At 34.9% G+C, this 72,089-nt stretch overlaps 1 protein-coding gene across 1 annotated transcript; it reads left to right on the top strand.

The window, feature by feature from the left end:
* Positions 1-39,342: 39,342 nt before the first annotated feature.
* Positions 39,343-40,255, top strand: LOC149569806 (uncharacterized). Its single transcript, XM_089822526.1, has one exon. The coding sequence runs from the start codon at positions 39,707-39,709 to the stop codon at positions 40,088-40,090; it is 384 nt and encodes a 127-aa protein (XP_089678652.1). The 5' UTR covers positions 39,343-39,706; the 3' UTR covers positions 40,091-40,255.
* Positions 40,256-72,089: the final 31,834 nt, after the last annotated feature.

Here is a 72,089-nt window from a genome sequence, read left to right as displayed (position 1 = left end):
AATATCATCATTCTGATCATACTCTACCAATTTTGGTCTACTATGTGCTTGTGTTGAGTTCTTTAGTTCTTGGGTGAATTTCGGCCTGAGCCAAATTCTTACAATTTCAATGGGAGATCTATTTTGATGGCCAGCATTTATTTTCAGGGAAATCATATTCCCCTCATAGTCAACCCTACATGTTGTGGGTAGATAACACATCATGTTATCCTTCCTCACAGTTTTCCTTGTCTATGACATGCGATCAAGGCTAGTTTTTCAATACTCAATGACTTCTTGGGCCTTGTTTCCATAGTGCCAATGCACTTTGTGCCTCTTTAATGCATGAAATGATCAAATCTTTGGTGACTGGATCTCTTTAACAGTTGGGTGCATTGATTTGGGTTTATTCCTAGCAATTCATGGGAAGATTGCACCTCATGATCAGATTTCATTTTGATTATTAGTTATTGATCTCCTCTATCAACTCCATCTTTGTTTGGGGTTTGAACTTCAAGTCAGATTAGAGTTATGCCTGAATTCTTTAAAAGGTAGTTGTAAATATGTTTTCAGGGCTCTTCTTTGTTTGTATTTTGCAACAACGTTATGCTATGCAATTTTTGCCTTCCATTAATGAAATTGTCATTTCTTACCTATATTGACATTCATTAACTTGTGCATGTTTATTGATTTGTAGTGAGTGTCTCTTTTCTATTTTTCTTGATTCATATGTTGTGTTAAGTCAACTAGCAGTTTCTACATAGTGAAATATCTTTCCTTTCAGCACTTCAATCAACTCCAAACCTGCATGTGGTCCCTTGGGAAGTAGAATAGAGTTAAGATTAGTGTATTTTGGGTTATTATTGATATTTTGTGTAGTCATAGGCAAAGATTGTAACCAAAATTCTATCTCGATGCATCACCCCCTTTCCCTTTCAGCATTTTACTTTATGTTTATCTCTCCCTTTTCCTCTCAAGTAGTAGTTTAGGTGCACCCAGATAGTAAGGAAGTCAACCTTCTCCAAAGATTCAACCTCAGAGTGCAAGTCCCACACTTGGAGGTTGTTTCCATGTTACATAAGGTTTCTTGAGGGACATACCTCAAGTAAGGGTGTAGAATTTTGTGTCAACAATTTTTGGCACACCTAGTGGGACAACAAAGATTTTGGTTTCATAGGTCCATTGGTTAGCAAGTTTGAATATCTATTCATTGAGAAATTAGGTGTTTTTATCAATGCCATCAGCCTTTGGTGGCAATAATTCAACACCATGGAGACTCTATGCATCTATCGATCTCAACAAACCAAGTGTTGGTATGTTTTTGATTTTCTATGTTTCCTCAGGAATTCTATGAAGGTGCTTGCTTAAATGCTTTATCGTGGATCCCTTTCATAGAGATGCCTCCCACTTTTCCCCATATCATGAAAAGGATATTTCTCATCCCTCCCATCCTCTATCTCAGCCATAGCCTAGTTATGACTAGCCTTATTACCTAGATCACCAAAAGGCTATTTTTACTCCAACTCATCATGTCATCTATGGCCATGAATATGTGAAAATTTCACCCTCCAAGTTCATCACAGTCAAAGAGTTCTAAGAGAAACAAGAGAAGAGGATTGAATCAGACCTCAGTTCAAAGATTTTTGAGCTTTTAGAGCATTTAAATAGTTTGGGATTCGAGTTTGTTGAACTTTCCAATATTTTTAACTATGTTGAGAATCCATACCCAAATACAAACTATGGGGATTTTTATTTTGTTACGCTCCTTGTGACTTCTTGGATTAAGGAGTTGTAGGATGACAAGGAGATGTGAGAGAATGATCCTGATGTTTGTGACATGGTTTCTAATGCATTTGACATTTTCAAATAAGCTTACCAGGCCCTTCAAAAGGTGCAACAAGAGGAAGAACTAAAATAGAAGAAAATTGAGGGGGAGGAAAGGCTCAAGCTTTCCCAAATGCAGAGAGCTAAAGTACAAGATCCTCCAAGGAGGAATTTTTCTAGCTTTAGACAAAGTAGCCCTTCCCAAATTTCTACTTCAAGCTTCTTTGAATCTCATCCTGCACCTTAGACACCTCCACATGTTAATGATGGTGAGCCCCAAAATGATTATTATCCCTTCTTTATAGTTCATGAAAAAGTGGATATGTCTTTTCCTACATCAAAGACATCAATGGAGTAGCCACCAATTGAAAAATATGTGTTACAAAATGATGTTGAGGGAAAAGAGATTCCCAGAGAAACCCTTGTCTTTAGGGAAAAACACATTAATGTACTTAAGGCTTCTCCTCAACCTGTATGCAATGTCACAATAGAGAACACAATCTAGGAAGAGGATTTTCTTTCTTCTTCAAGACATCATAGAGGCTATCATGACATGGGGACATCATAGTGGATGGGTAAGATTGATTTCTATGAGCTTGAGGTCTCATGTCTATTTAACGAGTCATCTTCCCCATATTAGGAACATTTATTGCAACAGACTATCCTTCATGATATGGAAGATAGAAAGGAGGATCCCAAGGATATCTCTATCCTTGAGGAGGAATATGTTGATATGCATGAGGTTTCCCCTCAACCTATGCATACTGTTATAGTTATAGTGGAGGAGATCGATGATGAGTATCACACTTTAACCAATAAAACTTTTATCTGAAAGTAAATTGCATGCATGTAAACACATCAAATAAACATGAAACTAATACATGCATCAACAACACATAACACTGGAATTTGGTAACCCAGAAACCCTCCAAAAATAAGAAGGTAAAACTGGGGTGGGGATGATACCCACAAAATTACTGTAGCAATATTGTTCAACCACTTCTGATGGTCTGCCCTATTAAAGGCTTTACATTGTGTCAATAGTGACCTGGTTAAAGGATTTACAAACACTTTACATGAAGTGTCACCCTGTTAAAGGATTTAATCACCTTTTGATAAGGATCTACAAATAGCTGTTAAGCCAACCTATCTACATAGGGTTTCCTTTCTAATACAATGGTAAGAGAGTATTAGGTATTATAAACCTGATAGTTTGCAATCCTTGATTGCTGAATGTAGGCACTTGTTCTGGATCTCTCTCTAATTTCGATCGTCTGAGATCTTATTTTTGTTCGTCTCCTTTTCTTTGTTCTGATCAACTGAATATCGAATTCCTGCTCTTACCCTTTATGTCTCCTTTAACTGAATTCCACTATGTTTTCCCCTTAACACTATTCTCTCCCTCTTTCATCCTTTGTTTACAGTGAGACTTTTGTCTTCCTTAAAAAGACTTCGAAGACTTAGGGTTAGGTATGGATCTACGATCCACATTGAATCTCAATTTCCCGCTTAATACTTCCCTTTTGCTGATTGGTTGCATGCTTTTCCAATTTTCAATTGGCTGCATGCAGATTGCATAGGAAATGTAAAAAGATTCATTCTTATCTCTAGATCTTTTGAGATTTACCTTGTGTCGGCTACAAAAATGGTTTACATCATAGTTTGTACAATTACAAACTCTTATGCTGATATTCTGAGTTACTCAGCTCATGAAGCATTATTGATGCTCGGCACATGCTATTTTCTGGATAGCTCGGCACCTAAACAAAATTGTATCACTCGGTACCTGATATCTCTCGGCACTTGATATCACTCGGCACTTGATGAAACTGGATTGCTCGACACATGACTATGACTCGACTCCTACTCTTTGCTCAACATGTATAGTGAAAAATGGTTAAGTGTATTGACACTCAACTATCAAAATTATTCTTTAAACCAATAATCTCACCCTTTGACATGAGTGGCAAAAACACTTAACTAAGATCCTGTGATCTTGACATTATTTCATGTATCCTCTTATTTGCTCAAAAAACTTTAAGAACAAATAACAATATACCTTATGACTCCCTGTGAGTTGATTATGCTTTGTACACTCAGTGACTTCTATCATGTTTCTACATTCTAACCAATATGTTATATCAAAAAAATTCAAAATTCTCCCCCTTTCATCATACTTATCATTTCATTCTGTATCTCCTACTTCATTATGTATCTCCTTCTCAGGTTATATCTCCCCCATACTTAATTTCTACTTAACTCCCCATACTTAATCTCCCCCTTTTTGACACTTATATCAAGGGTTCGATAGGGAAATGCCATACTTGGCCAAAAATGTACTGTTTACTTTAAGGAGTACCTTCAGAGCTGCATTCCAATTTGCTAGTGCAATATCCAATGACTTATACTGGATGGAAATCTCTGCTGCTAGGTGTACAAGTCCATCAGATGTAGAAAGATTGGGGTCTTTCTTGAGGACTGTCTCTGCATACATCTACTCCTTATGAAGTACTTCCAAATGAGGAGTGATTGAGGATTGAATTTGCATTAATTTGGCTTTGGTGGTTGTCTCCTCTGCTGTTAAGATAGCTAACTCTCTTTGTGTGTGAAGCGATTGGGCAAAATGCTTCTCACTCTGAGCTAGATTTGTAGGGAGTTGCATGCTAAAAATCTTTAGATTTCTCTCCAAGCTCAGTATTCTCTGGCTAGTGTCCTGTGTGAATGTGGAAAATCACACAACTTGTTATACAGGGAAAATATGTTTCCAAGTACAGTTTTGACTGTTTCAATTTTCTTAGCCAGCTCCACTTGTGATAGTGCTATATAACCAGATATTTTCTTATTTACCTTGCCTTGGAACTTTCTCTCTGACCATTCCAGTAGTTTGGTGTCTATATCCTGGTCTTCACTAGTCACCTGGTCAACTATATTAGATAGTTTCTCTATGATTGGCCTTGACTCATCTAGAGACTTTAAGCTGAAAGCTTCTATGAATATGTCTTTGATTTCATTCATGGTATGCTTGTGCTTGTATTCTCTTCTTAGTGCTTCTTGTCTCCTTCTTCTATCCAATGCACTCTGAATTTCATTGATCTCCTCTTTAGTGAGAGTGTTGGATTCATAATGTGGAATCTTTATTTCTTCATCAAGCTCAAGAACTCCATAGTGAAGTTTCCTGACTGCCCTTGATGAGCTCGAGCCTAGTGTTCTAATTTGTAATGGTAACCTATCAGTGCTCGGCTACTAAAGAATCTGTGTTGGAGTACCAGATTTGGGTAATGCAACCAATGTTTGTATTGCAAACTCCTCCTTCTTACTTGTCTCATCTTTTTCTTCAGCTTTTTTATCCTTTTGGTGATCAATAGGTGGGGTTGAACTTACTGGCTGTTCAGATGTTTCTTTGACTTCCCCTACTGCTACACTCGGCATCTGAAGTGTATCAATGACTACACTTGGTAGAGGTGGTGGAGGAAGGAATAGAATACCAGTAGGTTGTATGGTGAAGGTGGTTCTTGTGTTTTCACCTTGACTGCCTTTTTTTTAGCTACTGGATTCTCCAATTCATCAACATTGACCAATATAGGACTTGAACACAATTTTGCTGCTAGTGTTGATTGGTCAAGGATTTTTGCTAAATCCTCTGTAGTTAATGGATTGATGTTTTGACTAGAAGTGTCTGTAACATCCTTGATTTTGACAATCTCTTCAGGTGTGATGATGGCATGAGGAGGACTAGGATGTGTTAGTTGTGTGTCTTGCACACTTTGATCTTGTTGCTCAGCTGTATCTTTCTCTTCCTCTTTCTCCTCTGTATGTGCCTCTTCATCTTCCTTTTGTTCTTCAACCTTCTTCTCCACTTGTTCCTTTTCTTTTTCTTCTTCAACCTTCTTCTTTTTCTTGGCACTTGCCTCTGCCTTATATTCTTCATTGTAGACATCTTCTATTTTCTTGTAAACTATCTTCCACAATCTTGTGGACTTTGTAACTACATCCTCAATTTTGTTCTGCAAAATGCTAAAAGCTCTATGTTTGGGATTGAATCTATTGTTACGCCTCTTAACTGCATTTTTTATTTGATCCTTAGTCAAATCAGGCAACAATCTGGCTAATGTTGATTCCCTTATCTCCCTTTCCATTTGCAAACAAAAATGTCATTTATCCTCTATAATTGTGTACAATTCCTTAGGCATTGATTCATCTAACTCTAGAGGTGTGTGCTTATAATTAGCCATCATAGCGTACACTAATTCCTCTAATTTATTTTGTTCCTCCTTGGTGAGCTTAGAAAAATTTAGGTTCTTTAAACCTTTCAAATCATCATTCTTAATCTTTGAGCATAATTTATCAATAGTAGTCTGAGGTTTGTGACTTACCACTTGAAATTGGCTATTGTCCTCTGACTCAGTCTTCTCTTCATCTGTTTGAGGCTCGGCAACAAATTTTCTTTTCTTCTTTGGCTCGGCAACAATCTTCTTTGAAGCTTTCTTCTTCTCTTTTGCCTCCTCTTGGGCTTTTTGTGCTGCAGCCCTTGTAGTAGGTCTCTTTGGTGCAGGAGCAACTACTTTCTTTGCCTTGGGTTGAGGAGCAGGAGGAGTTGTGGCCTTTCTTTTTATGACCTTGGTTCTAACTTGTGCTTCCTTGGCTTCTTCTTCCTCAGCACTTTCCTCTTTATCTTCTCCTAACCCTTGAGTCAGACCTTGAGGTTCATCTCCCTCATCTTCAATGTTTTCTTCTTCCTCTTCTGTTGTTCCTTCCCCTTCAACACCAAATTTTCTCTTGATTTTCCTTACCAATTTTTCTTTCTTCTTTACTGCTGAGGCAGTTTTCAAATCTATTACCACCCTTGATTTTACAACATCATAAGTTCCAAAGGCTTTTGCATTCTTGTCAACTTCCTTTGCAAGGAGAGCTGTTATTGTTGCAGAGGCTTGATCAATATCGAGTTCATAACCTAGTGGCTTAAGCCATCTCACTCTAGGTATGACTGCCTGTATATAAGTATAATCAATATCTACAAGAAAACAAATGTCTTTTTCATATTTCTCAGTCAATGAGACTGGAATCCTCATTCTTTGTTTCATGGACTGTTTGAAGTCCTCAAAGTAGCTAGTCATTTGGGCATCAAAATTATCACCCATATGTTCAATATATCCATTGAACTGTTCAACAATTCTTTTATCTAGATTCCATTTCACCTTACCCACAGAAGGGAATTCTTTCATCTGATAGAAAAACATGCACACCAAAACAGATCCAAATTTGTAGTGAGCTCCCTTTCTCTTCCTTATAGCTCCTAGATTCTCATTAATCTGTTGAAACATGAGCTCTGCTAGATCATAGGTATGATCCTTTTTAACCAATTTGTATGCAATATCAACTGCTATACAAGGCACACTGTTTAACCTGCTTGACTGATAGAATTTGTGTGAAATGATTCTCACAGCAAAATCTAGTAGGGGTTTTGTGATTGTATCAATAGTCATTCCCCTATTGTTCCATTTAGCACCCGTGTTTCTCTCTATTACTTCCTTTTTGTCACTACGCAGGGTCTTTGGCCGATCTAGGGTTGGAATACCAGTAACCCTATGAATAGTTTTCTTGGTAAATTTCATGAGCCTTGTTTCTAACCAAAAGGCTCCATCATGTATTTTGCTCAAAACTATGCGTACCCATTCAGCTTTGAAAACAATTGGAAACTCTAGGATTTTGGTCAATCCCTTTATCTCGATTATTGAGAACTCATCTTTCAATATTTTGTTCTCACATAGCTTGTCATATGCATTATAAATTTCTAGATCTCCTATGGCTTCCATTTTGCAGTTATAACATCTACGAACATCTTGGACCATGACAACTTTATCAGAAATAATGGATAATGCACCTACGGGATCATTCTTGTATGCAACTTTTGGAATGGACTTGAACTCTGGTTGCTTGACTTCATTACTAACCAACTATATTTCATGACTCTCTTTGCCCTTTGTGGTTCCAGACCCAAATGCCATTGTTTGCCAAACTAGGGTTTATAGTTTAAATAAGTTTATAAACACTGTGTAGCTCGACACACAAGTAAAATACCTCAAATCAATGAAACTCATGTTGAATCATTGTGGAAATCCTTGCAAATGGCTTTTAAGCTGCCCTTGATCTTCTGCACTCTTTTCATCTTTGCTTCACATTTGAATGGTGAGAAATGATCAAAAATTGACCTATGTACCCTTCAAAATAGAGCAATTAATGCTTAGTGTGCTGACAACTGTCTACTTGACACCTGAAGGATTTCAACATGACTCGGCACTCATTGTGTTTTACTTTGCTCGGCTCCCATTGATATTTCACAGATCGGCATCAACTATCAACTCGGTCATTGTTAGAAACTCGACACCTGAAGACAACTTTGGCAGATTTTGCAAGACTCTCAATTTTGACTTAACATCTTTTCTTATGCTAATTTCTTCTTTGCAGTTCTTCTATGTCTTGGAACTGATGTATGATATAACTTAGTATATCAGTCCCACACACCCATTCTTGCTTAATTAGATGAAGTGTGATCACTTGACCCATTAGGTGAAGTGATCTCTGCACTTGATGTGTTGCACTCATCTTTCTTCTTCCATGTCTTATTCATCTCACTTCTGATGTGTTCAACATCTATCTTTTCCTTTCCAGTGTTGAACTCTAAACTTGGTGCCTTTGACATTGTTGGGCAATTCCTGCTAATATGATCAGTTTTCAAGCAATTGAAACATGTGGTTTGACTCAACCATCTTTTATAGTTTCACTTGAAATGTGTTCTTATGCAATTCTGGGGTATATGTCCATATTCCTAACAATAGTGACAACTGTACCTGGTGTTGTAATCCCAATGATAATGACTTTCATTTCCTTTTGTTTTTGTTGGCTAATTTGATGTCCACATAGGCTTTGATCTGTATTCAAATGTCCTATGTCCATATTTCTTGCAATTATGACAATGTCCATGAAATCTTTATGTCCTTGTGACATTGGATCTGCAATTTTGTGTCATATGTCCTTGCATTTTGCACTTGTGATAGTAACTCTTGCTTTTATGTGTGTTTGGTTGATTAATTCTCCTACTCCTACAAACATTAGCAGTATGCCCCTTCATATTACAGTAATGACAAGTGGGTTTTGAATCCTTACCTTTGTCGCTTCTTTGTTCAACACTCTTTGATGATTCTCCAACTTCAGTGCTATTGTATCCAAGTCCTGATGTATCATGGGTTGATCTTGGGGATTTCAACAATTGATCAAAATACTTGATGGCTTCATTGGGTTTGTTGAAGCTCTCTAAAATTTCCTTTTCTCTTCTCAAGTCATTCTGCAATTGTTCATTCTGCATCTTCAGTGTAGAGATCTCAATGTCTTTCATATTGAGTTCATGATGAAGGTTCATCATTTGGGCAAGTGTATCCATCTGCATGTTTGAGATCCTTGTTAATTGAGTACTCTTTTCTTCTAGTCTGTTTGCAAGATTTTTTTTGTCATCTTCCATCATGACTTTTTCTTCAACTGCTATTTTCTTTTGTTTAGTGATTCCACATAACATTATGGCCTGTGATTCATATTCCATCTTGAGAGATCTTATCTCATTTGCTTGAACTTTGTTTTTCTCCATCAGTTCTGCGATTGCTACATCAAATTCTTTAGTGTCTCAATTGGGAAATATATTTGTGGTATCAATCTCCTTGTAGTTTATCTCATTTTCAGCTATGGCTAAATTCTTTCTTTTTTTCAAGGATTTTCTCAGTTCCTCCCTTGCTTCCTCTACTTTGTGTAGAGCCAGTTGCACATCAATCACTTGATTGTCAATAATCTTCCCAAGTTTGAAGACTTCCATCTTTAGATATTTTTCTTCATGTTGTTAGACTTCTTCTTGTGAGAACCTTTATGCTCTGATACAATTGTTGGAATATTCAACTATGGAAAGAATACTTATGAGAGGGGGGGGGGGGGGGGGAGTGAATCAGAAGTATCACACTTTAACCAATAAAACTTTTATCTGAAAGTAAATTGCATGCATGTAAACACATCAAATAAACATGAAACTAATACATGCATCAACAACACATAACACTGGAATTTGGTAACCCTGGAAACCCTCCAAAAATAAGAAGGTAAAACTGGGGTGGGGATGATACCCACAAAATTACTGCAGCAATATTGTTCAACCACTTATGATGGTCTGCCCTGTTAAAGGCTTTACACTATGTCAATCATGACCTGGTTAAAGGATTTACAAACACTTTACATGAAGTGTCACCCTATTAAAGGATTTAATAACCTTTTGATAAGGATCTACAAATAGTTGTTAAGCCAACCTATCTACATAGGGTTTCCTTTCTAATACAATGGTAAGAGAGTATTAGGTATTATAAACCTGATAGTTTGCAATCCTTGATTGCTGAATGCAAGCACTTGTTCTGGCTCTCTCTCTGATTTCAATCCTCTGAGATCTAATTTTTGTTCGTCTCCTTTGCTTTGTTCTGATCAACTGAATATCAAATTCCTGCTCTTACCCTCTATGTCTCCTTTCACTGAATTCCACTATGTTTTCCCTTTAACATTGTTCTCTCCCTCTTTCATCCTTTTTTTATAGTGAGACTTTTTCCTTCCTTAAAAATACTTTGAAGACTTAGGGTTAGGTATGGATCTACGATCCACATTGAATCTCAATTTCTCGCTTAATACTTCCCTTTTGCTGATTGGTTGCATGCTTTTCCAATTTTCAATTGGATGCATGCAGATTGCATAGGAAATGTAAAAAGATTCATTCTTATCTCTAGATCTTTCGAGATTTACCTTGTGTCGGCTACAAAAATAGTTTACATCATAGTTTTGCAATTACAAACTCTTATGCTGATATTTTGAGTTACTCGGCTCATGAAACATTACTGATGCTCGGCACATGCTATTTCCTGGATAGCTCAGCACCTAAACAAAACTGTATCACTTGGCACTTGATATCTCTTGGCACTTGATATCACTCGGCACTTGATGAAACTAGATTGCTCGGCACATGACTGTGACTCAACTCCTACTCTTTGCTCGACATGTATAGTGAAAAATGGTTAAGTGTATTGACGCTCAGCTATCAAAATTATTATTTAAACCAATAAGAGTCATCTTCCCCATATGAGGAACATTTATTACAATAGACTATCCTTCATGATATGGAAGATGGAAAGGAGGATCCCAAGGATATCTCTATCCTTAAGGAGGAATATGTTGATATGCATGAGGTTGCCTCTCAACCTATGCATACTGTTATAGTTATAGTGGAGGAGATCGATGATGAGGATGACCTTTTGGAGGAGTTTGATGTTATTTTCTCTTGCATAGAGCTTGATTCATCATCTCTTGTATATGAAGAGCATGCTCTTCAGCAGCAACAAGAGGAGAGTGCATTACGAGTCATACCATTAGAACCAACCCCTGTTGGGCATGTAGATTTGAGTGTTGTGGAGTACAACAACATGTTCAAGGATATTTCCTTGGACCAAACACCATCAATATGATGCCTTGTAAGGCATCTAGCTATGAAACAATGCATGTTGCCTTGGGTCATGCTCATTCCAAAGCATGAGGGATATTATCACAAGGAAGAGAAAACATACCATTCTCAATGAGACAATGCCCCAATGTTGGAAAGTGTCATTATTTTCAGCATTAGGAAGACGGCGCTACATGCAAAAATATGCTTGTCATACTTGTTGATCTATCTAGTTGCCCATGTGCATGGAAAAAGAAATAAGCTTGTGAGGAAGGGAAGCCACTTCAACAAGCCAGTAAATGGATTTGTTTGATTTTTTGTAATTGTAAATACTTGTACATAGTAGAGTAGGTATTTTTCTACTTTCCAAGAAGTGCACAAGCACATATATTCCTTCCTAGATATAGCAATTTTTATAGTTTTTCCACTTGTAGAGGCAATTTTTTTGTGAAGTTGCAAGTCGAGTGGCATCTTGTTCTTTTGGTGACTTCATGCCCAATGGATTGCTTAAGGTCACTGATCTATGCTTAGCAAGCAAGCATATCATTGAATCACCAAGAATATTGGCTATTTTTCCCCCCATATAGCCTGACATTGATAAATGATCCGAGAGATCTTCAATGGACTAGATTCCTTATAGAGGGATATCATCGCACTAAGGTTGACAACTAACATCTCATGTTAGCTCAGTTTGTTCTTGGTCGGGCTGACCAGATTATGAGATTTGACAACTCCTGTGTTTTCACATACTATCTCAACATCCTCCTTAAAATATGAGATATTGCCACACTTCACCATTTTGGCATTTCTTCATATTGTGGAGTCTTCACAAGGCTTTGAGGCTTGAAATCACATAACAATCATTGGATCTAGCTCATCTTGGAGTCTCCTCACTACATCTCAACCATCTACTAGAAATAAAGCTCATATTGATCGATAGTGGTGACTTCATATGTCATTGGGGGAGATTCTCACCGCATCTAAGCCATTAATTTGAATGAGAGATCTATCTCAATGGCCAACATTTATTTTTAGGGAAATCAAATTCCCTCCATGGTCAACCTTGCATGTTGTGGGTGGACAACACATCCTATCATCCTTCCCTATAGTTTTCCTTGCTCATGGCACGTCATCAAGGCCAATTCTTTAATGTCCACCTAGTTCTTGGCCTTGTTTCCACAACATCAATGCACTCCATGCCTCTTTAATGTATGAAATGATCAAATCTTTGGTGATTGGATCTCTTTTATGGCTGGGTGCATTGATTGGGTTTCTTCCTGTCACTTCATGGATAGATAGCACTTCATGATTATATATCATTATGATTCATAGTTATTGATCTCCTCTACAGCTCAACTCCATCTTGGTTGGAGTTTGAACTTCAAGTTAAATCAAATTTATGCTTGAACTCTTTAAAAGGAAATTGTAAATATGTTTTCAGGGTTCTTCTTTGTTTGTATTTTTATAGTAGCATTATGCTTTGCAATTTTTGCCTTGCATTAATGAAATCTATGTTTCTTACCTATATTTCCATTCATTAACTTGTGCATGTTTACTGCCTTGTAGTGAGTGTTTCTTTTCTATTTTTCTTGATTCATATGATGTGTTGAGTCTACTAGCAATTGTTGCATAGTGAAATATCTTTCTTTTTAGTACTTCAATCAGCTCCAAGCCTACATGTGGTCCCTTGGGAAGTAGAATAGAGTTAAGATTAGTGTATTTTGAGCTTTCATTGATGTTTTGTGTAGTCGTAAGAAGAGATTGTAACCACAATTCTATCTCAGTGCATCACTCCCCTTTCCCTTTCAACATTTTACTTCATGTTACTCTCTCCCTTTTCCTCTCAAGCAGTAGTTTAAGTAGACCCTGATAGTGAGGAAGATGGCCTTCTCTAGAGATTCAACCTCAGAGTGCATGTCCCAACTTGGATGTTGTTTCTATGTTACACAAGGTTTCTTGAGGGTCATACCTCAAGCAAGGGTGCAAACTTTTGTGTCAATAGTTATCACAATAGATAACCACTGGATCAATAATTTATTCCTTCATCCCTTTCAATAATTTTTTGATACATATGATATTTGAACAATTCACTACTGTAACCACATACTCAATTTCAGTTTTTGGTTGGGAAATATAGTTATGCTTCTTTCTTGTGCATGAAATCAATCTCTTTCCTACAAAGAATGCACCTCCACTTGTGCTTTTTCTATCATCAATATTTCCTACCCAATCAGAATAAGTGAATACAGTTAGTTGAAACCTATTATTCATTTTTTAATACAATCCATAGTCTTTTGTTCCTTTCAGATATATTAATATTTGTTTCACTGCCATCATGTGGTTTTCCTTAGGACTTGCAAAAAATCTTGCAACTATCCCAACTGCTAATGCAATATTAGGTCTACTATGAACAATGTATTGCAACTTTCCAATCATTGATTTGTACTATTTTTGGTTCACATGAATAGAATCTTCATTCTTAAATAACGTATGTCTAGTAGATATAGGTGTACTCATTGGTCTTGAATCTTCAATCCCAAATTTTTTTAATATCTCCTTGATATATTTGGACTGGGTAATGAAGATACCTTACTTCATTTGATATACTTGTGAGCCAACAACGAATTTGATCTCTCCAAACATTGACATTTCAAATTCCTTCTTGATTTCATCAGCAAAAGATTTACATATTGCTTCCTTTCCTCCAAATATGACATCATTAACAAAAATTTCAAATAACAATACCTCATTATTCTTACCAATCTTCAAGTACAAATTTCTATTATCATTTGTCCTTGCAAAACCTTCACCAAGTAGTTATGCAATCTTTCATACCATACTCTAGGGGCTTGTTTCAAACCATATAAAGCTTTGTGTAGCTTATACACCATATTTTTTTGTTAGGATCTACAAATCCTTCAGGCTATTCTACGTATACTTCTTCTTCAAGTATCTCATCCATAAATGTAGATTTGACATCCATTTGATATACCTTAAATCCTTTATAAGAATAATATTCAAGTGATGTTCTAACTCCTTCTAGTCTTTCTAAAGGGGCAAACGTTTCCCCATAGTAAACACCTTCTTCTTGTTTATATCTTTTGCATAACAGTCTAGCTTACTTTCTTGTAACCTCACCATTGTCATTCATCTTGTTCCTAAAAACTCACTTTGTTCCAATAAAATCTTTGTCTTTAGGTCTGGGTACTAGTGTTAATGTTTTGTTCTTTTCAATCTTCTCAATTTCTTCATTCATTTCTTGTATCCAATCTTCATTCTCCAAAGCATATTTCATAGATTTGGGCTCAAACTCACAAAGTAAGCATGTATCACTTCTGAGTCTTTTTCTCACCATAACATCAGACTCTTTATCTCCAATGATTTTTTTAGGTGTATGGTTTCTTCTCACATATTTTTATAATAAAGGTTTTTTCTTCTTTTTTCTTCAATAGGTTCCTCTTGAAAAATGATTTCAATCTCATTATCTCTTTTTTGTTCAAGTTTTAGTTCATTGTTTGCATGCTCAACATTGCCTTCCTAATGTTTGTCTTCCTCTATCTTTGACTCAACTTCATTTCCATGTTCCTTGACACCCATATTCTTTTTCTTAACAATTGGTTGTTACAACTTGACATTCCCAATCTTCTGAGGATCTACAACTTTATTTTCTTGTTCAAGTGGAGTTCTAGGAGCACTATCATTCATATATGAATGATTTGTAATATTTAGGTTCTTTCTTGCATTCAAATTCATTCATCTATGTATATTCATCAAATTTTACATTTGCACTTTCCAAAACTTAGTTAGTGTTAGAGTTCAAACACTTATAAGCTTTGCTCTTAGTGGAATATCCTAGGAATATGTCTTCAGCAATTTTAGCATCAAGTTCTCCATTTCCAATATTTTTAATTATGCAACATTTTCTTCCAAAAACTTTAAAAATTTTCACATTAGGTAGATATCCATACCATAGTTCGAAAGGTGTAGCATTTGTACTTTTCTTGACTTGCACTTTGTTCAGGGTATACATAGTTGTGCTTACCACTTCTCTCCAATATTTCGGTGACACATTTTTCTCCATCATCAGTGTTCTAGTACAATCCATGATTAACCTATTTATTCTTTCAGCTATTCCATTTTGAGGAGGGTCCTAGGTGGTGACATCTATCTTTTAATTCCTTTGTCATTATTTTACAAATAATGTTGAACTAATTGGAAATGAATTCACCACCTCTGTTAGATCTCAAGCACTTCAAACCCTTCCCTATCTCTTTTTAAACTCTATCCAAATACCACTTAAATAACTAAAAAGCATCATGGTCATCATTCTAGAGTAGTCATCAACAAATAGAATGAAATATTTGTCTCCACAATTACTTTGAACATCAATAGGTCCACATAAGTCAGTATGAACCAATTCCAAAATATCACCAAATGAATATGTTTTTCTCTTGAAACTAGACTGTCATTTTTTCCAATTGGTTTCTTCAGTTTTTGCAAACCTCTTAGCATTTTCATTTTACTAATGCTAACCAAATTTTCAAAATTTACATAACATAACCTTTTGTGCCATAACCAAATATCTTCATGTTGTGAAAACAAATATGCCTCATCAGATAAATCTAGATAGAACAAGTTACCTCTTGTTTGATCACAAATTCCAACCAGTTTAACATTAGCATCAAATATTTTGGCCTTTTTGTGATGAAATTTGACTCTATAACCTAATTTGTTTAACTATCAAACACTCAATAGATTATAGTTAAGTCCTTCAACCCAATAAACATTGTCACATTTGATCTTATCAGTTAGTTCGATTGATCATTTACCTTTCACAAGACATGGAACATCATTACCAAATTTAATACAACTACCCTTGTATGGTCCAATGTTCTCAAATTTACTTTGATCACCAGTCATGTGATTTGAACAACAAATATCAATTATCCATCAATCACTTTTATTCACATAAGAGATTAATGTAGTTTTCTCATCTTCATTAGAATCTTCTTTCCTAGCAACATAGACTACTTCTTCATCATTACTTTTAAATTCAATATTAGTTTCTTCTTCGAAAATATAACAAGATTTCTTACCTTTGTCTTTGTAGTCCTTATTCCTCTTGTAGTCTTGGTCATCTCTTCTTCCTTTTTACTTTCTTTCCTTTCTCTCATCCTTTTCTTCTCTATCAAGACATCTAGCAAAAATATGACCAACTTTGTTGCATGAAAAACATATTATAAAAAGTTTACCTTTCTATTTTTTTTTGCCTCTTCCAAATCTCCTAGCTAATAGGGCCTCGAATTCATCAACTTCATCATTAGAAATTTCACTTTCACTTTTCACATGTTTTCCTTTTCCTTTCTTGCTAAGTACCAGTTGTGATTTAAAGGCATATTCAATAGTAGTAGGAGTATAATTATCAAAATTAAGTATCTCAAAAGTAGTAAGCCTACCAAATACACCTTCCATAATTAGGTCATTACCTAGTGTATATCTCAAATATTGTACTATAAAAACCCTAATAGCATATATAGGAAGTAAAGTTCTCAATACCTTGCTTATTACTATCTCATCCTTAATGTTTTTACTATTACCTCAAATAGCATTGGTAGCCTCTTTGATTCTTGCACAGTACTGATCTATGTTCTCACCTTCTATCATTCTCATTCTATAAACTTACCTCTACAGTTCTCTGATTTGGCTCTCAAGACATTATCATCTCCTCCATATATGGTCTTTAGTTTATCCCACATTTATTTTTCTTGCACTCTTTTATGTCATCAAACTCAACATAGTTTAGGGATGAAGTAATTTCCAACATTGTCTGATTGTGTTCTTGCTTTTCTTTTAGTTTTTGAGCAACTAGAGGGACTATTGTTATATTCACATATAAAATTTCTAGAAAATATATTGTAGTATTATCAATACCAGCTATATGTAGCCTCATCAATATTTTTCATGTAGGAAAATTCACTTTTTCAACTTTGGTACCTCCATTTTATTGATCATGATATTTACCTTTGAGTACCTTTAAACTTCTCTCTACAAGCACCAATGCTCTGATACCAATTGTAAGAATATTTAGAATAAATGAGAGTGGGGGTGAATTAGTTATCCAAGGTCTAGATGTGCCAATTTAACAAAAAAACACTTAAACGCCTTCAAATCTTATCATTCCATAGCTTAGTCTCTACAGTCAACTATTAGCAACATCAACTAGTTGTCCATGGTCCTAAATATAACAAACTTATAGAATGTAAACATTAATCAATAAAACATCATAGATAACATCCACACAAGTTTTACACTAGGATTTAATATGGAAACCGAATTTGGGGAAAATCACCAGCAACATGTCACTAATTTTCACTCTTCTAAAGTGAGCTCTATTAGGATGCAACCCTACTAAAGGTTACAAAACACACTGTTAAATGTGACCTTGTTAAAGGATTTAATCACCCTATTAGGAGTGGCCTTGTTAGAGGACTTTAGATCATTCCCTTAGAATTTCACCATGTTAGAGGATTTACACATGACTATTAGGTCAACCTTGATTAAAGGATTTCAAATACTATTTACAATGGTTAGAAAGTAACAACAGGGTTTTGATATGTTAAGTACAACTCACTTTTCATGTATAGATCTATGTTCATCTCATAAACTAATTCATTTTCTGGCCTTCAATGTCATCTCTATCTTTGATTCACTTAGCAACCCTTCAAGCAATCACTCTTAACTTCTTCTCAACTCGTGTCAGCCTCCTACTTAGACTCGCCAGTCAATAACATCAGCATTTGCTCAAAATCTTTCAAACTCTTTGGAACATTACTCTAGAACTATTTTAAATTCACCATTGTACCTTCTTAAATAGGTAACTCTAATTTTTTTGCTTAATCATCACTGTAGATCTTAGGATCTATGATTAGATTCATCACATATAATGAATCTGATTGCCATCTTGGTTTTCCTCTTCTTTTCTAGAAACTTCTCTTAGAATCCATCCCTTAGGTTATTTACCTAATCCTCTATTGATATTAAATGATCCAAATCATTGATCCTTATCTTCAACATTCTTTCCAAATTCTAAGAAATCAACTTAGTTGGCTAGAAATTATGATTTTGTATAAATAGTTAAAAAGATATTCCTCAATCAACACTGTGTTCTGACACTCAATCATCACTAGGTTACTTGGTCACTACTAAATTTCTTTCACAGCACATCCATTGTCACTCGGTCGATACTAAAGCTTGGTCAACATTAATTTTTCTCAACACATATTGTGGCTCAGTTGACACTAGCATTACTCAACATGTACTTCAAAATTCTTTAGTGTTTTTCTCTGTTGCTCTGTCAAGCCTATGCATTTGATCTATCTTTGTTCACGCTTTCAAGACTTGAGCATTATTCTCTTCTTCACTTGTAACATAATTTAAACATCAATTTATCTTGTCAAATTTCAACAAAATCAAATGTCCATTTGTTTTTCCTCTTCATAACTCAACCTATCCTCTAGATTCTTTTGTTATGAACAACTTCTCAAATCCTCTTCAGAAATCAAATAGAAATGACACTTAGATCAGATAGAAAACTGTCTCACCAATAACTTTGACATCAATTACAACATAACAATTATTTCAACTATAATTTCCAATAGGAATATAGAGAATTTTGTACAAGGAAGACAAAGAAAGACCAACTCGGGAAGGAGTTGAAGCACAAATAAGTGCTAGTTGATATCAAAGATATCTTGTTGGAATTCGTTCCCGATACAACTATGATGAGAAAGCCCCCATCTTGGAACAATTGGTATTGTTAGTTGACAAGGTCAATGGACATGATGTGGATGCCTAGTAAAAGCTCATGGAAAGGGTGGAGAAGAAGTTTGAGGACAAAGTGATGGATAAGATATCACAAACCATTGCAATCTAGCAAGTGGAACTTTCCACTTTGGTTACCAAGCTAGAGGCTCTTATTCAAAATGTTATTTCTTTGTTTAAAAAGTTGTGCAAGATTCCTCATCTCATCCAAGAGATTTACTAAAAATTTCAAAAAAATGGTCAGGACATGATGTTCAAGTGTAGATGCATTGAGAGCTAATCCTAATTCTTAAGTTGTTCACTACTCCTAAGTAAAATTCTACATAGTGGTTTAGCAGGAATTGTTAGAAGAAGAAGCCAAAAAAAGGGTCTATATAAATGAGATGTAGGATTTGTTATTACCTCGTCTTGAGGTCATGCAAAGACATATCAAAAAGGCCAAGCATTTGATAACTACACCTAGATTATCTTTCATAGACCATACATTGGATCTTGTAGCCAAGCTACATGTGGAGAAGATAGTATTGAAACTTCAAATAATAACCTGAGACTCCACCATGGATATCATGATGAAAACTCACCAAATATTTGTTGACAAATTGTGAGTACATTTTTATGATGAAATTTCAAAATTTTGAGTTTTTGGCATAACTGTCAAAAAAGGAGGAATATGTATGTATGTAATGTATGCATATAAATGAGAATGATATACATATGGGAAGTATATGATATGTTAGGAGATATAAGGATTGAAAAATGTAAAAGTATTGTACAAAAACAACTTTTAAAAAGATTTGGTAAGGACATGATGTAAATAAAGCATGTATTCAAGGGGAGTTAAAAAAAAAATCACTAAGTTAGTTTTTACCACTACTGTCAAAGGGGGAGAATGTTACTCCTATATACATTGATTTTCATCATTACTGAAAAAAGGTAGTTGGTGAAACCAAAGGCTATTGGTCAGTGAACATCATTATGAGCCATAGTATAGACCTAGTCGAGGAAAAACAAAAGAAGAAGAGTATAGAAAGTTGTAACTGAGCACTGTATATACCAAACAATTATATGTACATTGAGAAAATATTTAACTAAGCTAGAAACACTTAACTGAGTCATGAGGACATTGAATGACAACATATCTATTAAGCTTGAATAGAGTGCTTACCAAGATACATAGGAAGAACCTAGAAGTTTGGAATGGTACATAATCCTATTCATTTTGAGTCTACTAGGTGGAAAAAAATGTTTGCACAAATCAAGAAGAATATTAGGTAATATTTATTGGGAAGAGAGACTTGACTAGTGATGATCCCAGGGAAGAATATGAATCAATGGAATAAAAGAAGGCTAGTAAGATGGTAAGAATGATTCTAAATCATAGATTTTGACCAATAGCATATTCTAGAAGTTTCTATTAACCCTAATCAGGTCATGAATCAAAAGAGGCAAAAACCTTATATGTAAGGACTTAAGAGGAATAGTTTAAAGTTGTTGATGGAGCTATTCTTGTTGAAGTAATGTTGGAGAGGGGATATGCTAGAGGAATGAAAAAGGTAAGTCTATTGTAGAGTGGAGTACCAAGTAGAAAAGGAAGGATTTGATACATCAGTCACTAATGGTGATAAAGGGATTGACAAGAAGAGAGATCTAGATAGCAAAGTAAGTTTCACTTAATCAAATCAAGTTCGCTGCTATTTTCTTACCATTGTAGCAGATAAATCCTTTAAAAGGGTACACTTAACAATCTTGTTGTAAAACTCTTAACTAGGTGCTTACATTGTATTTGTGTTGCTAAATCCTTGAGAAAGGTAGACCCTTAATGATATTTTTAGATTACTCTAATAAAGTAAGTCACCATAAGTGAAAAAAAATTGTAGCCCTAACAAGGAAACCTCTTGTTGTAGTAGCAAACACTTTGTGAGTGTCATTCCCACTATTGTTTCCCCTCTAACCAAGGGTTTCTACATGACCAAATATTTGTGTCATGTGTTTTAATCTTATGGTTTATGTTCGCATGCATATGTTAAAGTATATTAGTTAAGTTTACTTTCATTTAAAGTATTGAGGTTATGAATGTGCATGTCTACCGAGTTGATAGATGATAAGGGAAAATCAGATTTGAATAAGTATAATTTTTTTAAAGGATATTGATTCACTCCCCTCTCAACATCCTTCCTTTCCTAGATATTCTAACATGTTCTTCTATTCTTTTGGATCTTGAATATCATCCATATATTTCCATTCACAAGTTTTAAAACCATTTGTCCCAACCATCCTTCCATAGTCTTCTATCTTCTTTCCCAATAAATTTTTGGTTTCAATCTTTATTTATTTCATGTTATCAAAAGTTAAGAGGGATATATATCCTTCCCATGAATCCTCTTAAACTTGATCTTTACTCCCAATGCTTATCTCTCATGTAATAAAACTTGTTATCACTTTCTAGCATTTAAAGGTGAAGTTCCAAATAGTTTATCCTATCAATGGTTTCATTATATGTAAAATTCATATAGGGTCATTAGTATCCAAGTATTTATTTTAAATGACCCAAAGCCATTTTTTGTTCCTCTTTGTAGATTCCCCAAAGTATCTTGACTCCCATAGCTAGTTTCATTTGGTTTAGATGTTTAATTCCTACTCCTTTGCCACTAAGAGGCTGACATACTATATTACATGTAACCTAATAAATTTTTTGTTGATCTTTTAACCCTTTCCACATTAACTATCTCATGATCTGGTAGAGACCTTCTTCTACTACCTTAGGGAGTTTCAAACATGACATAGAGTATATGGGAATAAAAGATAGAGCTATCTTAGTTAAGAGTATCCTTCTTGCGAAGATAGCCACATACCTTTCCTTAAATCCATCTTCTTCTTATAAACTAACTAGGATATTCTAGTAACTAATTTTTTTAACTCCTCCAAATAATGGCCTACCTAAAACATTACCTGGGAAAGAAGTAGTCTTTAGATCCAATATTCTAGCCAAGTCAAATTGGATCTGTAGTTGGACACAGGGGAAGAAAACTTTTGACTGTTTCTAGTTGATGCTTTTTCCTAACACCCAAGTTGTGTAGAAATTCATTTCCTTTTGATATTCCTTGCCTCCACTCTACATTTTTTTCCAAAAAATATGGTGTCATTTGAAAATTGTTGATGAGTAGAATTATCCAACCTTGGAAAAAATTTAATTCCCACTCAAATTATCTTATTTTCCTTTGGTATTGAATTGTCTTGTCTAAATATTTTTTCATTATAATGAACAAGAAAGGGGACAATGGACCACCTTGTTTGATCCCTTTGGTGGAAGAAAAATAATCTTGAGCTACTTCATTACCCAAAATTGAATATTGTGGATTCTTGATGCAACAACTTATACTATCTTAAATTGGAAACATTAATTTATGATCGTTTAGCACCTATTTAATGTTGAAAAGTTGCATTTGCATATCATTATTATCCTCTTATTAAATGGAATCTAGGTAGGACCTAATAAGTCCTCCTTGGTATATCTTACAACACAAAACTCGAGGTAGGATCTATATACTTAGGTCCTCCCCTTCCCCTTCTTTCAATAAATTCAATTATTTTTTTGTGCCAATATGAGATTTCCTTAAAAATTACTCATGATTTCTAAGTTCTGAGACCTATTCTTGGATCCTGAGGCTTCCCTAGATGCTACTACACTTGGTTGGAAGGGGTGTAGTACTTCCATGCCCAATAAGGGAAAAGTATGTCCCTGTTGGACCAATCAAGGTCATAGTACATCCTTGCATTGGTACCATTTTGGGTCCTAGTCATTTTTCCTTCCTCAAGGTTTGATCTAGAACTTGGTTTTTTAGCCCGGTCGGCCTGCATGAGAAAGTTAAGAGTGCATGAGAAATTTAATATGGAATCCTTTATAAGAACCCTCAATTTCTTTTTTTGGCATAATGCAATATGGTATGGTGATCAAGAAAGAATAGTTGAGAAACCAAGAAAGAAACATAGACATACTTCATGTAAACAACCCATTGTGGACATCCCAATTTATCTTAGTACATTTTCAAGGTGAAAGCAAGGAGGCTTGGAAACATCCTATGAAACAAGAGATTTCTTTGTCTTTTCCTTCCATTCTATTATTCAAGCATTCAAAATTTAATCATGGAGTAACAAATATAGATTATGAGTATGGCTTATAGTACTTTAGCCTTGGGGGTTTGGTGTGATTTCTAGGTTATCCTCAAATATATGCATCATTGTTTCATCCTCATTCTAATAAAAAAAATTCATGCTAGGGTTTGGATCTTGGCATTTATATCTTGGCATTTCATATTAAAACCTCATACATAAGTGTCACATACATTAAAATTTACCTAGCGCCTATCTGTGGAGGTGGAAACCACCAAAATGGAGGGTTGACTAAGGCAAACCCCTACATAGCCACCCAAAGTGATAGACTTCAGATATTAGTGGATCTTGGAAGGCATAACCAATTGTAGATTTTAGTACCATTTTTTTCATTTATCAAAATTGTGAAATCAGTGTTGAAAACAAATTGATACAAGTATGAGAATGTGTTTCAATCATTGTTTTGTCACTAATGTCAAACTTGCTAATTGCTAGTAAGATAATTTCTTAGATGATTTGAGTACTATCATTTGTTTGATTGATGAAGAGGATTTGATCAAATGAGGTAACAATAGCACCTAGAGGAAAGGTTGAATTATGATATGGAAAATAAGTACAAAGATCAATTAAGACTATGATATTATAGTGCATTGATTATTCACTTAAGGTTGCAAAGACTTAATACACTAAAAAAGTCTAGAAGAACAAGAGAGAAGAATTAAGTCTGCCAAGCTTGACCAAGTGGGTAGTAGGTGTCGAGCAATGATAGTGCAAGATGAGCAAAAAATTAGTTGGAGCTAAGAAAAGTTATATTTTAGTATATGTCAAGTGATACAATGTAAGTCAAGTAAAGTTTAGTTGATGCCAAGCACTAGTAAAATTTAGTTCATGCCGAGTGTTTTGATAGTGGATGTTGAGCAATGCAGTTTGTGTTAAGCATAAGAAGCAAGTTAATGTAAAGTGTCAACATTATGAGAAAGATCATGAATTCAATGAATCTAAGCTGACAAGTTTGATTTCTTGGATTGCATGAACCATATGGAAGATAAGCTTGATGAGCTAGTGGCATGGAATTCAAGATAAACTATTTTGAAGTGAATTCAAAGAGGATTGAAGGAGAAATTTTTAGAAGGGGATAAAATGAAATGATGGCCAAATTCATTGAATCCTACCTAATCCAACCTAACCCTAGAATGGATGATGGAGAATGAATGGCAAAAGATCTAATTTCTCTTTACAAGGGAATACAAGGCATAAAACAATAGTTGGCATGTGAGAGAACCCAAGAAAGACAAGGAGTCTAGGGTTTTGTTTCGTAAGATGGCAAAACTATAGAGTCTACTATTGGCATGAAAAATAAGAAGACTTAAGGATATGGATTCTTGAAGGGTGAACAAGCATCAGAGCTGAATTGTGTGAAAGCCAAGCAGAAATGAGGACTAAAACAAAGATTTGTATTCTGCAAAGTGAGTTATAAGTTGTTATCAGATCAAGCCTTACTGTTACTCTCTAATCATTGTATTAGCCTAGGGTAAATCTTTTGGATTAAGGTTGACCTAAGAGTCATTTGTAAATCCTTTAACCAGGTAACATTCCAAGTGAATGATCTAAAGTCCTCTAACAAGGTTCACTCCTAACAAGGTGATTGAAATCCTCTAACCAAGTCATATTTAATAGTGTGCATTGTAACCTTTAACAAAGTTGGCCTTTCATAGGGCATCACTTTAGAAGAGTGAGAATTAGTAGCATGTTACTAGTGGTTTTTTCCAAATTGGGTCTGCACATAAAATCATTGTGTCAAATGTGTTATTGAATCTATTATGTTCCATGATTACATTTCCACAAAATTGATTTGACAGTAACCTACAAGTTTAAGTGAATATATGATCTAATGGATGCATGCATGATGAATATATTATATGGATATGGGTTCACTAAGCTATGAAAATTTGTATTTGTACATCTAGTCCTTGGATAATTGATTCATTCCCCCCCCCCCTCTCAATTATTCTAAAGAATTCCAACAATTGGTATCAAAGCCATCTGCTTAAGAGGACTAGTTTGAAGGTACTAGAAGAAAAAGGATCAAGATGTCAAAAAGAGAGGTACCCAAGATTAACAAAGATAGCTTCCCTACATGAAATTTTTTGATGAAGCTACACCTTGGAGGTGTTGAAAATCATGCACAATCTACCATCGCCACAGAGCATGTTGAACCTATTGGAGCCCTAACTGTTAAAGATATCGAAAAGAAGAAAGAACACAACCAAGCAATGTTGGAGATTGCCTCTGCCCTGAGTTATGCTGAGTTTCATGATATCAAGAGGTTGTGACCATGCAAAAAAAATGTGGGATGCTCTACACTATCTATGGAGGAGACACAAATGTTCTAAGAGCCAAATTTGAAATCCTTAGATGTAACTTCAATGATATGAGAATGCAAGAAGGTGAGAATATTGGTCAATATTGCTCTAGAATAAAAGATGTTGTTAATACAATAAGGGGATCTACTAGTAAGATAGATGATGAGACTATGCTAAGCAAAGTCTTGAGAACACTGCTGCCCATTTATGTTATTAGAGTTTTTGCAATAAAAGAATTGAGATGTATACTAGGTTCTAATATGACTCTTGAAGTTTTGGCACGTAGGCTCACTACTTTTGAGCTATCTAATTTTGATAACTTCAAATCGAACAATGTTGAATATACTTTCAAAGCTAAGTTGTCATTGAAGGAACCTAATGAGATGAAGAAGAAAAAGATAAAATATTTTACTAGTGACAATGAGAAAGATGAGGAAGATGTAGAACAACTTGAAGCACTAATAGCAAGGAGATTTCATAGAGGTAAAGAAAAATTCAAAGGTAAGTTTCCTGTCACATGGGGTTTCAATTGCAATGGGGTTGGTCATATTGCTACATTGCTGAAGAGAAAACCAAACATGACTATGATGATCATGATGATGAACTGGTGTATGTTGCAATGAAGGATGTTTCTGATGAGGATGAGGCAACTGTACTGGTGTCTTGTGTGAAAAAGAATGACAAATGGATCATTGATAGTGGGTGTCCACATCATATGACTAGAGACAAAAGTAAGTTCATTACCTTGAATTATTATGATGAAAATAATGTAAGGTTTGGTAATGATGCACCTTGCCTGATTAAAGGAAAAAGTTCTCTCAAACTCACATAAAGGATTTTATGTGCCAATGCTTATTATATTGAAGGACTTAACCATAATTTGTTGAATGTGTCACAATTGAATAGTTTAGGTTGCAAGGTTGAGTTTGATAACATAATTGCTAAGATATATGATACTGATGGAAAACTAATTGGAAAACGTGATCAAACTAGAGGTAATTTATTTTACCTTGATATGGATAATGCTACTTGTTTAGTTGTAGAATTTGATGATATGTGGCTATGGCATAAGTGGTTATGTCATGTTAATTTTGATAACTTAGTTAGTATCAATAACATGAGAAGACTTAGAGGTTTGCCTAAGTTGAAGAAACCTGACAATATGATTTGCAAATAATGTCAGTTAGGCAAAATGACAAAGTCAAGTTTTAAAAGTAAGACTCATACCTCTAAAGGAATATTAGCAAAGCTAAAAAGGATATAAGTACATTATGCTATTTATTGATGATTATTCTAGAATGATGATGGTTATGTTTCTGAAGCAAAAATTTGATGCTTTCCAAATGTTTAAGTGGTACTTAGGAAGATTTGAGAAGGAAATAGGTAAATGTCTGAAATGTTTGAGATTTGAAAAAGGAGGAGAATGTACATCAAATGAGTTTGAAATGTTTTGTAATGATAGAGGAATCAAAAGACAAATATCTGCCCCTAGGATCCCTCCACAAAATAGAATTGTTGAATGGAAGAACAGATTTGTAATGGACTGTGCTAGGACACTCATGATAGAGAAAAATGTTGCTTTGAAATATTGAAAAGAAGTTCTAAGTACAGTTGTATATACCTTGAATCGTGTGCAAGTCAAGAAAGGTACTCATTCAACATCTTTTGAACTATGGTATGGATACTCACCCAATGTAAAATATTTTAAGGTATTTGGAAGAAAGTGTTAGATTATCAAGAATTTTAGAAATGGTAAACTAGATGCAAAAAGTGAAGAAAATATATTCCTTGGTTATTCCACAAGAAGTAAAGCTTATAAGTGTTCAAATACTAACACTAACAAGGTTGTGGAAAGTGAAAATGTGAAATTTGATGAATATATAGAAGTACATGAGGTTGAACCTATGATGGAACCAGAAGAATACAAATCATTTTTTATAATTTTATTAAGGTATGCCTGTTGATGAAGATGTTGTAAATCAAGTTGAAAACCAACAAGTTTCAGTGACTGTCGAGTCACATACTATGAATTTTGAGGTGAATTCAGGAACTGAGCTACATTGAGGTGTCAAGTTACAAAATGAAGTTGAGGTGCATTTTGATTCTAAGATTGGTGTACATGGAAGAGATGTTAAACTACCTAATAGAGATGTACGTAATGATTCAGAATTTGAGAGACCAAATGAGGAAAATAGAGTAGAACCACGATTGTCAAAGTATGTCAAGAGATGTCACCCTACAAAACAAATCATTGGAGATAAAGATGTTAGACCAATGAAAAGGAATAAATTGAAAAATGATACATGTTTTCTTAGCATGCATGAACCTAAAATAGTGAAATATGCCTCAGAAGATGTGGATTGGAGTAAAGCCATGAAAGAAGAGATTGAACAAATAGAGAAAAATAAGACATGGACTCTAGTTGCTAGACCAAAAGGTAAAAATGTGATTGGCACCAAGTGGGTGTACAGAAACAAGTTAGACGAAAATGGTGAAGTCACAAGGAATAAGGCAAGATTAGTTTGTAAAGGATATGCATAAGAAGAAGGGATAGACTATGGAGAAACATTCGTTCATGTTCTAGGAATGGAAGGAGTAAGAACTCACTTGCTTACTTTGCATACAAAGGTTTTAAAGTTTATCAAATGGATATTAAGTCTACATTTCTTAATGGTATATTAGAAGAAGTTTATATAGAATAGCCAGAAGGATTTGTTGATGCTAACAACAAAAATATAGTATGTAGACTACACAAAGCTTTATACGGTTTGAAGCAAGCACCAAGAGCATGGTATGAAAGGTTTCATAATTATCTTGTGAAGATTGGATTTGAGAGGAATGGTGATAGCAACAATCTGTACTTGAAGACAAAGAAAGGAAAAGGTATTTTAATATCTAATTTTTTTTTGATGATATCATATTTGGAGGTCAAGATATTTTATATAAGGGTTTTTCAAATGAAATGAAGAAAGAATTTGAAATGTATATGTTTGGAGAGATCAAGTTCTTTGTGGGTTTGCAAGTACATCAGATGAAATATAGTATATACATCACTCAGTCAAAATATGTAAAGGAGTACTAAATTTTTTTGGATTGGAGGATTCCAAGGTAGTAAGCACACCTATGGTGACACGACATAAATTGTCTAAGAATGATGATTTAGCTAAGGTGAATCAAACATTGTACAAGTCTATGATTAGAAAATTACAATATGTAGTACACAATAGACCTAACGTTACATTATTTGTTGGGATAGTTGCAAGATTCTCTACTAATCCTAGGGATAATTATTTGATGGTCATTAAACGAATAATGAGATATCTAAAAGGAACATAAGACTATGGTTTATACTGTAAGAAAAATGAAAATTTTGAATTGAGAGCCTACACCAATGCTAAGTGGGCTAGAAATATTGATGACAAAAAGAGCACTAGTGGAAGAACATATTTCTTGGGAAAAAGGGTAGTTACATGGACTAGCAAGAAATAAAACTGTATATCTCAATCTACTTCTAAAGCTAAATATGTTATTGTTGCAGTAAATTGTACAAACATTATATGGATCAAAGAGATACTCAAATGTATGAAGGAGGAAATCACTGGCCCTATGATACTTTGTTGTGATAATACAATTACTATAAATATATCAAAGAATCATATGATGCATACAATGACTAAGCACATTGCAATAAAGTATCATTACTTGAGAGAGTTAGTTCAAGATAAAAAGGTGAAGATCGAATATGTTAACACAATAGAGAAAATAGTTGATATCTTCATAAAAGCTTTACCTAATGATGCTCATGAGTATCTAAGAGGTAAAGTAGGGGTGATACTCCTATCAAAGGCTATTTAAGAAGCATGAGAAGTGCCCTGCATCAAACAAGATGATTGACATATGTTACACATTGATGCAATAGATCTTACTTTAGGAGCTGCTTCAAGTAATCAACAAGCTGGAACTACAAATTGGTCACAAGCTAGGTGACCGAGGGAGAAACTGAAAATGTTCATATTTGCATATTAAGATGACAATTCCTTAGCATTGTTGTCAAAGAGGGAGAAATCCAAGGAGAAATGAGGGAGAAATCTAGAAAGAGATACATAAAGGGAGATAGTGTACCTATTGATTACATATACCTAGTAAGAGGGAGATAATGTTAAGGGAGATATAAGAAGTGATTTAGAGGGAGTCATAAGGATGAATTGATTGATTGTTTATTGATCAAAATAAAATTGTGTAACCTATACAAAAGATGAAATTTGTTGATAGAGGGAGAAATTTCAATACAAGAAATCAATTTCTTTTTGGTATTTTGTTGGTTGTACTGATTAATTTTTATTTGCCATCAATGCTAAATAGGGAAATTGTTGAAAATAGATTGATACAAGTATGAGAATGTGTTTCAATCATTATTTTGTCACTAATGTCAAACCTACTAATTTTTGGTAAGATAATTTCTTAGATGATTTGATTACTGTCATTTGTTTGATTGATGAAGATGATTTTCTTAAATGAGGTAACAATATCACCTAGAGGAAAGGTTGAGTTATGATATGGAAAAAAAGTACAAAGATCAATTAAGACTGTGATATTATAGTTCATTAATTATTCACTTAAGGTTGCAAGGACCGGATACATTGAAAATGTCTAGAAGAAGAAGAGAGAAGAATTGAGTCTACCAAGCTTGACCAAGTGGACAGTAGGTGCTAAGAAAAGATAGTGCAAGAGAGGCATAAAATCAATTGGAGCCAAGAAAAGTTAAATTTTAGTGTATGCTGAGTGATATAGTGTAAGCCAAGTAAATTTTAGTTGATGTCGAGCACCAATAAACTTTAGTTCATGTTGAGTGTTTTGATAGTGGATGGCGAGCAACACAGTTTATGTCGAGCATCAAAAGAAAGTTAATGTTGAGTGTCAACATTATGAGAAAGATCATGAATTTGATGAATCTAAGCCAACAAGTTTGATTTCTTGGATTGTGTGAACCATGTGGAAGATAAGCTTGATGAGCTATTGGCACAAAATTCAAGATAAACTGTTTTGAGGCAAATTCAAAGAGGATTGAAAGAGAAGTTTATAGAAGGGAATAAAATGAAAAGATGGGTAGATTCATTGAATCCTACCTAATCCAACCTAACCCTAAAATAGATGATGCAGAATGAATGAAAAAGATCTAATTTCTATTTATAAGAGAATACAAGGCATGAAACAATAGTTGGCATGTGCAAGAACCCAAGAAAGACAAGGAGTCTAGGGTGTTGTTTCATGCGATGGCCAAACTATAGAGTCTACAATTGGCATGAAAAGTAAGAAGACTTAAGGGTATGGATGCTTAAAGAGTGAACACGCTATCAAAGTTGGAGTGTGTGAAAGCCAAGCAGAATGGAGGACTGAAATAGAGATCTGTAATATGCAAAGTGAGTAGTGAGTTGTTATCAAATCAAGCCTTATTGTTACTCTCTAATCATTGTATCAGTCTAGGGTAAATCCTTTGGATTAAGGTTGGCCTAACAGTCATTTGTAAATCCTTTAACTGGGTGATATTCCAAGTGAATGATGTAAAGTCCTCTAGCAAGGCTCACTCCTAACAGGGTGATTGAAATCCTCTAACTAGGTCACATTTAATAGTGTAAATTGTAGCTTTTAATAGGGTTTTCCTTTCACAAGGCATCACTTCAGAAGAGTGAGAATTAGTAGCATGTTATTGATGGTTTTGCCCAAATTTGGTTTCAACATAAAATCATTGTGTCAAATGTGTTATTGAATCTATTATGTTTCATGCTTACATTTCTGCAAAGTTGATTTGATAATAACATACAAGTTTAAATGAATGTATGATCTGATGGACCCATGCATGATGAATATGTTATACGGATATGGGTTCACTAAGCTGTGAAAAGTTTTATTTGTACATCTAGACCTTGGATAACTGATTTACCCCCCTCTAGGTTATTCTAAAGAATTCAAACAATCAAGTTTGGACACAATTGATTAAGGATGCAATGCTCTCCTACTTTAGAAGAAAGTTACCCTTGCAAGAAAGTCACCCTCAACAGATTGTCGAACAATTTTTGGGTTTTGCAAACTTGGTGGTTTTAGGCCTAGATCTGATTTTATTCATCCATATGAGTAGTACAAGACGAATAATTTAGGATCCAAATACTTGAGATAAGTTCTTCACCTATCTTTGTCAATTTAACACTTTATGCCTTTTTCTTTATAAAAGAACCTTTATGACAACATTTCAACAATATTTCAAAAAAAAACCCAAAGTTGGTTATGACTCCAATAGTTGGAATAAGTCATGTGGGGTATATGAGGTGATCCCAAGCATTGTATATGGTTTGGTTTTGTTTTTGGTGGAATGCAATAGTAAACAAATTGTAGTTCTATTGAGTTTGGTCACATTCTGATTTGCAACATGAGAAACTAATTGTTCATGGATTAAATCTTCTATTTTTTTGCTATAGATACTTAGGAGACTCCAATTGCTATCTTTTTATTCTTTTGTTTAATTGTAGTTAAATTTTGCATTGCTAAAATAAAATCCAAACTCATTGGCCTGTTCACTATAAGTCTTAGGATTTGAGCAAATAAAATGACATTTTCTTGAATTTCCACCAAGAGTTCTTCATGACCTTTTGGGACATAACATTTCCATATATGCACAATGTTCCATATAAGATTGGAGGTTGGAAACGATGGTTTTCTATTTTTAATGTCTTCCCTAGGTGAGCCCTACTATATCTCAACAAGGTGCAAGATATTGATGGTTGATGTTTATGTGTAGGGATAGATTGGCCAAGTGTCTACTTGTAAAAGTAGGGTGGATTGAATTCTAATAATTATCTATAATAAGTGGTGAATCCATTGATGGAATATTTTCCCATGAGATCATCAACTAGTCCAAACCCTTACTTATTAGGCCCACATTGAGAATGGAAGTGTATAGACACTTTGGGAACCCTAAACCCTAAGAATTATTTAGGGAATCCAAAAGGGTATATGGATCCAATATTAGTTTTGGGGATTCTTTGTGAATTTTTTAAGTTAGTTACATAAAACCAAGTTTGGAGGCCTAATTAGGGCTAAAAGGCTACTAGCACTAAAATATAGGGATTCCAAGAATCAGTATGGAAGGTGAGGAAAGAATATACAAATTTGCACCAAATGTGTATGAAAGTAAAAGAATAGGAGCCCTACATTTCTATGTAGTGTTTGACATTACAATAAGAGATGTTTTGAAAGAACTTACCCAATAAGCTCTTTAGGGTGAAGTGAGTAGTTTCTTGGTAGAGAGATCTTTGTTGAAGAGTTAGAGATTGTAGGTTATCCAAGGGATTAGTATTGAATTTCATGCATCCTATAAGGCTAAAAAAGATCCCTACAAGGAGTCTAAGTGACTCAAGTTGAAAGATCTTCGTAGCACCCATCTTGCTAGCACACAAGGTAAATACAATGATGCATTCAGCATTGTATAGAGCCCTTTGTCATTGATGACAAAAGGGGGAGAAGTACAAATGAGGAGAAGTAAAATAAAAATAGGACATGAAAGATGAATTAAAGATGATCCAAAGATGATAGAGAACGAAAATGAGGAGATTATGATAGGGGGAGAAGAAGAAAAGGAATAACATAAGAAGAAGATAGCAAGAAACAAAAGGAAGAGAACAAAAGAACATATGGAGAGATATCTGATTCAAAAAATGAAGATGCAAATATGAAAAACTAAAAGGCCAAGTACAACAAAGATAAAAGTGAAGGTGCACTAAAGCAATGGCTTTCATTGGTATAGATAGATGCATATTGACAAAATGATGGTCTAAGGAAATTTTTTTTTCCATCAATGTCAAAGGGGAGATTGTTGATTCACAAGTCCCATTGGCATGAAGATTGTGGAAGGGTGTTGTCATTGACTGGAAACCAATTGAAAGAAGGAGATGTTACAAGGTAACTTGACCCCTGATAGAATAGTAAACTGGTACACACACACACACACACACACACACACACACACACACACACATATACATATGTGTGTGTATGTGTGTATTGTGCCACCTTGGATAGATAAGAGAAAAGGAAAATTGATCTAGATCATCAATGAAGAGAAATAGAGTCACCATGAATGTGAGAAGAAAGAAGATTAGTCAAAATGGATGTGATTGAAGCAAAGAGAAAAATGGAAAAAGAAGGAAAGGACAAAGGCTACACTTAGGTTCACAAATGGACTAGAAGGGCTGCTAGTTTAGACCCTAGGAGTAGGCGTCATGGGTTTTCTATGAATGGGTCAAACATGGAATTTAAACTTTTGAATTTGAAATTGAGAGGGGTATTTTGACGTGGGTAGTTGTGTCCTGACATTATAGATTGCATATAGGCGCTCAGATTACATTTTGAAAATATAGAGAAGTAGAGAAGAAGAGAAAAAGTGGGGAGGAGAAAAGAGTGCATGGAAGAACATAGTGAGACTGTTGCTAGCACAATTGAGAAAAAAAATTACCATAAGGGTAATAGAGAGGAGTTTTTAACAGTACAGGCTAGCAAGAAAGGTAGTTACAGAAGAGAGTGATACAAGAATAGACTATTTTGAACAACCAAGAACAGAGATGAGATCAAAGTGTTCACAAAGTTAAAAAGGATATCAATGTATCTTTGAGGGTACGTAGTGGAGATCTACAAGACAAGATAGTTTATCTTTAGATCATTTATATATTAGATTGCTTTCCAATCATATTGTCTTGTTGTAGCACATAATAGGGAAAGATTCATTAGTAAGATTTTGTAAATTTTCTCACAAGGTTTCTCTCACAAGGAGATTTTTAAACCCTCTAGCAAGGTAGCCTTCACAAGCTTATGTAACCCTAAAATATTATAAACATTCTTAATAGGATGTGGTTGCAAAAGAAACAATTAAAGCTTTTAACTGGGAAACCCTTTATAGACATTAAAAGGGAAAATGGGTATATTATTCCCACCATGGTTTTCATCCTCTAATCAAGGGTTTCCACGTATAAATATTTTTGTCTTTTGATGAATATTTTTGTGTGAATCTACTTGCTTGTACTTTACTATATTTATTTTTGTTTCAATTGTTAAGTGGTTATTACTCTGTTCGTTTAGAGTGGTTAAGGGAGTAACTAGTTTTAGAGTCACTGGTGATTCACCACCCCTCTGAGTATTGGTTGGGACCCAAAAACCTTAACTCTCTAGATTTGGGGTCTAATAACTTTCTAATGAAATGTTTTCCCTATAACTATAATAGATATTTAGGTTGAAGTAATGAAGGCATTTAACTTTGAGAACTTCATTTTGTTATAGAAAGTAAGCTACATACAATAAGGTGTAGAAAGGAATATATATTTGAACATACATTAAGCATCACCATAAATCCTTCAATAAGAATAGACCTTAAGTAGTCAATTTAGTAAAATTGAAAAAATAACATGTGTTGAACATTATATAAGCATAAATCAAGCATACAATAACAAGGAATAAAGAGAACAAAAATGAGAATTCCTACCAACCTAACTAAGAGAAAAGAATTCATAGATTGTGGAGAGTAAACCAAGAGCAGACAGACAAGAAATTTTAAAAAATTTAACATGGCATTGTATCCTTCTTATAAGCATTTTGTTTGAAGAAATGGTTGGTTGATTTGAAATTTGAATTGTAGTGAGTAGTAATAGGTTATTTCATATAATGAATTGTATTTGATGATTGCTTCATATGAGGGTTCTTGATTTCAAATTTGTATTATTTGTTCTTTCCTTTTGTTTGTTGTCATTTGTTTAATTTAATTTAATTGGTAGTCTTTCACTCTTACATGAATTTATATTATTTGTTCTTTCCTTTTATTTGTTGCCATTTGGTTAATTTAATTCAATTGGTGAGAAGTAATAGGTCATTTCATATAATGAATTGTATTTGATGTTTGCTTCATATGATAGGTTCTTCATTTCCAAATTGTATTATTTGTTATTTCCTTTTGTTTGTTTCCATTTGGTTAATTTAATTCAATTGGTAGTCTTTCACTATAACATGAATTTGTATTATTTGTTCTTTCCTTTTATTTGTTTCCATTTGGTTAATTTAATGCAATTGGTAGTCTTTTCAATTTCCTATATCTAAAATATTTCTACACAACACCTTAATTAATTTGAAGCCTACTAAGTGAAATATACAAGTAACATCCAAAGAAAATCACCACAAACACTTATTGAACAACCAAAATGAAGGTTTTCACTTAGCCTCAGACAACAAGGCTTGACACTTTACATACAACCACATGCAAATCAAGTTAATGTGAACTTCTAATGGAAAGAATGCTAGGTGAACAATGGAAAGTAGCAAATTGAAATCTAGAGTAATGTATACAATGTATGTCAATGTCAATTGTAGAATGGATGCATTATAATACATATGCATATAGTCAATGTGAACTAAATAATGCATATAGGTAATGTTAGCTCAAATAATGCATACATTTATGATAACTTAACAATGCTCACAATCAATGCCAACTTAATAATGCATATAATCAATGTTGATTGAACAATGCATACATTGATGACAACCTAATAATGTAGATAGTTACACTAATGTGGAAATGCAACAAATAGAGGTGTGCAAATAAGTATATTCACGGTGTCAAACAAATAATGAAAAATTAAGAAAGCACATATGTAGTATAAAATTAGTAAAGGAGGCTGGCAAGAAGTTTTTGTGGGTGTTGGAGTTTTTAGAAAAATACTATGTGGAAGACAATGATAAACATAGACAAAATCCCATATTTAAAAATAAAATAAAATGGAAGATATTGTTGAGATTAAAAAATACTACAACACCAAGCAATGCTTGTCAGATAGAAGTATGCAATTGAGGTATATGCAATCAAATAAAGGTATGCAATTGAGTATATGCAGGGTGTAAAAAATATCAATGACAAATTAAGAAAGCACACAGGTAGTGTAAGCTTAGTAAAGGAGATTGGAGGGAAGAATTTGTGGGTGCTAAAGTTTTCAAAAAAATACTATGTGGAAGACAATGATAAACATAAATGAAGCTTGAAATTTAAAACAAAAGAATCGAAGAAACTGTGGAGATTTACAAATACTACAACACCAAGTAATGATTGTCGAATGGAGATATGCAATTGAGTATATCTAGGGTGTAAAATAATCAATGACAAATTAAGAAAGAACACAAGTAGTGTAAGCTTAGCAAAGGAGATTGACAGAAGCGTGTGTGGTTGCTAAAGTTCTTAGAAAAAATACTATGTGGAAGACAATTATAATCACTGACAAAGCCCCAAATTTAAAATGAAAAAATTGCAGAAACTGTAGAAATTCACATATACTACAACACTAAATAATGATTGAATTGGCAATGCACACTATTTATTTACCATTTCCTCTAATTATTTCTTTCTATTACATTACATGCAATGATTTAAAGCCCAAATGATTGAAACATATAACTAGCAACACAAGAAAATCATTAGAAATATCACAAGAAAATCATTATAAACCCTAAATGATAATTGAAGAAATGGTTTATAAATTTCCTTTAACATTTCCTTTATTTTTTTTAAAACCCACATAAACCTCAACCTGTAAATGAACAATGGAAGGTGTCGAGTAGATCGACAAAGCCCACTATTTATATTCTATTTCCTCTAATTATTTCTTTCTGACATTATATGCAGTGGTTTCATGGTGGAACAAGTGAAACCTAGAACTGAACCCTCAAAAACCATTCTATAAAATGAAAAATTCACGATTACAACACCAATCAATGATTAATCATAGTGCATGTAATGATTTGGCTAAATACATTGAAGATAATGATAAACACAAAGAAACCCCCATATTTGAGTTGAAAAATGTAAGAAATTATGAAGATTTACAAAAAGCACAACACCAAGCAATTATTAAATTGACAATGTACAATTTTTCTAAACCTTTTCTTCAAATTATTTCTTTTTGTCACATTACATGTAATGATTTCAAGTTGAAATGATTAAAACATACAACTAACAACGTGCACAAAAATCATCATAGAATCTATTTGAATTTGCAAGATACTGTTACTTTGTGATTTCTCACCTCATATTAGAAGAAGAACAATGTTGGACAAAGACAATGATGAAAGTGTCCGTAGGAGCTCTTCGAAGTAGTTTCTAGCGATGAAAATGAACCATTTTAGGATTCCTTTACCTTAGTAATTGGGTAACCTGTTGATGGTAACACAACATTTGGTAGACATGCAAACATGTTGAGGTGACTAGATATAGGGTCAAATTTGGTTAAGTGGGGTGCTCCAATTGGTGTAATAAGATGGGGTTTTGATTAACAATAAAGATAATGTATTTTAATTAAAATGACCCCTTCACCACCTTTTCTTTCTAGTGGACAAGTTCACATTATAAATAACTTATTCATTGATGCTAAAGTGATTAGTAATTGGAGATATTTTTCTTTTTTACTGGGCATTAATGTGACGATCATTAGGGGGTCAGCATGTCAAGCTCTAGGCCAGTGTTTTGAAATGACACTTTTCGACCACTATGCACTCCATGACCTCTACAAGGAGATATGTAAATGCCCAAATACCAAAACCTCAACTTTAAGCTCTTGAGTCACCTATGGAGGCACACTAAAAAAACTGACATAATTTGACTTACGACTTAGTAGATCTAAGTGCAAAACGTTAGCCTAGGTGACTATTGAGGCTTTCCCCTAAAGAAAATTAGATTTCGATATCCCACAGGTGACAACAATTAAACTACTACCACACTTATCTATAATGATTTTGGTAATAAGTCCATCACTTTGAAAAATTAAAACCCCATTTTGTCTGATGCGAAACTATTTTACTATTAATAGCGAAGACACCCAAAAATATGTACATCCAATCTTTGGATATATAATACCTCTAGGCAAAAACTCATTATTTGGTCATTCTTAATAAAACCCTTCCACTTATTCAATTTAGTCCTTTACAAAAAAATTTGTTTCACATTGTCTTGGTAAAAATAGTTTCAAACTTCATGCACACTTTTGCCCTCTTTTTTGCAGAAATTGATTCCAGTTTGCCTTATTTATTCACATTGTGCTTGATATAGTGATTAAACTATTAGATGCAATTATGAAATATATGAGATATTTTAGCTAAGAATTTAATTCCCTTGAAATTGACATTTGAAACCATGATTCCAATGAATGAAACAAAATCACGAACGGTTGGGAATAATTTCAGGCATTTCTCACATAAAACCCCTTATCATGTACATACGAGCACAAATGGATGTCGACAGGGTGTGTAATGCCTCTTTATAGCTACTTGTCGCACTTGTTTAGAAGTTCTATTAACACTTCCTCTTCTCCGGGGACCTGCCTTGACTGGAATCCAGGGAGTCAGAGATCAAGAAAGCTCTGCAACAACCCAGTTACGAGAACACAAGAGAGTCACAATCTGTCTTGAAAATGAGGCCTTCCCTCCTCCCGTGTTTGTAGGATGCACTTGCAAATTAGAAAAAATGTTGAGAAACACCTAACTTTTGTAGGAAAGTCAAGGAATAGAGAGGAGCATATAAAGGAGTGTAATATCTAAAGGTTCTAGAACATTGCAACAACCACAAGAACCACATGAAGCTGCTTTTAGATTACAAAGATTTTTTAAAACCCCCACCTAAAATAAGAATAAGAATAAGAATAACCCGGTAAAGCAGAGATAAACTCACGGTCTTCCCCGATACCACGGCGATAAAAGCTTTCGGAACTAGCTAAATATCTCTGTTTTATGCCGCTCATAACTTACCAAGTCATTCTTGCCAGCTTTGAACAAAGCATTCATTACCGATGCCCAGACTAGAAGTTCATTGCAATTCATGTTCGATGCGGCAAAATTCAGCTCGAAACCTCCACAAAGACCGGCGGGTTTCAGCACGTTGGGACTTCTCTACCGTTGAATTTTACTCCTCATTCAATTCTTTCCTTCCTTGATTCCCAAGCATCCTTTTCCCCTTCCCCTATATATTCATACCATTCCTTCCCTTCCTCTGCTGTAAACAAATCTGCTCTGCAACAAGATGCCAATTTTCTCTTATACCCACAAAGAGGTGAAAACCCTAAAGGGCGAGGGCCGCCATGATCATGGTGATGATCAGACGGGCGGAAGCTTTAGCAGGCTCATGCAGCGCGTGTGTTCATTAGAAGACATGGTCAAGAAATTGCAATGGGAAAGAAATGCAGTGCAAACAGGGGCCAATGAAGAGATCTTGCAGGCTGGGGAAGCGAGGGAGTTTCAGATGCCTCTTCACTATCCGAGGTATTCCAAGGCGGACTACGAATCAATGGCGGAGTGGAAGCTCGACATTCTGCTTCGTCAGTACGGTCTCGATGTCAGAGGGGATGTGGAGTATAAGCGTCAGTTCGCTGTTGGTGTCTTTCTTTGGCCTAATCAGTTCCTCTGAGCTTTATCACTGGCTATTTACCCTAAATTTTGTTCGGAAGTTTACTACTTTTGGGATTAAGGTTTGTTTGTGGCTTATGTTGTCAATGTAATTTCCTAGATGTGAAATGCAGGGTTTTGTAACAACTTGTTTTGAAAGGTATTGGTATATATATCTGTAGACTAATGCCGCAGCTGGTTTAAGATTCTTTTCCATGGTTTTTATGTTCGATCAACATAAATTTAAATTTTGTGTCATAGGAAATTGGGGGAAAGGTCAGTGCTCGTAATATATTTAGAACTTTTCACATCTCTTTGATTTTCATGTTCAATGTCGTTTTCCACAATAAATGGTTGCTACTACAGAAATGTATTGTAGAAGCTAAGGATGAGGATGCCACGAACTTTAGGGTTTCTGAGTTTGGGAGATACTTAGCCCCTGAATACCAGTGGTTCACAAATCTTTGGAGAACTCGGGCAAATAATATATACTTTCCGAGAAATCAGTACTAAGGGCTATTGCTGTTTTTAGCTAAGGTAGTTTCTTGTTCATTCAGTGTCCTGAATTTAGCAGCCAAAATCGGTATGCCTAATGCGAGACCGTAGGCTGCAATATTATTTTGCCCCAGTTATGCTCTGCTCTCCATATGTCATCTTGTATAATGCAGAAAACAGAACGATTAATTAGTATCTAAGACTCAAGAGCATAAGACGAAAGTAAACACTGCACATGTTCATAATCATATCACACTTAAAGCATTGTATTACATAATTTCTGCTCTGTAGGTGAAGACCGTTAAGATCAGAGGTGATACTATCAGTGGGTTACATAGTTTTCTTTACATAATTGGCAACCCCCTATTTCCATTTGATATGCGATCTATTCTAGTAGTGTCATCACTCATCATTGCCCCATGTACCAATATTCGCCAGTCCCAGCATGATTCCCAATTTCTCTTAATCTCCATGTTCATAGATTTTAGACCTCCTTGTACAGAGTTGTCTTCTAGAAGTTTCGCTTTTTCTCCGTGGATTAAAGTATGCATGATATACCTTCTTGTTTATGTTTATCTACTTCTGTTGCCATATTTTTTGACTCATTCAATCCAGTCGCTGCCCGCTGACAATAAAATTGATAATCCTTCTCTGTTGTAATTTCACTTTGGTAAGCCATATCAAGCATTAGCGTGTTTGGCCTACAGATTCACCATAGCAATATTGATTCTCTTGTAACTTGTAATCTTTCATGTTGGTGAACACAACCATTTATATGCGGCATTCTTTGTGTCGTCATCGTGGGATTAAACCATTAATTTATTCTTAAATTCAGGTTCTTGCAGGTCCGTTTGGTTGCTGGAATTGCAGAATGGTGAAGTTCTGTAATATCAGAACTAGCCAAAACTATTTTTTTGGGATTATGACCGGACCCGTTTGATTCACAATGCATTTTCTAAGTTTGTTTTTTAGATTGGAAGAAGGCTTTGTGTTTTTAATGTCTGGACCAGACATAAATGTTGGGTTTGCCCATAGTCTCTCCAAAACAGGGCTTAACCGTTAAAGTTGTACTCATAAGAGCCATTGCCATTTCTATGCCACCCTGCTGTAAACACCTGTCGTTTCCCAGCTAAAATTTTCGAAACAAACAAAGAAGTTGGAAATTCGAATATTAGAAAATTCCAATTCCTGCTCAATTCCTATAAACAAACAGGTCTACAGGCCTACTCAAAAGAAAAATTCTCCTACAAAGAACTATCAAGATTCTTGAAAGTTTGATTGAAATATACAAAATCAGCATGCTACCTCAGTCACATTATCTGCATAGATCCACCAATAGCATGCTCTTCCATCTCCGTCAATAGATTGCCTATTTCTAAAATGGCTTTCGATTCCACTTCACTTTTGCAATGAACTGCTTTTTAAATGTTGGAGGTTCACTTTAAGTATGGTTCTACTTGCAAAATACATGAGCGTTTTTTAACCTTAGTTTTTGCCCGGGCCAAGTTTCTGCTGAGTACTCAGCAAGATAATGGGATATGTTTGGCCCATAGAAAATGAAGTCTGAAGTGTAAAAAATGCAAGAAAAACTGTGATTTTCTCACTCAAGAAATGCATGTGTTTTTTTGTTTTTTTCAATTGAAGCACTACACAGTGACACACCCAAGGGGAAAAGATTGCACCAGCAGTTTTGTATTCTTGTGCAAAAGGAGTTAAAATACATGGTTTATTTGGGCCATGCTTCATGATTGATACTATGATTTTGAAAGCCTTCCTCTGCAGGGGATCCACTCTTTGATCATACCCTGTATCACAACAGGGAACGGGTGAAAGGCATTGCCTTTGGTAAACACTGGGAAGGGATGCGGGTGTGTGGGGCGATTGCCTCTTCAACTTTTCTATGCGTTCTACCTCTAAATCCCACCTAAACTCATTTGATGCATTTTGTACTTCTATTTTGCATAAATTTAATACCTTATACAAAGAAATTTTAATGTTTTTAAATTTAATACCTTTTACAAAGAAATTTTAATGTTTTTAAATTGTATGTTTTTTGTGATCAGAAAAATTTAGTCTGTCAAATCCAAGTATGTGAACTATGGTTTCAAATGGTTGTGATTAGCAATAGTACTTGAATGTAGTAGACTATTTATGTTTCAATTAGAAAATATTCATTTAGAATGAGAGCAATGTTTCTGGGTTAGATTGTGTGAGTTTTTTGAGCATCAACGTTTCGGATCACACTATGTGATCCAATTCTAAATGAATTGTGGAAATCTGATAATGTTAATAAATATTCATTTATCTCTCTCGTCATTGTTCCTCTAATGTATTAGATCCTAACCTCATTGCCATTAGAAATTATTCCAATGTCTGTGTTCCTCTTATTTGTCTTGTTCTCAAACTCATCCCTAGTTGTAGTCTTCAAAGTAATCTGACCTCTTATTACCATCTTGTCACTCTGTACAGTGCCAGGCACATTTCTAACAAAACTAATATCTCTACAATCTCTTCTCGAGGCAATTTGTGTACTTATTTATGCATTCTCCTCGTTGCATTAGTTTCAGCTATGATTCTTGCATGTGAATCCTCTTTCTTTCTAATTTCTCATTCGTCCTATTGAATGATTTTCCTCAAGGCTGTGATTTTCAGTTTGGCCTCAAGTCGGTATGTGCAATTTTGGTGCAACAGATTTTGCTCTTTGCTTACAACACACTCTAGTCATATCAATTTTGAGAGGCAAAATATAGGATGCAGCTATCTTCCTTACAACTTGCACCATTGACTAAATTTCAACTAAAAGAGGGGTAAAAATTTTATTGAATACCAAAGAGAGCGGAACAACACAAGAAACAAAGAGAACTACAAAGCTTTATCTTGGTCCACAAGTTGAACCAGCATCTGAGATAAATCAAGGGGAAGCGTCCTATGATCAATAATGTACCAATCCGGTCCATGCGCAAAGGCCCATTTAGCTAGACAATCAGCCACATTGTTCCACTCACGAGGGATATGCATAAAAGACACAGAATCCAAAGAATTGCATAACTGAATGATCTATTGAATAACCAGAGCCAAATGCCAATCCACATGTACAAGGTTCTGACTATTCAATAAATTCACAACCACCTGCGAATCAGTCTCACATATAATTTTTTTCCAACCATGTTGACAACACTGTTCCACTGCAATCAAGATAGCCAGGGCTTCCATGAGGTTATTAGTATGGTGGCCCTTGTATATAGAAAATAGAAACTGAATATCACTAGAACTATCACGTCCAACTCCCCCAATACCAGCCGGACCAGGATTTCCCCGAGAAGAATCATCAGTGCTGATTTAAAAAATGCCTGCCTTAGGAGGAGACCAATGCCATTCACGATTAACACGCTGAGAGTGTTGCCTAACTCTATTACCAAAGCGGTTGTGGGGGATTGAGGGAGTGCTGCCCTGAAGAGGAAAGGAAAGGCGTGAGTAAATACCAACATCTTTAAGATCCAAACCTCCACCAGTATCACATTTCGCTAGGAGTGTTTCATGAAGAGAATTAACAATTTTCCCCCACAGGTGCCTAATATCAAATTGCACATCATGAAAGATCCTCCTATTCCTCTCAAGCCAAAGATCCTCCTATTCCTATAACTTCTTTTCTTCAAGTTGCTTGGGCCATCGACTAAATTTCAAAAAAACAAAAACAAAATGATTTTTAAAAACAAATTTCAGCATTTGATTTTCATGATCTATATATTTTGTGACAGAAAACAACAAATTTTTTGAGAAACTTTCGCTGTGTTTTCTTGAATCTGAAAAAGAATTATGTTTGACTTTTCTTTTTTGTCTTTCATGCATTTTGTCCAAAGATTAGCCGCCCAAAATATAGCATTCCATTTTAAAAGGATTGTGTCATCTTCATTGATATATGTTCTTATCTGCTCTTCTTTTTTATAGCTCCTTTGCAATGGAACTAGGGGTATGATTCTCTCCTTATTGTTGATTTTTATCTCTCTTTGTTAGGGTATAGCCTGCTAGAATTCTACATGATATATGGTAGCATAATGCCTTTTCTGATTTACATCTGAAATCTTTGTCAAATGTTAAAAGAATTTCAAAGGACCTTTAAAATTCATAAAAGCTTAGTTCTTGCCTGTTTTCATTCTTTATGGTTTTCTTGCAAATATTGTATGCACATGTACGTCGCACTGAAATTGTAACCAACAATGGTAGAATTCATACAAAAGAAGCAATCGGAAACTTCAGCCGTTACAAATATCTTTTGGTTAAGCTTTCTCACTTAAAGGAGCATCTACTAGTGTCATTTGCGTGTTCACAAGGAGTCGGAAAATGCGCTACATGAATCTGGACAAACTCTTTTGGCTTTTGGACTATTGGATGTCTTGAAGATACCTCGTAAGTAATGTTATGATAGTGTCGTTGTATACTTTTTAATACGTGCCCTACAAGTTATTGTAATAGTTATCCTAACATATTGAGCAGGATTTTGGATTGTGATTTTTTTTTTTAAAGATTTGTCCTCCCAATATATCTTGTTGTGCTATATTGCTTTGTTCCATGTTGTTTTAGTACTATAAGTCCTTATCATTATTATAACTCTTAAATATTTTAAGAAAGAAATGCACCTAACTCCTCTCATTAGAATGGTGTAGGAAGCATTTTCATGTTCCTTTGTTTTCTTTTATATAAATAGTGTAACTATGATCATCCAATGAATCATGAATAGTTGTTATAGTTGTTATTGCAATAAAGATATGTACATGCATAGTTGGCATAATTGCCGATTATCGATTTTCGAGTTTTTCCAGTAAGGTGAGTAAATCTCAGAAAAAATTGCAACTTGGCACTTTTCAAAAACTCGTTGTTTTTTTGGTTTCCTGATACCAAATTAAATGTCGAGCCTGTAACTCGTTCGCATGACAAACAATGTTGTGAAAGGCCAAAAAAAGCTTTCATTTTCAGCATTTTGAGGTGTGAGGAGTGGAAAGAAGGGGGGTTCCAAGGCATTCTTAGGTGATTGCAAGCTATTGAAGGGGGGTTTGAGTGGATTTGAGGCCTAGACCCCCTCTCTTTTCTGCTAGTGGAGTTAGGAAGAGGAAGATGTGATTGTATTGATGTATTTAACATTTACTTGTAGTTTAACAAAATCTATTTACTATTTTACTTCCTACAATCAGTATATTGCATGAGAATGCAATTTTGTACCCACTATGCATTTATATATAGCTAAACTTTGCTTCTTTTTTTTGTGTTCTCTTTAATTAACTTATTACATGCCTCTTTTCATTAAATTTTGCAAAAAAAATGTATTTTTAATTAAATTTAACTGATCTTTTAGGTTTCCGATTTTTCTAGAAAATTGGCTGATCTTATCCTGAATAAACTTTTTGGGTTGTCGAGTGAGAGGTTTTCAACTATGTGTACATGGATACCAATTACATTTTTAAAAGGAAGATTGCATAAAGTTATGTACATGGACACCAATTACATATTAGAAAGGAAGAATATAATCGTCATTTGCATGTTTACAAGCAATTAGAAAGAGGGCACATGAATTTGGACTTTTGTGGTTTGGGATATTAGATATCTCAAAGAGAATTACAATGTTGTAATTTTTAGGTATAGTGACATTTAAATTCTTTTGAAGATACCTTTATCTCTATGTGAATGTAATTTTTTAACCAAACATATTAAGCAAGTTTGAATTGTGGTTTTTCCCTAAAGATTCTTTCCTCACAATATATCTTTTGTTATTACGGGATAATGCTTTGTTCTACGTTATTTTATCATTTTATTTCTTATATGACCTTATCAATATTATAACACTTAAGAGGTTCAAAGAAAAAATTGTATCCTTTATTAGAATGGTGTAAGAAGCATTTTTATGCACCTTGCCTCCATTCACCAATAAATGTCAACTTTATACAAATAATAATGCCAGGATCATCCAACAAACCATGGACAATTCTTATTGAATTGAAGATTTGTACATAAACAACAATTGCATATTATAAGGGAAGAATGTGGTATAATATTATTATGAATGCTCTCAATAGAATACTAGGATCATCCAACAAACAATGGACAATTCTTATTGAATTGAAGATATGTAGATAAACACCAATTGCACACAATAAAGGAAGAACATGATATAATATTATTATGAATTCTCTCAATAAGTTTTGCCACACCAAACAATTCAAAATGTTAAATGTTAATGAAATAAAAACTATCATGGGCTTTTGTTTGTGATGGGGAAAATGAGATTGGCAATGTTATGAAAATTGAAATAAAGACATTGATCTCCGTATTTATTAAGTTTAGAGCTATCTATTATATTCAAGATAAAATAGTAGAGATTGCACCAACAAAAGGAAAATAATCTATGGGAATCTTCTAAGATAATAATGCAATAGAGACTAACTTCCAAACATCATTTTTTGACAAATAAATTGATGAGGAAGTTGCAATAAGATATAATTTTCTTCAAAATGTTTCAAATTTTAAGTGAAGTAGTTTGCTTACTATACCATCATAATACTATTTAGCCTAGTTTGTGCTACCACATGGATAAGAATTGACAAAGAGGGAAAAAGGTAGAACACTATTAGCAAAATGTTTCAAGACCTAACCTTGAAATATATAGATCTAAAAGAAAGAAGTTAACCAAACTATTTGCAAACTCTCAGGAATTATGTTTTGTAATTATGTGTCAACGGAGACTATTCTATCGACTAGTAAAGAAAATAATGGGATTCACTATTAAAAACATTAAAAGAATTATGTCTCACATTATGTATAGTTTGAACATAGACAACTTGAATTACTTTTCAAGATCAACATTTTCCTTTGATAAATATAATCCAAATATGTCTACTCGTTATTGCAAACATAGAAGTAATGCACTGAAACAATTACTATGTTTAGTTAGAACAAAGCCAACTTGAACTACTTTCCAAGACCAACATTTCCTCTTTAATTAAAAAAAATCCAAGATCAACATTTTCTCTTTGATATAAAAAGATCCAAACATGCTCACTATTGCAAACATGGAAGTAATGCAATGAAATAATTATTATGTTTAGAACAAACATTTTTTTAAGAAGGTGTTCGAATACTTTCCAATGACAAACTTTCAAAATCAAAGGAATGACCATATGACCATTTCATGGGAAGCACAAATCTACAATTAATAACTTGCAACTCTTAAACTTCATATGACAGATGAATAAATTATATAGACATCATACAATAGACAGTGTACAAAGCTAGAAATAAAATAAATCTCTTTGGTTTCCCTGACAACACCAATATGCAAACCATGCATGTGATATAAAACACAACTACCAATAAGAGCAAGTACAAACACCAATAAGAGAAACACCAATACGCAAAGCATGCATTGACAAAAACCAAAACGGTATGCATGTTTTTAAAAAAACTTTGACTTACTTTAAAATGCTCAAGCATAATTCATAAATGCATCCTTTGAAAATTCCCTAACGAGCATAAAGCATTGGTGAAAGTGAATACAAGTAGGCTAAACAATCTAATTGCTTAGACCAACTTTTTTCTAAGAAAGAAAGCTAGCTTACATGTGGAATATATCATTCATAAGAAAAATACTAGCACTTGCACCTTTGAAGGGTGCAAGGGTTACACCAATAGTATTATATATCTATTATATTCTCAGTCTAACTTATTTAATAGATTCTAAATTTTGTAGAAGAAATTACTCATAAGATCGAGGACTTCTCAGAGAGGAAAGCTATTTTCAGATTTTGAGGCTTCTGGCCTTCCCTTTAGGCTCTTCACGCTTGGATATTTAAGCACTGGGACCCGTTGATTTCTAAATCTATCTAGATTTACCCTATGTGGCTAGGGGTATTTTCATAGTAAAATTTGATGCAGCTGAAGATAGGAGGGCTATTTTGTGTAGTCGCTTTAGCTAGGAGGATCGTTACCCTTTGTTGGAAAAACCCTGGCATGAGGGTTTTGACCCTACATCTGAATCTTTTCTCATATGCCTCTTTAGGTCAAGCTCTCGAATCTTCCCCATCGCGCCTATGGCTAGATTCGATTCTTGAAGCTGTGGGAGATGCCATTGGAGATTTCCAAATGGTGGATTCTAAATCTTTGGATATTCTTCATACTACTTATGCTCGCATTCTTGTGGTGGTTGATTTTTTGAAGGGCCTCCCTGCGAAGGTCAAACTTGAGGTCCTTAATGGTTCCTAGGTTCAAACTCTAGATTATGAAGGAATTCCTTTCCATTGTAGGGTTTGTTCTAGAACTGAACATGTTGCAGGGCACTACCCTATGGAGTTTAGGAAATCAAAGAAAAGACCTTGGTGGTCTGGGGCTTTGGTTCAACATTACTTTGTCTGTAAAGACTCTGCTCCTTTGGTCTCCCCCAAGACTATGGTTATTGCGGGTGCCTTTAGCTCTTCCTTGTCTGACCAAGCTTCTAGTCTATTGTTGGATGAGGATGTCATGTTTGCCCCTCCCTCTATGGGTTAGGATCCTATGGGCAATTTTTCTGGTATGGTTTTGCCTGTTTCTCCAGTTGGTTATGATGTCAATGCTTTGGTTTGGGAGAAGGAGGCTTCTTTGATGGAGGAAGGTGTGACAAAGGTAAAAGAAAAAAAAACACAAACGTTCCCAACAATCCTCTGATCAACTTCTTAGATCTCACTCTTTTGGGACTAAAAGGTCTTAAATGGTTTTATTGAATTGTAATTTGGTGGCAAAAGTATATTGTGTTATCTATGAGGCCACCCTGGTCACATTATTTTGGTTGGTGACCTATTCCACCTTTGGACATTGTATCTTTTATTTGGGCTCCATTAAAAATATTTTGATGTGTAAAGGGTTTTGAGCACCCTTCAAAACTTGTTTTCCTTAATCAAAAATAATATAATAAAATTTTGTTAATAATATCACAATTCATCTATTGTATTCTATTATACTCTCAATATAAAAATATATCTATTATATTCGCAATCTAACTTATTCAATAGATTTTAAAATTGACTCGAAAACTACATAATAAAATTCTGATTACAATATCACAATTTGACTTGCTGTAAAAAATATCTACTACTGTGCTTTTGTTCACCAAACTACCCTAATCTTTAAATATGTCCATTATGCACATCCTTTGCCCTACATCTCAAGGTATCTTAAGCTTTAAAAATAAACTAAAACCAAGCATTAAAAACAACCAAGTGTAAAACAATGGGAGATAAAAAAGAAATGAATCCCATAGCCATGCAAACACAAATCATGCCATAGAATAAAATAGTTGAGATTTCAAAGTAGTAAGCACAAAATATTATAGTGAAAGAATAGGCCAATCCAAGGAGTGTGCCAATGTATCATGAATCATCCAAATCTTTCATATTGAATCCATAATTTCTCCATTCCCACTTGTCATGAAACATAACAAATCCAACATTTGCACCAATCTATCTCAACATCATTCAAATTGATTTCATATTAGACCCATTATTTCACCATATTGACATGACATCAAGTAGTACAAATCTAAAAAAATGCCTCCCGCTCTTGCTCGCACTCTCGCCCAAGGGTGATTTCAAACTGTGTCCGTTCAGACTACAACTGTTGTCATGGTCTCTTCGAACAAGGATGATGTTGTGCCGGTTGTGGTTGAGGGGGGGTGCTCCTGTTGGGTTTGGTCCCGCTCGTGGTCCTGCCCGCATTCCTCCCCGTGTTCTTGCCTATGTTCTTGTTCCCACCCATGGATTCTCTCTCTCCTCTATTGTGGCTCCTGCGCCAGTTGTGGTGGTTGCGGAGGGGGTTCTGCTACGGAGGGCTTTGCTGGGTCTTTGGCTAATTCTCCCATGGTGAAGACTAGTGGTGTTGGGTTTTCTGTTGTGTCTAGGGCTAGGGAGGTCGAGGTTTTCTAGCCCGGCCTCTTATGCAGATGTTGCTGCTTTTGAGGCAGACCTTCATCGGTTTGCCCCTTCTATTGGTCACTTTTCAGGTTCCTCAAAACTTCGGGAGGTTTCTCCTATGAAGGTGATCAAACCCTTATGGGTTTTGTTACATTTTGATACAGTTGATAAGATCTTCAAAATTGCAGAGGATTTTTCCTCTCATGCTATTATATTCAGATTTAGAGGTTTTTGACCCTCTCTTCCTGCCCTTCATCATTGGATTGCCGGGTACTGGAGGCACATTTTATCTGCAGATATTCAGATTTTCCCTGTTGCTAAAGGTTTTTTATTGTCAAGTTTGTTAATGTTGAAGATAGGAGGATTATCTTGTGTGATTATAGCTTCTCTTGGGAGGATCATTTCCCCCTAATGACCAAACCTTGGCATAAGGATTTTAACCCCACTTACAAAATCTTTCTTGAAGATTCCTGTTTGGGTTAGGCTTCCAAATCTCCCCATGCATCTCTGGTTGGACTTGGTTTTGGAGACTATTGGGGTGGCTCTTGGGGATTTCAAATTGTGGATACAACAACTTCTGATGTTCTTTATTCGACATTTGCTCGCATCCTGGTTGAGATGGATGTCTCTAAGGGTCTCCCTGAGAAAATTTGTCTGGGTTCTCCGCGGGATACCTGGACTCAGACTCTGGATTATGAAGATCTTCCCTTCTGATGTAGGAAATGTCACATGACTAGCCATGTGGCGGTTCGTTGTTCTTTTGACAAGGCTTGATCAAAGCGTAAGCCTTCCTGGTGGGCGGGTGTCTTTGATAAGCATTACACAGTTACAAAATCTTCATTTGATTGGGAGCAAGCTGATTTGGGGTCTCTTGCTTCTGATGGTGTAGGGGATACTTCTCCTGATGCTTTGGTTCAACATTTTTTGGAGAAGGCTCTTACTTCCTAGTTGAACCTGATATCCCAATTGCCGAACCTTTGGCTACTGTTTTTGGACCTGCTATTGTCTCTGGGTTTGATGCTCAGACTGTTTTGGATACGGGTCTGCCCATTTTGGCCTCTTCTAGGGAGAGTGTTTTGTTGGATGTTTCTTCTTCTCCTGTCTGCCATGTGGTTTCCTCCGTTTCTTTTGGGGATTGGTAGAATGATGTGGCTAAGCTTGAGGATGGATGGACAATGATAAAATGAAAGAAATCTAGGTTCCCCATCCCTCCCCTAGATAAGAATTTGCGGTCTCACAAGGGAGGTTCTAAATCTAAACCTAAATCTTAAGTTCCCTTGTTGTGGTTGTCTGGTGTGGTGGGAGTTAGTCAGTTGCTCCCTATCTTTGTTTGGTGTTTCACACTGTTATATTTGAACTTTATATTGTTATATCTTTAAATTTGTTGTACAAAATTTCGAGACCTTTCAAAACCTGTTTTTACTTAATCAAAACTATTACAAATCTAAAACTTGTATTAATCTATCTCTACATCACCCAAATCAAAACCAACCTATCTTACTATGAGAAAAACCCAAGAACAATAACTTTTGTTGAAATGATTAACCTCTGGATGGAGGTGGGCGGAATCATGTTGTTGGGGCAAAAGAGGGGGGAGAGAAGTTGTCCCTGCTTGTGAGAGAGGAAGGAAAAGAGTCCATGGGCATCGACAACTTGGTGGATTAAGGAATTGACATCATCTTCAGGGGCGGAAAGGCAAGTGTTGCCCGCCATTGTCGTTGTGATGTTAACCACAAATTAGCCAGCACAATGTATCACACCCTTTATCTTCTTGGCTTTCATGCTTTTCTAGACTGCGAAGATCTTGAGTTGGGCGATTCAATAGCTCAAGAAATAGAGGAGGCAATGCGCACTGCAACACTTCATATTACTATTTTTTGAAAGAATTATGCGCAATCTCCCTGGTGTCTAGCAGAGCTATCTTTCATGCTCAAAACTGGTGGCCCAATTCTTCCTGTCTTCTATCATGTTGAGCCCTGTGATCTCAGACGTTATGTGCATGCTTTTTCCCAACACGAAGAGAAGGGGAGGTACTCCTCAAGCATACTAGAGGACTGGAAAATGACACTCGAAAGAGTCTTAAATCTCTCAGGCCACGTATTCAACAACGATAATGGGTAAGAATTCATTATATGTCTGATACTCATATTTTAATGACGTTTCATTGTATCTGTTCTGGTTGTAAATGTTACAATGATGAAGGTATGTTGTTGAAGAGCATAGTGAACTCTGTATTGAGAGTGATGAAAAAAGAGCCGTTGGAGGTTGCCAAACATCCAGTTGGAATCGATGAAATTTAACAAGACTTTGAAAGGAGTCGAGAAGAATACGTGGAGAATGAGCAGCAGCAAGTACAAATTGTGGGGATCATAGGGTTCAGAGGCTCTGGTAAAACAACAGTTGCCACAGAGCTTTTCAATAGGAAATACTCTTCTTTTGACAGTTCCAATTTTGTGCATGACGTAAAACAACAATGCCGATTGCACTTCCATGTTCACAAAAGTCCTCTCGAATCGATCCATAGTGAGGGAGATCTTTTGCATACTCACACAAGTCCTCTCGAGTCGACGCCTTCACAATCCCGGACATGGACTTGCTGATGTCTTCCATTTTGCTCTGGCTTCTGAAACGGGAAACCACCACATCCAGTCTGGACCCCAATCTCAAAAAGTTGAGTTGCTCGTTGTGCTTTCTGACAGCATTTTACAAACACATTGAAGAGGCCAGGGTTAATGTAGAGAACAACCAGAAAGATGAAGAATATAGAAAAATAGTAGAAGCACAAGATTGCTTCCCTCAGAGCCACGCCCTCCTCATTTTCTGTCATGTCATCAAATACTGCACCAAAACTATCATTTTCCTGAGATTTCCCTTGTCTTACCTTTGTCGTGTAATTTTTATGAAATGGCGCCTTAGTAGACATAGTAGTACTGTAACCCGCTATCAAAGAGTGCAGGAGTTTCGATCCTGTGACCACTAAAATCAAAATAAATTTGTATTTTAAATTATACTTGAGGACTTGGACGATGATGATTAGGGAACATTCAAATCATACACATTACACTCAGTAGCTAGCTCCTCGAACACCTGGTGGATGAACTCTTGTCAAAGAAAAAATAAAATACAAAAATGAAAGAAATATTGAACAAGACTTAAAATAGAAGAAAAGAAAAATAGAAAAATGGAAGAAATATTGAAATAGGCCATGTTGTTAGGAAATGGCTTTTTGGATCCTGCCACCACTAAAATCAAAATAAATTTGTGTTTAAGTGATATTCGAAGTCTACACAGAATGATGATTACTATGGAATGTTCTAATCAAGGCTCGTAATTTACTGATGTGTTGTAAAACACTACTATTTAGATTACAAAAATATTATCATTTTATTGATGTCTGGATATTTCTCCCTCAAGAGAGGTTACAACTATGCTCTTATTTATTTACAAAGATGACTTTACACAAATAATAGTACTTATAAATAATAGATTATATTAAAGTAGTACATAAGAATGATGTTGGTTATATTATTTTATTTATTATTTACTGTACATTTTATGTGTTAAAATACAATAATTTATCGTTTAATTTTACTCAATGTCATCTGGCAGTATAAAAAATTATATTAATTTATAGGAGGCTTGTCAAGCAAAAATGACCCTAAAGTCTTAAGTTTGAGATTGGAAAATTTGAATTTTTAATTTATAAACATTATAAACTCGTTTTAAAAAATTAATTACGATTTACACTCTTTTGATATATCTAAAATCATATATTTTAATTTGTCAAATTGATTATAGTCATTTATTTAATTGTAAAAAAAAATTAAGTGATAGATAGATTAAAAATGTTTCAATTATTTTGATAATTTATATTAACATTTCTTTTATCTATATAATAAAATATGGCTCAATTGATATATCACAATAAATTAAATTATAAATAATATCTTATATTTCATTAATTAAAACATTACATCATAAGAATTTGTGTTTTGTTAGTTTTTAACCATAATTATATTAAAGATTTTCATTTAATAGATTTAGTATGTGAAAATCCTCTCCAATTCCTGGTGGATAAACTAAACTCTCATCAATGACAAACAGGGGAAAAAAGAAGAAGAAAGAAACAAGGAACATATAAATGATGATTGTGTATAGTATTTTCCCTTTACATATTTATCAATTCAGAAGGAAGCAAGAAATTTAGCTTAATAGATGTTAAGCAATATAAAACTTGCGGTGGCTACAAAAAGAAATGTTGCTGCAGCAAATGTAATATGTCATTTCAATTTCTATTCAAAACATGCAAAATATCAGCAAGTGAAGAAATATAAACCAGGGTGCATAATCTGCGTCTCCCGCAGCAACAACGCTTGTTCCAGCCGCCACTACCATCGCCAGTCCTACCATTATTGCAAAGAAACAACCATGTTTAGAAAAGCTCTAAAATATTGTCAATTTGTGAAGAATGAATACATTTTTCACAGAACATAGTAGGTTTTATCTCATTGACAGAATTTATGCCTGCTCTTGTGATCAAACCCTAACATTTTAGATCTTAAGATATCGGTATATTGCTCTGGATAATTTGTTTCACCGGTTTCGAGAGAATAATATCATTTTGGAAGAACAATGGTTGAGAGTGAAATAAGAATGAATAAGATAGCTAATCAAGAGATGAATAAGGAGGAGCTAACACGACATTTATCTGACCCCCCCCCCCCCCCCCCCCCCCAACAGATTGAACGACCGCTTTCTTATTTCCCGGCGTAAGACCGTCGGAAAATCCAAACAAATCAGTCACGATCTCCCAAGAAGTGAAGCCTATTGGCTTAATTACACACCTATGCTAAGAAAATATAGGTGCACAATTTTTCCTCATATGTTGTAACAATGTATTGTAGTTTCTATATGACAAAAAGTAATAACTCAATGGCAAACACATTTACTGAAAAAATATGCATCAACCAAACCAAAATAACATTAAACCAGTAAATGTGATAATGAAACTTGGAAATGCTTTATTTAGTTTTAAACAAGTTTATTTGGGTATATGCATTTTTGACTTCCTCTTAAATGTTAGTTCAAGGCACTTCATAGATCAACATGTTAGTAATAATTATACATTAATTCTAAATACTTTTAAACATCTAAGCAATGAATTGGTCGAATTACAAAATCTTGCTTGCAAAAGCTTATCAATTATTATGTTACATGATCTAAAACACTATCAATATTTGTCTAAACAATAGCCAAAACACAAAAAATACAAAGAACTAGACTATAAATAATTCTAATTATCAAGTAGACCAAATATTTTGATATAGAGAATGTTTCAAAGAAAAAATTTGCTTGCAATATAAAAATAATATAACTTAATATGATAAAGCATATGTACAATGTAAATTAATTGTAAGGTGATATGGACAATGATATATGCAATGTTGGCATTAAAGATGAAAATTAATAAAAATAATAATGCAACATTTAAACAACACATAAATTATAGAGACAATAAAACATAATAATATGTACACAAGAAACGGCAAGTGAATTTGAGATGGCTACACCAACACACTTACTTGACAACACAAAGTATTACAATGTTCATATAATATTAAACGCAAAGTTCCAAGCCATAGTGAAGGACATATAAATGAAAAACATTCTCTACAAAACTAATATATCAAGGTTTTGTTAATATATTTAATAAATCAATAAATAGTGACCTAAACATAATAATAAAATACTTATTGCTTGCATGCATATGGAAGAATAATTATAATATATGAGGCATAACCTTACACTCTACACTTCCTATACATTTAGTATATCTACTTCTATTCCATTGAGCTCTAGCATATTTGATACATTGAACAAATGAGTATTGAAAAATGTGTATTTTCCTCATAGCTGAGATATTATTAGTTGTAGCTAGACTGCTACATTGCACATATACAAGAATGTGTGAAATATTGCCAACACTTATCAGTTATTTCAGTGGCTTAACATTTTTTTTGGTGATGACTTGTTTCAAGTAGAGCATATATATGATTTGATATTGACCTAATACCATATAAAATCTAGAAAGAAAACATCACATGTTACAATTTACAAACAATAATGAGGCAAAAAGATCAAATATTGATTACCATTCTTAATAAAATTTCCGTAGCATACTTGAATAACAAATGGTCTTCACCAAGCAAGAGCCTACAACACAATGGTAGTTTGTGAGCCTCTCATGTGGGAAGTCTTGAGTTCAAATTTGCTTAACACATAAAAATAATTTATTACAAAAAATAACAATAATTAATCTAGGCTTTGTCCATTTACCAATAGGAAAAAAAACAAATGGTCTTCACCTATAGACTCAACATCCCCATTTCTTCTACAAAAGAAAGGATGTAAATGCACACAACCAAAATATATTAGTTTCTCTACCTATATAATTAATTACAATCAATGCATGTAATGCCTACCCTAGTTTTTTTTCATGTTGTATTGTCGAACTCTTTTAGGCCAGTTTTATGGTTATATTGTATAATTAGTGGTAATTAGTGGTACTTGGTTACTAGATTTGATTTAGATGTTATTTCATACTCTGTTGATATATTTAATGAGCTACTTGATACATGGTTATTTCAAGTGTTTATGTTTATCCTTTCAATGATGATGCTTCATATGTTCATATAGTGATTTTGGTTATTTCATGGTGATAGATAGATGGATGTTTTATATGTAGTTTCTATAAATACTTGCCCCATACTTGCATGCGTATGTGTACTTGTGAGTTTTAATTTATGATTGATGTTTCTAATGTGGTTGAGGGAGTGAGTCATAGTCACCTGCTAGTTAGGATCTACACGATGCAACACTCCCCACCATTGCATGTTTAGTTGAGATTATATGTGTATGTATATGCTCAAATTTTATGCAGATTGCAGGTCTCAGCATCAACTTCCCTGAATTTCCAGGATGAGCCTGCCCTATCGCAGTATCTCAATGGTAAAAGATGGAAGATAATTATTGAGTCCAAATCCTAACCTTAAGTCAATTGTCCTAAAAACTAGGACAAGTATCTGACACTAGTACATTTGAGACCATTTTTCGACCATTATTGGTCAAAAATTCGACCCAATTTTTGACCAACTTTGACCAACTTTGACCAACCCATTGGTCGAAATTTTTCCGGTCGAAATTTTGACCAACCTTCTGGTTGGTCGAAATTTTGACCAATACGTTGGTCGAAAAACCTCCATAGCCATGGTGCAAGTTTTGCCAGGAATTGGTTGAAATTTCGACCAATGAAGGTCAAAAATTTCGACCAATAAAGGTAGAACTTTCGACCAATGAAGGTCAAAAATTTTGACCAATAAAGGTAGAAATTTTGACCAATGAAGGTAGAAATTTTGAACAATGAAGGTATAAATTTCTACCAACAGGTAGGTGTAAAATTTTTTTCAGGCATTCTATAAAACAGTCACATGCCTTGCATATGATATGACATTTTGCATGCATCCTGCACTCTCTCATCCGGTTGATGATGGATTACGGAGAGTGATCTGAAAGGTCATGATGCTAAAAAACACACACAATCAAATCCAAAACGAACTTGCATTACAAATGGATTGTGGAAATCTGATATTGTTAATTTTGCATGCATGTCTACTAGGACAAATATATGTTTAAGTTGTGATTGTCCTGGTAGACATGCATGCAATTTTACCAATATCAGATTTCCACAATCCATTTGTAGTGCAAGTTCATTTTGGATTTGATTGTGTGTTTTTTAGCATCATGGTTTCAGATCACTCTATGTAATCCATCATTAGTCAGATGAGAGAGAGAGTGCAGGATGCATGCAAATAATATGAAAAATATATAATTAGTTATATGATTGAGACAAATCATGTACCAGTGAGTTGGTCAAAATTTTGACTAGATAAATTTTGACCAATGGGTTGGTCAAATTTGGTCAAAAATTGGGTCAAAAATTTGATCAATGAAGGTCGAAAAATGAACCCAAATGCACTAGTGCAAGTCTGCTCACCAAGTTGACTCTTTGAGTTCGGTCATCAAGTCACCCCACCAAAGTGCCTCATCAAGGTCAGTCTTTAGGTTCGCTCATCGAGCTTGCTCACCAAATCAGCTCGCCATGTCATGTCTCTAAGTGGCCTCGCTAAGTCGACTCGCCAACTTGCCCCACCAAGTTGCCACTTTAAGCCCACTCACCATGTTAGATCGCCAGGCCGACTCCCCAAGTCAGCTCGCCAAGCTAACAATTGAAGTACGCTCACCAAGTTGACTCTCTAAGTTCACTCACCAAGTCTGCCCCCTAGGCCAACTCTCCAGGTCAGCTCACCAAGTCACCCCCACCCAGTCACCTCAATGAGTTGACTCATTAAGTCAGATCACGAAGTCGACTCATCCAGTGGTTTTACCACCTTGCCCCGGCAAGTGGGCTCACTCAATGTGCTTACGAAGTTGCTCCATAAAGTTGCTTCTCTAAGCTCGCTCACCATGTAAACTCACTTGGTCGGCACACCAAGTTGACACTTTAAGTTTTCTCATCAAGTCACCCAACCAAAGCACCTCACCAAGTGGCCTCGATAAGTTAGCTCACTAACTTGCACCACCAAGTCACCACTTTAAGTTGACTCGCCATATCAGCTTGCCAGGCCGACTCCCATAGTCAGCTCGCCAAGCTGACAATTCAAGTACGCTCACCAAGTCAACTCTTTAAGTTCGCTCACCAAGTTCGCCCCCTAGGTCAACTCTCCAGGTTAGCCCACCGAGTCACCCCCACCAAGTCACCTCAACGAGTTGACTCTTTAAGTCAGCTCACCAAGTCTACTATTCAAGTACGCACGCCAGGTTGGCTCGCCAAGCCCACCAAGTCATGTCACCAAGTCGATTGTTCGAGTACACTCACAAAGTTGACTCTTTAAGGTCGGCTCGCCAAGCTAGCCCACCAATTCATGTCACCAAGTCGCCTCACCAAGTCGGCTCGCCCACATGTCCCACCAAGTCCCCAAGTTTGCTCGCCAAGCCGACAATTCAAGTGCGCTCACCAAGTCGACTCTTTAAGTTTTCTCACCAAACCCATCCCCTAGGTCAACTCTCCAGGTCAGCTCACCAAGTCACTCTCACCTAGTCACCTCAATGAGTTGACTCTTTCAGTCAGCTCACCAAGTCTACTGTTCAAGTACGCACGCCAGGTCGGCTTGCCAAGTCAGCCCACCAAGTTATGTCACCAAGTCGATTGTTCGAGTACGCTCACAAAGTTGACTCTTTAAGTTCGATCATCAAGTCACCCCACCAAAGCACCTCATCAAGGTCAGTCTTTAAGTCTTCTCACCAAGTCAGCTTGCCAAGTCGCCGCACCAAGTTGACTCACCTCTCGCCTCACCAAGTGGACTCACTAAGACGGCTCACCAACTTGCCCACCAAGTCGACTATTCAAGTATGCTCGCCAAGTTGACTCTTTGAGTTCGATCATCAAGTCACCCCACCAAAGTGCCTCATCAAGGTCAGTCTTTAGGTCCGCTCATCGAGCTTGCTCACCAAGTCAGCTCGCCATGTCGCGTCTCTAAGTGGCCTCGCTAAGTCGGCTTTCCAACTTGCCCCACCAAGTTGCCACTTTAAGCCCACTCACCATGTTAGATCGCCAGGCCAGCTCCCCAAGTCAGCTCGCCAAGCTGACAATTGAAGTACACTCACCAAGTCTATTTCTGATTCGTTGTCTATAGCTTAAAATAGGAATACATCTACTAAACAAAATACAAATCACTCAACAAATTTGAATGTGGTAGAAGAGTGATCAACAACACAGTGAATCGAGTCTATAGGTTTGTGGCATTGACGACACTTGCTGGTTTGAGAAGAGATTCAAAAGGAGGCCTGGTTGAGGATGCATTTCAACAACAAGCAAGAGCGAAGACATGATGCATGCATCACTCTGATGAAAAGACTGGCAACGAATAACATGCAAACATATGCTTATTTTATAAACTTCAATGAAATCTATTTTCTCCTTATCAGATCAAAAGACTGCAAGACATCACTCAAGGCATTCGCATCATGATCTTAGCCAAATTACAGGAAGTCATTGTAATCAAATTACTTTCTATCAATATAATGGGAGGAATCTCCTTTCATAGCAATTCACCAAAAACAAAAAAACTCAAAACATGTAGAAAACAAAAAGTAGAGAATGCCATTTAAAGAACTTTTTCAGTGTGCTGAAGAAAGCTGGTAGGCAATACGGTACATAACTAGATTAAACATATACCCACCATTTTAATCTCAAACAAGACATCCACTGAATTTTTATCCTATTTTAAAACAAAATCAAGATTCATGAAACTACCAATTTAAAAGGTTCATAGTGCATTCTATCCATTAAGCAAAGTGCAACTTGAGATAAAATTGTTTGAAAAGTAACCTTCCAGAACACATGTAAAATGAAACGTACACTTTCTGCCAAGTTTGGATCAGGGATGTTCTACTTCTAGATGAAGAGGTTCTGCAAGTCTAAAATAAAACTACATCTCCAAAATCAATGACAATTTTTCTGTTTATAGTGTTACTGCTGCCACAAACATAGGAAAGATACATAAGAATATGCCCACTATTTAGAAACATTAGACAGTAAGACATGAGATCTTGAAGGGAAAAGAAGAGGAGGTTCATAGAATTAAAATTACAATTAACAAAAAAAAATCATTTTGGCATATATGTGAAAAAGGAAAACTTGCACAGTCTAAGCCAAGGATAAATTCCATTTTAATTTCAGGCTGGGCATAAAATGCATTCACCAAGCACAAATGATTAAATAATATCTGGAGCAAGTCTTGATCTATTTCTCTAAATTTAATAAAATTTGATAAAATTTGATAAAATTTGAACCCATCATCCAAAGAAGAGTCTTGCTTATCAACATGATGTATTTGGAGATTACCATTATCTCTACTTGTCTGATAAAAATATCTGGCAAGCTTCAGACCCAATAAGAAATAATCATCCCAGGCCTCAGCAATTCTACCAAAAAGATCTCTGTGCGCACACAACAAAGCCAACAAGACAGAAAAGTTCTTTCCAAACACTTTATGGCATAATGTAACAAGGGAAGGAAAGTTTTCCACTATTTCCTTTGGCATTATAGATACTATGGAGGATGCAAATGCAGTTGTTACACCAGATTTCCTCTCACAATCTGTATTCTCTACAAGTGACAACACTTGGGAAAGAGATCGTTGAACAATAGGATTGCCTTTTCCCAAAAAGTGAGTATCTATTGATTCCAAACTGGATCTCACTTGCTCTTTGGATAATATGCCTTGGGAAAAATGAAGCAAACTTCTCAATGGACTCCATTCACAAAGAAAATCTTCTGAACCATGATTGGATTGATATACTTGATTGATTTTTGGAAGCAAAGTAGTCACAATTGTGAAAGATAATGACCTTGAATTAGCCCGTGAGAGGAAATATCCACTTGTCAACATAAGGATCTAACTTCAAACTCAGAATGAACTATATGAGGAAGAACAGATACGCACCTGAGCCTACAAAAGAAAGTTCATCACACTGGCCACATAGAATGAAATCATTGTCCGGTGGGCAAGCTTCTGACTTTTGGAACTTGACTCGACAACTCAAAGGCACTTTTGCAAGACACAGATCACAAGAGGGCTAAAATGTGGAGGTGAAAGATCTACATAATTTCTAATGAGTAAGTTATTAATAAAAAATAAAAGAGTAAATGAATAGACAAGAAACTTTATTATACATGCCCAACTAATAATTTTCACTTTTCAGAATGAAATTGTGGTTGGTGTCAGACATCTGTTTTCCATAATTCATTGTGCATCAGCAACTACTCATCAAAGGCTAAGAAAATCATGTAGTGTTTGGAACTAGGCTGTTATTTTCTTCAAGTCAAAGGGATGACATCATTTGAAAGAAAAAAATATTTTTTTAATAAAAATATAATCAGTGCTACAGTTAAACCCAAGACAGACAAGTCATTCTATGATTCTAGATATTTTCCAATAAAAGAAACAGACAGACATGAAATGGACTGTCCACTCTAATTTGTGGAAGCTCCCCTAACAGTGCATTTGAAATATCTGTAGGTAACTCCAAAATTAAGTTGTGGGATCATATCAATGGTTGTTAGTCAAAATTTTCTCTTGAATAGGGTTGTGAGGATATTTTGTCAACATTTGGTTCCTAATTTACTCAAGAATTGGGGTCTGATAATATTGTCTTACAAATTGTTTATTTTACAATGGAGTTGTATCTTCTATTTTATTCCCGACTAATAGAAGTTTATCTGACCCTGAGATGATCAAATCCACTTGATAAATGTTAATCTCACTTTAAGTTTTGCACTATTTTCTATATTAGGAATAAGTCAATTCTTGAACTATCTACAACTATTGATTGCCTTGTGTTTCTTTTTATTCCTGTCAGAGCCTTCATTCAACTCTATCTACCCTGCTTGTCATTCCAAAACATAAGGATTTATAATTTTTTCTCTATACACATTATTTGCCATCAAACTAGTATGTTTAATGTCCATTTTCCCATTCTCAATTTCCGTAATCTCCCTTTTTATTGATATTGGTAGAATCATGGTTGAGCCCCATGGTGCTGTTGATATCATATCAAGTGGTTGTGGATTCCCTTCAGGAGTAGTGATTCCATTTATTGGTACCAAAGGTCGTGATGGTAAAAATGGTGCCAAATGCTTCTTTACTCCTATAGGCCCCATACCAGAGTGTAGAATGTAGAATGTCTTCTAAAGATTGAGATGGCATACATCCACTCCAATTCAACTCGAGCTAGTTAGTCCAACCTGCACATTCATGTTTGCACCATCCATGTACACTTGACTATCATTGTCATGAATGATTTAACATATCTTATTTAATACCCTCCTCATACACACCATGCATTGAAGGATAGGTAATCATAAGTGCTAAAAGGTTTCCTTATTTTCCTCTACATCCTTCATTTTCTTTAGCAATAGTTCAAACAACAACAATTTTCATTCCACACATTGTAGCACTTGCAGGATTCATTCCATGAGTTGAGACAGTAATGATAGATGTTTTGATGCCCATCTCCCCTTGCTTAACGATAAGCATATAACCTTTACAATATCAAGGAATGGAGCATCCTCAACATTAATAGTGCCTAATTTCTTTAATCCACTAATAAATGCTCTCGCCAAACCATGTACACATTCTACATTTTTTTCAATCCTACCAGACCATGATAGATTGCATACATAGAAGATATATTGTAATTAATGCCTGTATCATGTAGATATTTCTAGTGGCATTATCTTGCCTGATGTGTTGCTCCCTTGTCTACATTTCCATCCTTAGCACAGGATTCCTATGGGAATCCACATTAACTCCAATAATCCTACCAGGCATTATTCATTTTTACTCTTAAGATGTAACCAAGCAATATAAATGAGGGGCCCCCATAGTCCAGGGGGACACCAAATCTTTGAGAAGACCCAAAGATGATATCCACCCAAAATTCCTCAGGAGGCTTCAGTATTGTTAGTGTAGAAAAATCAGAGGCCATGACAACCTTCACACCATTAGCATGAACATTCTTAACAAAATAAGAGTAATCAATAACTTCCCTCTCTATCCTAGGGTGTTGAACAAGCACCCCACAAACATCCTAGGAACTATAATCAAAGTACTTTAGATCAGATTTCATGACATTCAACCCCAACCAACCTACCCTTATATGGCACACATCAAATGTCTAAGGATGAGAGTTACTAAAAATGATAGAAGTCTTCTTATTATCTTTGGTTATATCATTACATATCACAATAGCCTCAAAACTAGTAGTGGCCTCATCCAAAAGAAAATCATTTGACACGGGAGCCCAGTAAGATCTAATATCATGTTCTAGTGATTCAAAAAAGATTATAGTATATCATGGAAACCATGTTAGGAGGGGACAAGGGACGACGATGGGGCTGAAACCTATGATAAATTATACTCTATTAAAAGTATTAACTTATTACAAATAGGGATGCACTTGCATTTAGGCACAATGCCTAGAGCTCACTGCTCAATTAAAAAAATGTCTTACTACCTTACATATATGGACAACAACTCATAGTTCACAAAGTGTTTGATATCATCCTCTTCATGCATGTTCAATTTCATTGAAGCTCATTGGATTCCACTCATTCCTATTTACAAGATCATTGATGTATGGCTTGCATCCACACACACACCACACACACTTCAATCATAAAAGATTACATTCATTCATATAATTCATCAACCTTGTAGAAGAAAACAAGGAAATGATTAGAAATATGAAAACATCAGGCAAATAAATAAATTACAACCTTTATCTAATGGCTTCAGTAGAGACTTGAAGCAGGTCATCTCCAAACCAATCTAAGTTCTCTTTATAGAATTCAATTGGGAGACTATCTGTTGCTGGGGTCTTTTCATCATTTAGCTTTTGAATTGCATTTACTATTTCTTATTCTGATACAGTTTAAATATTAATTATTTCTGCAATATCATCTGTAATCTTATTGTGAATTATATTTTTGCTTAGATCTCTTGCACTATGTCCTTGAAATGAGAAAAGTATCTTATAGAACAGCGAAAGTTCTTCTCTATCTCTTTAAGATCACTTAGCAATTTATTATCAGCTCATATATAGTCAACTTGTTCTCAGACATTCTTAACTTTCATACATCTGAAGAAGAGTTTTGAACTCTTATCGCCATTGTTAATTCAATTATTGTTAACTTCCTATAGATTTGTCCTCCCTACTCTCAACCATGTTAAAGTCAGCTCCTACAATCCAAGGGATGTATTGAAGCCCATATATCCATTTCCACAGCTCATTTCTCTCGTAATGTGCAATGGGAGCATAAATTGAGCACCACACAAACTTTTTATTGTCTTCTTCAATAACAATCTAGACAACCCTGTTGTAAGGAGAGATTTAATGTCCGATTGCAAATGGTACCCATTTGTTTGATGTTTTCATATTGCAAAGGTGTGAGTGGTGGTGTAGGTAAGATTTGAACCTCATAATTATAATTTACACATTTAAAATCAACACACTAAAAGAATTTTAAATTAACTACTACCAAAGTAATATACAGATTTTTCAAGGTAAGGTGAAACAAAATGTACCTGATAGGAAGGTCCCTCAGCTTCAGTAAGTGAACCATGTGTGAGTGCTTCTACTAAAAGACATCGATTAACAAAGTGGTAATTTAGGTACGATTCCAATTCATCCAAATTTGTGTCCAAGACACTCAGATAGTTGAAAGAGTGTTGGGATGCAATGTCTACTAATTTGACTTCAATGCCAACTTCCATATTCATCCACTGCATTAACTCAATAGCTGCATTTACACCACCTCCCACCAGATGTGCTCCAATCAGAGCCTCCAAATAGAGCCTCCTAAAAACAAAAGAGAAAGAAACTATGTCAATTTCCATACATAAGAAAAACATGGACACTTGCAGAAACCAAATTAGTATTTACTTGAAAGATTGAAGGTTGTTCCTCATTAACATGTTCCCCATTTTCTTCAACTAGATCTATTAAAAAAAGTGGTCCTCTCAGATTATACAGGTAAGCAAACAAGCCACAAACCAATTTTGGAGGAAAGCCAACTCAAGCAAAGTTCAACTAGAATGTTGAATACAATTAAATAAAAGGATTAGGAAGAGGTTGAATACAATTAAATGCTAAAATCCATTGAATCAAATAGAATGGCACATTTAATGAAATGGCTAAAGGGTGTATAAGAGAAGTTGAAAGAAGTGCTAAGTATGCACTTTTATCCTCTACAACACTACAGTAACCTAGGACAATGCCTCCAACCGGATAGAAAATAAATCAATGTTTGATAATGGCTGCATGGACCATAGTGGACAAAAATCACAAGTGCATGAGCTCAGATGGGAAGTTCAAATGGGTCAATCATTGAGTTGGATTGTATCAGGCAGAATGAGTACTCCAGTATGCAGATCAGTGATCAAAGGAGAAATTTTTAGACTTTCCCTTAGCTTCTATGGCTAGTCGTACCTCGTCCAGGGTGGCATCACTCCATTCGAGGGTTGGCATTAGGTTTGGAGGACACATTCAGAATGGATTAGAACTACAGGGTGGACTAGAATATTTATAATCATTTAGCAATATCAGCTTAGGCACATAGAAGTTAATTTGTATGCAGCTTAAATTAAGACTTTGTGAACATGTACAGTCAATGATGCAGATTTTTTTTGCTGTCTCTTTATCCCTTGGGCCTCTTGTGGTGATTCCCGTGGTGGATTCTTTCTAGTATAAGCTCTTCTCTTTGTATTGAACTTTTGGCAAATTAGTCTTTTAACTGTTGAATTGGCCTAGTGGGTCATCATATATTGTAACCTGGTCTTTTAGTAATGTATTTCCATTTTTCCTTGTCTTTTTTTCTACAAAAAAAGCATCAAAGCTTAGTTACAAGACTCGGGCTTGGCACTCAAACTCAAAATATTGATAAAACAATGAAATAAAAATATTTTATAAGAAATTGAGTCTTTTACTATGCAACCCTCATTTAACCAACTTTAAAGACATAATAAAATAATCAAATAGAAGCTACATTGAATCAGTACCAAAGAAGATTTGAGTTTTGGGAAACAACATTTTCCTATATATACTCTCGCAAGTGTTCAGGTATAAAAGCTTGTGGAGTATAAAATCCATGGCATTAAAACAAAAAGCAGAAGTATCCTTAAATGGCATATTAGAGTTGTAAAGGTGCCTTTTAGTGTCTTAGCCTTTTGGCTTTAGTTTTTTAATTTTTTTCCTATCTCCTACTCATTTTTCCTAGCTGAATCTTACTATCAAGACTCAGAAAGTCTGCTCATAACCCAAACTCCAATATAATTGCATCAGAGTTATGATTACCATAATACCTGCTTGGTGTGCCACCAGCAATATTTACTCTTCCCTTCAACATGGAAACCTGGATATATTTTTCTGTATGACTTGAGAATGTCACGTAATGCATTAGTTGAGTACTTACAGGCTTTGAAATGCCCATTGCTGACTTTGTTAGAGTCCACACAATTATTACAAGGGCTACTAGTGGCCATGTGTATTTAGCTTTTCCCCACTCCTTTAACCTGTCACTGCCGAACACCACCCATGCAATCCAAATAAAGGAACCTCCCAAAATCAGTGTGAGGAGAGAGGGAAATAAAATTTCAATCCACAAAGCATTTTTATTCTTAGAGAAATCATTGGCTCAAGCACTGACTGAGGATTCAAGTGTTACACAAAAGAAAACAATCCAGAAGAAAACCCTTACACAGCTCTAGCTCCTTCGCACACTCAAACATCAATGAAATCAAAAATGTTTTTTCATATTGAATTTAAGCCTGTGTTGGTCAAAATTTTGACCAACACGGGCTTAGATTTTTAAAAAGAGGATTTTTTCCTTCTCCAATCTGACCAATGTAAACGTTTTTAATTGATGGTCGAAAACTTTGGTCAAAAAATAAGGTCAAATGTAGTAGTGAGCCAAACAAGGAGGGGTTGTCAAACTATTCGTGTAGCTCATCTACTTTGTATTGTGTGGGCTATAGCTCCAATTCTACCTCACATGGCCAAGGATGCATGGCATCATATGCCATATACACATTTCAAGGAAGATGGCTCAGCATCAGAGTTTATTTTTGAAGCACAATGGCCAAGGATTAATGATGAATGGCTAATGCTGATGAAACCTAATGTTGAGTACTGGGAAAAAGTCCTTGAGATGAGAACAGAAGTAAACAAATTCTTGGAGATGGCCAAAGGTGCAAGGCGAATAGGTGCAAGTTTAGATGCTAAGGTTTATTTATGTACCTCTAATGTAAACCTGCTTTGAAGATTCCATGAGATGTCTATGCGAGGTGATGACAAAGACAAGTTACATAGGATTTTTATAACTTCTTAGGTTGAAGTTCTAGCTTCAATGGAACACGCATCTAGTACTGGTGTAGCTTACACTAGAATTTATTCCTCACCAAGAGTTGGTGAATTGTGGATTGGGGTATCTCATGCAGATGGTGCCAAATGCAAAAGATGTTGGATCTACTCTCAAGTAGTTGGCTCATTTGTGGATCATCCCACACTTTGTGAGTGATGTTACAAAGTGATCTCAAATATTGATTCAGCAAGTCGTAAAGTAGCTATGGTAGCCTAACAGTAATTTTATTATCTCAATAATTCATCTTCTAAAAATCTAAATCTTGCAACCATTAGTTTTAATAGCTCTATTTTCATTTTCAGATGTGCTAGCTTTTTATAATATTAATTTTTTCTATACAATCTGTAGCACCTTGCAACCTTCATGTGCTAATCTTGTAGTCTTTTGGCCTTTTTTCTTCTTCAGAAAGGTCTAAAAGACTCCACTCTATTGTTAACTAGGTGGATTCAGATTGATTGGGTTTCTTGATATAGAGAATCCAGAGGGAGGAGCTCAAATTCACCACTTTTGGCTGATACCCACATGCTGATCTGATCTATTCAAAGTGTACAGAGCTGAGAAAACTAAAACTTTGTAGGTAGTCATCAAGATTTATAAGTAGATTTCATGTTTTTTAGAGTTGAGATGTTTGTATTTGTAGGGGTTGGGTTTGGGTTTAAGTGTTGATTAGATATGAGCCTGAATTTGGGGTTAGTGGAATTGGTTTTGATATTAACTTGTAGGATCAGAAACATGGGCATGGAATTATGTAGAAGAAAGATTCAAACTTGTATAATTTTGTGTTTGGGAATTGATTTTAGTTTTTCATCTTCAGGCCACATGGTTGTGTTTCTTTGAGCAGCCAATTTTTGTATAACACATGTTCCAGGGTCTTCATGTTGGCTTGGACGAGGCTTGTCCTTCTGGGGACTACTTTAGAACTATAAGCTTATCATGCAATCAAGCTCTGTTTGCGCTATGTATCATTCTTTTGTATTTCTAAAAATATTGTAGTAGTTTCTTTCCTCTTCCAAGAAGAAAACATATAGCAGAGTGTAGAGTTTTCTATTGCTATATATATGTATTATGTTACAACATCCTGGTGTGTCTGGTGGTCTACTAGTATGTGAGCTACCTAACTCTTGTAGTAGAGCTAGGTGTAGGCACCACCAAACATAGTAGAACCTAATATGACATTTTTACTATCCATGATAACTTCAATTGGTATATATATTTAGATAATTCCTCAGAATATTGAGAATTTTGGATCATATTTCATGATATTTAGAATATATTTCAATATCTTTTGGATTATATTTCATGATACTTTTGATATCTTGAATTATATTTCAGGATATTTTGTATCATACTCCATCAGACCAAGATAAGCAAGATGAATTTATATTGTTCATTTCAAAATAGTTCTGAGAAAAAAAAAAATTTCAGTGTAGGACTTTTGAAAAAAGAACACTAAGTAGTTTGAGAAGATGATATATATGTTCTTCTGCCGTTTGAATGGACTTATTGATTCTTCTCTTTTCCTTCTTGGTATTGCTAATTGTTATGACTTTTGGAGGCCAAATAAAGTGTATGATTGATGCACATATGTATGTTTTCTTGTACTACAAGGATGGGTTTATCAACAATGGGCAATCCTCATGCATACCACTAGGGTTCAGGTTTCATCCAATGAATGAAGAACTTTTACACTATTATTTGAAGAAAAATGTGTCCTATGAGATCATTGACCTTGATGTTGATCTTAACGAGCTTGAACCTTGGGACCTCCATGGTATGGATTGATTTCTTCTTAATAGAATTTTCTTTAAGACTTGTTATCTTTGTGAATTTTTCCCCTAATTGTTATTTTGAAATGAACCAGAGAGATGCAAGATAGGTTCTTCTCCACAAAATGAGTGGTACTTTTTCAGTCATAAAGACAAGAAGTACCCAACAGGCACCTGCACAAATGGAGCAACAACTATAGGGTTTTGGAAGGCAACTGGCCATGATAAGGCCATTTATATGAACTTCAAGAGGATTGGAATGAGAAAGACCTTAGTCTTCTACACTGGGAGAGCCCCTCATAGCCAGAAAGCAAAATGGATTATGCATGAATATCACCTTGAAGATAATGAGAATACCCAAATAAATGTACGTTCTACTGTTCTCTTCCCTTCATTTATGAAGCTTCTCTAGCTACATACTGAAAAAGATATCATTTTCTGAAGTAGCTTAGCACAGTATGATCTACACTCGGTTATCACTTCAATCAACACTTTTCTTATGATTATTGATTCACATTGACTCAAAATTTATGAGGAAGAATTTACACTATGTCTTCTTGATAAGCACGTCACTGTTCATATTTGCACATAATCTATTGAAACTAAGCAACACTATGATCCAGCTATTGTGACACCTCTCTCAGGTAGCCGATAGAAATTAATCTATTAAGTTATAACTATTTTTTCCTTAAAAGTTTATACAACGCTATGGTACACAATGTGGAAGCAATATGAAACATACACATTAAGCAATGCAAATATAGTTTTGATTACTGAAAGCTTCCTTACTATTCCAGTGGAGATTGCACTGAAGTTGTCAAATGCTGTTGGCACGTAATCTTCAAACCCTTCCTCTACTGGCACCACAAAATGTAGTAAACGATAAATATTAACCGCACATCCACAACCTTTCTTTCGGTCGTGCGGCAAGATTGAAATTAGGGCGTGGCAAAGAGCTTTTTTTGGATTTTGACATAGTGTAAGTTCATGTTGGTCAAAATTTTGACCAACATGGGCTTCTAGTTAAAAAAAATTATATACGTTGCCTTGCATAAAATGACCAATTTGACCCCATTCTATTAGATGGTCGAAAATTTTGGTCTAAAAATGGGATCAAATGTACTAGTGTGAGTTTCACCCTTCCAAATTCATCAAGTGATGTAAATTTGTGATTTTGATCCTTGAGTTTGATCTAGTACGAGCTATTCTTTATTATGGATTTTCACATTTAGTTTTGTGGGTATGTTATGATTTTCAATTATAATTAAATCAAGTTAAAAGATAATTTAATGATTTAATTAATGAAAAATTTATAATCAAAATCAATATTTAATTATATTTAAATAACTAAAAAATTAATTAAATAAAAGAATTAAATTTAAAAGATTTAATTAAAGTTTTAATTTTGACGTAATTATATTTATGTAATTTAATAATAATTATTTAGAAGTTTCATTTTTATAATAATCTATAACTATTATTAGTTAAATTAATAAATATTTTTATTAATGATGCCTTGCAATTTAATAAAAGTGAGAAAGAATTAATTTAATAAAGTTATTTTGATTAAATGCAAAAAGGTTGCACATTAAATTAAAATAATAAAATAACAAAGAAAAAGTTTTGCGTGATTGCAAAACTGAAACCCTAAAGGGAGAAAGCTCTTTATTAAGAAATTAGAGCTCATTTCTCCACACACAGAATTGGAGGAGCCAATTTTTGAGAAGAAGGTTTTCAAAAGAAAGGGAATTTGCTTGCAAGCTCCATGCATCTATTGTTTAGCATCAGATC

Source organism: Cupressus sempervirens, chromosome 3 (assembly GCF_028749045.1).
Source record: "Cupressus sempervirens isolate cs-2001-9-10 chromosome 3, ASM2874904v1, whole genome shotgun sequence".
NCBI lineage: Eukaryota > Viridiplantae > Streptophyta > Pinopsida > Cupressales > Cupressaceae > Cupressus > Cupressus sempervirens.
The sequence above is the reverse complement of the archived record's forward strand: the minus strand, read 5'-3'. Positions and strand labels throughout refer to the sequence as shown.

Excerpts from the sequence above, each read along its gene's own strand:
- LOC149569806 (XM_089822526.1), top strand. The coding sequence starts at position 39,707 with ATGCCAATTTTCTCTTATACCCACAAAGAGGTGAAAACCCTAAAGGGC.